This window comes from Triticum aestivum, chromosome 5D (assembly GCF_018294505.1).
Source record: "Triticum aestivum cultivar Chinese Spring chromosome 5D, IWGSC CS RefSeq v2.1, whole genome shotgun sequence".
In the NCBI taxonomy this organism is placed as follows: Eukaryota; Viridiplantae; Streptophyta; class Magnoliopsida; order Poales; family Poaceae; genus Triticum; species Triticum aestivum.
In genome coordinates this window covers 499,113,697-499,185,785 of record NC_057808.1, presented here as the reverse complement: position 1 = coordinate 499,185,785, position 72,089 = coordinate 499,113,697, and the positions used below count along the sequence as shown (strand labels likewise).

Here is a 72,089-nt window from a genome sequence, read left to right as displayed (position 1 = left end):
ATTGATCGGAAACTTAAATACATGTGTGAACACATAAACAAATACCGTGCCCCTAGTGAGCCTCTACTAGACTAGCTCGTTGATCAAAGATGGTTAAGGTTTGCTAACCATGGACATGTGTTGTCTTTTGATAATGGGATCACATCATTAGGAGAACGATGTGATGGACAAGACCCATCCGTTAGCCTAGCATTATGATTGTTCAGTTTTATTGCTATTGCTTTCTTCATGTCAAATACATATTCTTCGACTATGAGATTATGCAACTCCAGGATACTGGGGGAATGCCTTGTGTGCTATCAAACGTCACAACATAACTGGGTGATTATAAAGATCCTCTATAGGTATCTCCGAAGGTGTTTGTTGAGTTGGCATAGATCGACATTAGGATTTGTCACTCCAAGTATCGGAGAGGTACCTCTGGGCCCTCTCGGTAATACACATCATAAGCTTGCAAGCAAACGACTAAGGAGTTAGTCACGAGGTGATGTATTACGGAACGAGTAAAGATACTTGCCAGTAACAAGATTGGACTAGGTATGAAGATACCGACGATCGAATCTCGGGCAAGTAACATATCGATGGACAAAGGGAATTATGTATGTTGTCATATCGGTTCGACCGATAAAGATCTTCGTAGAATATGTAGGAGCCAATATGGGCATCTAGGTTCCGCTATTGGTTATTGACCGGAGAGGTGTCTCGGTCATGTCTACATAGTTCTCAAACCCGTAGGGTCTGCACGCTTAACGTTCGATGACGATATAGTATTATATGAGTTATGTGATTTGGTGACCGAATGTTGTTCGGAGTCCCGGATGAGATCACGGATATGACGAGGAGTCTCGAAATGGTCGAGAGGTAAATATTAATATATAAGACGATGGTATTCGGACACGGGAAGTGTTCCGGAGGGTACCAGGTACATATCGGGTCACCGGAAGGGGTTCCGGGCACCCCCCGACAAAAGATATGGGACTTATGGGCCAAGAGGGGAAACTCACCAGCCACCAGGGGCTAGTGCGCCCCCCATATGGGCCGAACCAGGGGGAGAAGGAAAGAGGGGAATAGAAAGGAAAGGGGGGGATTCGCCTTCCCTTTCTCCCCTCCTCTTTCCTTCCCCCTCCGGCAAATATGGCAGGGGGGCGCCGGCCATGGGGAGACCCCAAGTACGATTCGGCCTACTTGGGTGCCTCCTGGCTGCCTCCCCTCTCCCACCCACCTATATATATGTGGGGGGCACCCAAGCACACACCAGATCAATTATTAGCCGCGTGCGGCGCCCCCCTCCACCGTTTACACCCTCGGTCATATCTTTGTAGTGCTTAGGCGAAGCCCTGCAAGGGTCACTTCACCATCACCATCACCACGCCGTCGTGCTGACGGAACTTATCTACTACCTCGACTACTTGCTAGATCAAGAAGGCGAGGGACGTGACCGAGCTGAACGTGTGCAGAACACAGAGGTGTCGTGCGTTCGGTACTTGATCGGTTGACGTGAGAAGAAGTTCGACCACATCAACCGCGTTGTGAAACGCTTCCACTTACGGTCTACGAGGGTACGTAGACACACTCTCCCCCTCGTTGTTATGCATCTCCATGGATAGATCATTGCGTGTGTAGAGAATTTTTTTTGTTTTCCATGCCACGATTCCCAACAGTGGCATCCGAGCCAGGTCTATGCGTAGATGATATGCACGAGTAGAACACAAAGAGTTGTGGGCGGTGATAGTCATACTACTTACCACCAACGTCTTATTTTGATTCGGCGGTATTGTGGGATGAAGCGGCCCGGACCAACCTTACATGTCCACGCACATGAGACCGGTTCCACCGACTGACATGCAAGTAGTTTTGCATAAAGGTGGCTGACGGGTGTCTGTTTCTCCTACTTTAGCTGAATCGAATTTGACTACGGCCGGTCCTTGAAGAAGGTTATCAACAAACTTGATCAAACACCGTTGTGATTTTTTTTGCCGTAGGTAAGAACGCTTCTTGCTAGAAGCCCGTAGCAGCCACGTAAAACATGCAACAACAAAGTAGAGGACATCTAACTTGTTTTTGCAGGGCATGTTGTGATGTGATATGGTCAAGACATGATGTGATAAAAGTAATTGTATGAGATGGTCATGTTTTGTAAGTTATCGACAACCGGCAGGAGCCTTATGGTTGTCTCTGATACGTCTCCAACGTATCCACAATTTATGAAGTATTCATGCTATTTTTATCATTCTTGGATATCATTTTTGGGACTAACCTATTGACCCAGTGCCCAGTGCCAGTTGCTGTTTTTTGCTTGTTTTTTAGATCGCAGGAAATCAATATCAAACGGAGTCCAAACACCGCGAAACTTCTTGGAGACTTTTTATGGACCAAAACACCCAAGATGGGCCAGAGCAACACCTGGGGGTGCCCCGAGGGGGGCACAACCCACCAGGGCACGCCCTGGTGGGTTGTGCCCACCTCGGTGGCCTCCCGCACCCCCTCTTTACACCTATAAATTCACAAATATTCCAAAACCCTTCGGGGTTACCCTAGATCAGAAGTTCCGCCGCCGCAAGGCTCTGTAGCCACCGAAAACCAATCTTGACCCTTTCCGGCACCCTGCCGGAGGGGGGAATCATCTCCGGTGGCCATCTTCATCATCCCGGCGGCCACCACAATGAGGAGGGAGTAGTCCACCCTTGGGGCTGAGGGTTTGTACCAGTAGCTATGTGTTTAATCTCTCTCTCTCTCTCTCTCGTGTTCTTGAGATGTCAAGATCTTGATGTATCGCGGGCTTTGTTAATATAGTCGGATCATATGGTCATTTTCCCTCTCTATCTTGTTGTGATGAATTGAGTTTTTCCCTTTGAGATTTCGTTGTTATCGGATTGAATACTTTTATGGATTTGAGAACACTTGGTATGTGTCTTGCAATTGAATACTCGTGGTGACAATGGGTATCGTATTGATTCACTTGATATATGTTTTGGCACTCAACTCGTGGATTCCCGAGGTGACATTGGGGTAATCTATGCATAGGGGTTGATGCACGTTCCTGTCTTTGTTTCTCGGGTAGAAATCTTGGGTCACTCTTTGAAGTTCTTTGTGTTGGATTGAATATTATGAATATGAATTTGCTTTGGTGTTATTTTAGTACGAACTCTAGGATAGATCGAACGGAAAGAATAGCTTTGTGTTATTTTAGTACGGACTCTTGAATAGATCGAACGGAAAGTATAGCTTTGAGGTGGTTTTGTACCCGACAAACAATTTATTCTTATGTTCTCCGCTAGATAGGAACTTTGGAGTGATTCTTCATCGCACTTTGAGGGATGGTTATATGATCCAATTATATTAGCATTGTTGAGAGGTTGCACTAGCGAAAGTACAGACCCTAGGCCTCATTTTCAAGCATTGCAATACCGTTTTTGTGCCCATTTACTATTTGCTACCTTGATGTTTTTATTTATTTAGATTATAAAAATATATTTCTACCATCCATATTACACTTTTATCACCATCTCTTCGCCGAACTAGTGCACCTATACAATTTGCCATTGTATAGGGTGTGTTGGGGACACAAGAGATTTCTTGTATTTGGTTGTAGGCTTGTTTGAGAGAGACCATCTTCATCCTACACCTCCCACGGATTGATAAACCTTAAGTCATCCACTTGAGGGAAAATTGCTACTGTCCTACAAAACTCTGCGCTTGGAGGCCCAACACGAGTCTACAAGAATAAAGTTGCGTAGTAGACATGAAGCTCTTTTCTGGCGCCGTTGCCAGGGAGGTGAGTGCTTGAAGGTATATCTTTAGATCTTGCAATTGAATCTTTTAGTTTCTTGTTTTATCACTAGTTTGGTTTATAAAAGAAAACTAAAAAAATGGAATTGAGGTTGCATCATATTATTGATCATATTTTAATATCTTTCTTGAAAATGATGGTTCGGAAAACTGTGCTCAATTGTTAGAAGAAGAAGTTAAGAAAATGTTTGGTACGAAATATTTGAATGATGAGCATGATTGCAATGTTGTTAGTATGAATTCTTTGAATATCCATGATGCTAATGATATGCAAAGCTACAAGCTTGGGGATGCTATATTTGATGAAGATGATATTTTTACTCCCCCAAGTTTTGATGAGAAAATTTATTATGATGAAAGCATGCCTCCTATTTATGATGATTATATTGATGAAAGTGGATTTGGAGAGGTCATGACTTTATTTAATGATGAATCCACTATTTTGGAGGAGGTTGCAATTGATTATGACAACAAAGTTCCTATATATGATGATTATGGTGATGACATGTATGCCATATTGAATAATTATAAACATGAAACTTTTCATCATGATTTTAATTTTCAATCCCATGATAGTTACTTTGTTGAGTTTGCTCCCACTACTATTCATGAGAATAAATTTGCTTATGTGGAGAGTAGTAAAATTTCTATGCTTGTGGATTATGAAAAGAATGCTTTATGTGATAGTTATATTGTTGAGTTCATTCATGATGCTACTGAAAATTATTATGAGGGAGGAACATATGCTTGTAGGAAATGCAATAATATCAAGTTTCGTGTCTATGTGTTGAAAGTTTTGAAGTTATGCTTGTTTTGCCTTCCTATACTAGTTGATTCTTGTTCCCATAAGTTGTTTGCTCTCAAAATCCCTATGCATAGGAAGTGGGTTAGACTTAAATGTGCTAGTCATATGCTTCATGATGCTCTCTTTATGTTTCAACTCTTATCTTTTATGCGAGCATCATTGAATCATCATGCCTAGCTTAAAAGGCATTAAAGAAAAGCGCTTGTTGGGAGACAACCAAACAATTTTACCTACTGTTTTTGTGTGTTCATATGATTATTCTACTGTATTGATCATGTTGTATTGCTTTTGTTTCAATAAAGTACCAAGTAAAGCCTTTGGGATCATGTTGGGTGATAGTTGATTTGACCCTGCTGAAAAACAGAAACTTTTGTGCTCACGAAAATAAGTCTCATTTTTAACAGAAGAGTGATTTTGAGTTGATTCTTTTTTCAGAAGTTTAATATACAAATTTCTCACGTGGTCCTATTTTTTCATAATTTTTGGAGTGGCAGAAGTATGGTAGTTATCCAGATCATTACAGACTGTTCTGTTTTTGACATATTCTGTTTTCAATTCATAGTTTGCTTGTTTTCTTGTTTCTATGGCTTATATTGCTCAATATAAATTGTCTAAATGATATGCTACAGTAGAAATTGTGTGGAAACAATTATGAATCTTGTCCTTGACAGTACCAAAGTGAATGGTTTGTCTTTATCATACTAACCCATCTCACGAAGTTCCGTTAAGTTTTGTGTGATTGAAGTTTTCAAGTTTTGGGTGAGATATCGATATGAGGAGAATAAGGAGTGACAAGACCCTAATCTTGGGGATTCCCAAGGCACCCCAAGTTAATATCCAAGGAAGATCCAAGCAACTAAGCTTGGGGATGCCCCGGAAGGCATCCCCTCTTTCGTCTTCAACACTATTGGTAACCTCACTTGGTGTTTTCATTCGTCACATGATATGTGTTTTGCTTGGAGCGTCAATTTATTTTATTAGGATTTACTTGCTGTTATTTAGAATATGTTTTTCATCTTCTATTTCAATAAAAGTGGCATTGATAGCCTTTATCATGCTTATTTTGCAAGTCTACATGTTGCTGTTTCAAAACAGAAAGTTTATCGATGTTGCAAAAATTCCCTAGAAAAGTTAGAATGTGATAAAATGTTGAAACTTTTGCAAAATAAGCTATGATAAATTTGTATACAGTGTGGTAGAATTTCATAATGTTTGGAGTTGAATAAGTATTGATACTCTTGCATTCTTTATAGACTATACTGTTTTGGCAGATTGTTGTTATGTTTGCATATGTTTGCTTGTTTAATGCTTCTATTTGAGGATAGGAGTATTAAATATGCAGAGGCATTTAGTATGCAATGTTGAATAATAATTTTAGTGATTTGCTACAGTAGAGAATGATAAGGTTTTTGCATTGGTTTATACTAACTTATCTCACGAGTTCTTGTTGAGTTTTGTGTGGATGAAGTTTTTAAGATTTAGGGAAACCGTGATATGAGAGGAATTAAGGAGACACAAAAGCTCAAGATTGGGGATGCACAAGGCATCCCAAGATAATATTTCAAGAAGTCTCAAGCATCTAAGCTTGGGGCATCCCACCTTTCTTCATCAACAATTATCGGTTAGTATCGGTTAATCCTAAGTTTTTGCTTGTTCACAAGATGTGTGCTATCCTTGGAATGTCATTTTATTTTGTTTTGCTTGCTGTTTTAATAAAATAATTAGATCTGAAAGTTTTTAAATAAAATAGAGTCCTCAAATAGTTGCCAAGGAGGCTAAGTAAGCGGCATTCACAGCCCGTCAACGAAGCTCTTTTCTTTGGAATTGCTCTCGCGCTTCACTTATATCCTATGAGTAAATTGTTGAATAAATTGAATGTCATGAATTTGATATCTTATCATGCCTAGTGGTAGCTTCACATTGGGTTTATAAAGTGAAATCTTTTGAGGCTTGACAATCACAATTTTGGTCATACAAGCAATTCACAAATAATTAGTATAAGGAAGAGAACTTTCACATGAAAATACCCTATCCTATAAATCTTTTGTGATTGTGAGCCCCCATAAAAATATTATATGCCAAAAAATTTGACGTTGGACAAGGAAGACAACATAATGATTTATGTTTGTTCATATTCGCATAGAACTTATATTGTCATAGATCCTTCAACATGTGGTGCTTGCCCCCCATCTTTGCTAGCCAAAAATTCCGCACCAAGTAGAGATACTACTTGTGCATCCAAAAACCCTTAAACCCGAATCTTATTCTCAAGGGTCCACCATACCTACCTAAGGATTGAGTAAGATCCTTCAAGTAAGTTGTCATCGGTGCAATAAGGCAATAAAAATTGCTTCTAAAAGTGTTAGATCATTTAGTGTAAGAGAAAATTGAGCGTTGTACGAACTTGTGATGGCAAAGCAATAAAAGCGACGAACTGCATAATAAAGGCTGCTATCAGAAGGGGCAATATAACATGACGTTCTTTTGCACTAAGGGGTTGAGCATACAAACAAATAAGCGCATGGCAACCTTTGCTTCCCTCTGCAAAGGGCCTATCTTTTACTTTTCAGTATTTACTTTTATGCAAAGAGTCAATGTTTTTCTCTCTATTCCTTTTTATTTTTCTCCTTTGGCAAGCATCATGTGGTGAGGAAAGATCTAGGCACATATGTCCAGTTGAATATGGGTAGCATGAGTTATTATTGTTGACATCACCCTTGAGGTGAATACGTTGGGAGGCAAAATAATAAGCACCTATCTTTCTATGTGTCTAGTTGAAACGTTTTGCTCGTGTGTATGAGGTGAGTGTTAGCAATCATAGAAGACTATAAAGATGGTTGAGTATGTGGAGCTCTTACTTAAACTCCATGGAATAAGTTGAATTGCAATTGCTTGGTGACTAAGAACATAGGTTGTTGAGTTTCAAGAGAATTCATTGTTTGAACCTTAACATGTGAATTGGTTGCTACTATAACATGAAAAGTTTTATAAGAAAGAATTGCTGTTATGATGCTAGGAAAAGTGATTGAAATTTTCATTGATCAAACTTGTGCACTTTGCTAGCATTCACACTCTATAAATTATTTCTTTTATCATTTACCTACTCGAGGACGAGTAGGAATTAAGCTTGGGGATGCTGATACGTCTCCAACGTATCCATAATTTATGAAGTATTCATGTTGTTTTATTATCATTCTTGGATGTTTTACAATCATTTTATAGCAACTTTATATAATTTTTGGGACTAACCTAATGACCCAGTGCCCATTGTCGGTTGCTGTTTTTTGCTTGTTTTTTACATCGCAGGAAATCAATATCGAACGGAGTCCAAACACCGTGAAACTTCTTAGAGATTTTTTATGGACCAGAACACCCAAGATGGGCCAGAGCAGCACCTGGGGGGTGCCCCGAGGGGGGGGGGCACAACCCACCAGGGCGCGCCTGGGGGCCCAGGCACGCCCAGGTGGGTTGTGCCCACCTCGGTGGCCTCCCGCACCCCCTCTTTACCCTATAAATTCACAAATATTCCAAAACCCTTCGGGGTTACCCTAGATCAGAAGTTCCACCGCCGCAAGGCTCTGTAGCCACCGAAAACCAATCTAAACCCTTTTCGGCACCCTACCGGAGGGGGGAATCATCTCCGGTGGCCATCTTCATCATCCCGGCGGCCACCACGATGAGGAGGGAGTAGTCCACCCTCGGGGCTGAGGGTTTGTACCAATAGCTATGTGTTTAATATCTCTCTCTCTCTCTCTCGTGTTCTTAAGATGTCACGATCTTGATGTGTCGCGGCCTTTGTTAATATAGTCGGATCATATGGTGATTTCCCCTCTCTATCTTGTTGTGATGAATTGAGTTTTTTCCTTTGAGATTTCATTGTTATCGGATTGAATACTTTTATGGATTTGAGAACACTTGATATATGTCTTGCAATTAAATACTCGTGGTGACAATGGGGTATCGTATTGATTCACTCGATATATGTTTTGGCACTCAACCCGTGGATTCCCGAGGTGACATTGGGGTAATCTATGCATAGGGGTTGATGCACGTTCTTGTCTTTTGTTTCTCTAGTAGAAATCTTGGGGCACTCTTTGAAGTTCTTTGTGTTGGATTGAGTATTATGAATATGAATTTGCTTTGGTGTTATTTTAGTACGAACTCTAGGATAGATCGAACGGAAAGAATAGCTTTGTGTTATTTTAGTACGGACTCTTGAATAGATCGAACGGAAAGAATAGCTTTGAGGTGGTTTCGTACCCGACAAACAATTTATTCTTATGTTCTCCGCTAGACAGGAACTTTGGAGTGATTCTTCATCACACTTTGAGGGATGGTTATATGATCCAATTATATTAGCATTGTTGAGAGATTGCACTAGCAAAAGTACGGACCCAGGGCCTCATTTTCAAGCATTGCAATACCGTTTTTGTGCCCGTTTACTATTTTCTACCTTGCTGTTTTTATTTATTCTGATTATAAAAATATATTTCTACCATCCATATTACACTTTTATCACCATCTCTTCGCCGAACTAGTGCACCTATACAATTTTCCATTGTATTGGCTGTGTTGGGGACACAAGAGATTTCTTGTATTTGGTTGCAGGGTTGTTTGAAAGAGACCATCTTCATCCTACACCTCCCACTGATTGATAAACCTTAGGTCATCCACTTGAGGGAAAATTGCTACTATTCTACAAAACTCTGCGCTGGAGGCCCAACACGAGTCTACAAGAATAAAGTTGCGTTGTAGACATCAATCTCTTTATTGTATGAAATGCAAACGCCATGTAATTGCTTTACTTTATCACTATGCGTTAGCGATAGTTGTACAAGCAATAGTTGGCAAGACGACCACAACGCTACGATGGAGATCAAGGTGTCAAGCCGGTGAAGATGGAGATCATGACGATGCTTTGGAGATGGAGATCAAAAGCACAAGATGATGATGGCCATATCATGTCACATATTTTGATTGCATGTGATGTTTATCTTATTTACATCTTATTTTGCTTAGAACAACGATAGCATTATAAGATGATCCCTTCACTAAATTTCAAGGTAAAAGTGTTCTCCCTGAGTATGCACCGTTGCTACAGTTTTTCGTTTCGAGACATCACATGATGATCGGGTGTGATAGACTCTATGTTCACATACAACGGGTGCAAGACAGTTTTGCACATGCGGAATACTTGGGTTAAACTTGACGAGCCTAGCATGTACAGACATGGCCTCGGAACACCAGAGACCGAAAGGTCGAACGTAAATCATATAGTAGATATGATCAACATAGAGATGTTCACCATTGATGACTACCCCATCTCACGTGATGATCGGACATGGGTTAGTTGATTTGGATCATGTATCACTTAGATGACTTGAGGGATGTCTATTTAAGTGGGAGTTCTTAAGTAATTTGATTAATTGAACTTAATTTATCATGAACTTAGTCTTGATAGTTTTGCATATCTATGTTGTAGATCAATAGCTCGCGATATAGCTCCTATATATTTTTTATATGTTCCTAGAGAAAACTAAGTTGAAAGATGATAGTAGCAATGATGCGGACTGGGTCCGTGATCTGAGGATTATCCTCATTGCTGCACAGAAGAATTATATCCTTGATACACCGCTAGGTGACAAACCTGTTGCAGGAGCAGATGAAGACGTTATGAACATTTTTCAAGCTCCATATGATGACTACTTGATAGTTTAGTGCGCCATGCTTTACGGCTTAGAACCGGGACTTCAAAAACGTTTTGAATGCCACAGAGCATATGAGATGTTCCAAGAGCTGAAAATTGGTATGTCAGATTCATGCTCGTGTCAAGAGGTATGAGACCTCTGACAAGTACTTTACCTACAAGATGGAGGAGAATAACTCAGCCAGTGAGCATGTACTCAGAATGTCTGGGTACTACAATCGCTTGAATCAAGTGGGAGTTAATCGTCCATATAAGATAGTGATTGACAGAGTTCTATAGTCACTATCACTAAGCTACTAGAACTTCGCGATGAACTATAATATGCAAGGAATGACAAAAACGATTCCCAAGCTCTTCGTGATGCTGAAATCGGCGAAGGTAGAAATCAAGAAAGAGCATCAAGTGTTGATGGTTAACAAGACCACTAGTTTCAAGAAAAAGGGCAGGGGAAAGAAAGGGAACTTCAAGAAGAATGGCAAGCAAGTTGCCACTCCCGTGAAGAGGCCCCAAGCTGGACCCAAGCCTGAAACTGAGTGCTTCTACTACGAAGGAAATGGTCACTGGAAGTGGAACTGCCCCAAATACTTGGCGGATAAGAAGGATGGCAAAGTGAAAAAAGGTATATTTGATATACATGTTATTGATGTGTATTTTACTACTGTTCATAGTAACCCCTAGGTATTTGATACCGGTTCAGTTGTTAAGATTAGTAACTCGAAACAAGAGTTGCAGAGACTAGTTAAAAGCAAGGTGATGATGTGTGTTGGAAATGATTCCAAGGTTGATATGATCACCATCGCACACTCCCTCTACCTTCGGGATTAGTGTTGAACCTAAATAAATGTTATTTGGTGTTTGCATTGAGCATCAATATGATTAGATCATGTTTATTGCAATACATTTATTCATTTAAGTCAGAGAATAATTGTTGTTCTGTTTACATGAATAAAACCTTCTATGGTCATACACCCAATGTGAATGTTTTATTGAATCTCGATCGTGGTGATACACATATTCATAATATTGATGCCAAAAGATTCAAAGTTGATAATGATAGTGCAACATATTTGTGGCACTGCCGTTTAGGTCATATTGGTGTAAAGCGCATGAAGAAGCTCCATGCAGATGGGGTTTTGGAATCACTTGATTATGAATCATTTGATACTTGCGAACCATGCCTCATGGGAAAGATGACTAAAACTCCTTTCTCCAGAACAATGGAGCGAGCCATTGACTTACTGGAAATAATACATACCGATGTATGCGGTCCGATGAGTGTTGAGGCACGCGGCGGGTATCATTATTTTCTGATCTTCATAGATGATTTGAGTAGATATGGGTATATCTACTTAATGAAACACAAGTCTGAAACATTTGAAAAGTTCAAAGAATTTCAGAGTGAAGTGGAGAATCATTGTAACAAGAAAATAAAGTTTCTACTATCTGATCGCAGAGGCAAATATTTGAGTTACGAGTTTGGCCTTCATTTAAAACAATATGAATAGTTTCACAACTCACGCCACCTGGAACACCACAGTGTAATGGTGTGTCCGAACGTATTAACCGTACTTTATTGGATATGGTGCGTTCTATGATGTCTCTTACCGATTTACCACTATCATTTTGGGGTTATGCATTAGAGACAGCTGCATTCATGTTAAATAGGGCACCGTCTAAATCCGTTGAGACGACACAGTATGAACTATGGTTTGTTAAGAAACCTAAGCTGTCGTTTCTTAAAGTTTGGGGTTGCGACACTTATGTCAAAATGCTTCAGCCTGATAAGCTCGAACCCAAATTGGAGAAGTGCGTCTTCATAGGATACCCTAAGGAAACAATTGGGTACACCTTCTACCACAGATCCAAAGGCAAGATCTTTGTTGCGAAGAATGGAACCTTTCTAGAGAAGGAGTTTCTCTCGAAAGAAGTGAGTGGGAGGAAAGTAGAACTTGATGAGGTAATCGTACCTTCTCTCGAATTGGAAAGTAGCACATCAGAGAAATCTGTTCCCGTGATGCCTACACCAACTAGAGAGGAAGCAAATGATAATGGTCATGAAACTTCAGATCAAGTTGCTACTGAACCTCGTAGGTCAACCAGAGCACGATCCGCACCAGAGTGGTACGGTAATCCTATTCTGGAAGTCATGTCATTAGACCAAGGCAAACCTATGAACTTTGAAGAAGCTATGATGAGCCCAGATTCCGACATATGGCTTGAGGCCATGAAATCTGAGATAGGATCCATGTATGAGAACAAAGTGTGGACTTTGGTGGACTTGCCCGATGATTGCAAGCCATAGAGAATAAATGGATCTTCAATAAGAAGACTGACGCTGATGGTAATGTTACTGTCTACAAAGCTCGACTTCTCACAAAGGTGTTTTCGACAAGTTCAAGGGGTTGACTACAATGAGCCTTTCTTACCCGTACCGATGCTTAAGTACGTCCGACTCATGTTAGCAATTGCCGCATTTTATAATTATAAAATCTGGCAAATGGATGTCAAAAACTGCATTCCTTAATGGATATTAAAGAAGAGTTGTATATGATGCAACCAGAAGTTTTTGTCGATCCTCAAGGTGCTAACAAAGTGTGCAAGCTCCAGCGATCCATCTATGGACTGGTGCAAGCATCTCGGAGTTGGAATATACTGATGAGGTGATCAAAGCATATGGTTTTATACAGACTTATGGTGAAGCCTGTATTTACAAGAAAGTGAGTGGGAGCTCTATAGCATTTCTGATATTATATGTGGATGACATATTATTGATTGGCAATGATATAGAATTTCTGAATAGCATAAAAGGATACTTGAATAAGAATTTTTTTAATGAAAGACCTCGGTGAAGCTTCTTACATATTGGGCATCAAGATCTATAGAGATAGATCAAGACGCTTGATAAGATTTTCAATGAGTACATACCTTGACAAGATTTTGAAGGAGTTCAAAATGGATTAGTCAAAGAAGGAGTTCTAGCCTGTATTGTAAGGTGTGAAGTTGAGTAAGACTCAAAGCCCGACCACGGCAGAAGATAGAAAGAGAATGAAAGTCATTCCCTATGGCTCAGCCATAGGTTCTATAAAGTATGCCATGCTATGTACCAAACCTGTTGTGTACCTTGCCATGAGCTTGGCAAGGGGGTACAATAGTGATCCAGGAGTAGATCACTAGACAGCGGTCAAAATTATCCTTAGAGGACTAAGGAAATATTTCTCGGTTATGGAGGTGATAAAGAGTTCGTCGTGAAGAGTTACGTCGATGCAAGCTTTTACACCGATCCACATGACTTTGAGTCTCGATCTGGATACGTATTGAAAGTGGGAGCAATTAGCTAGAGTAGCTCCATGCAGAGCATTATAAACATAGAAATTTGTGAAATACATACGGATCTGAATGTGGAAGACCCGTTGACTAAACCTCTCTCACAAGCAAAACATGATCACACCTTAGTACTCTTTGGGTGTTAATCACATAGCGATGTGAACTAGATTATTGACTCTTGTAAACTCTTTGGGTATTGGTCACATGGCGATGTGAACTATGGGTGTTAATCACATGATGACGTGAACTAGATTATTGACTCTAGTGCAAGTGGGAGACTGAAGGAAATATGCCCTAGAGGCAATAATAAAGTTGTTATTTTATATTTCCTTATTCATGATAAAGGTTTATTATTCATACTATAATTGTATTGATCGGAAACTTAAATACATGTGTGAATACATAAACAAATACCGTGTCCCTGGTGAGCCTCTACTAGACTAGCTCGTTGATCAAAGATGGTTAAGGTTTCCTAACCATGGACATGTGTTGTCATTTGATAACGGGATCACATCATTAGGAGAATGATGTGATGGACAAGACCCATACATTAGCCTAGCATTATGATCGTTCAATTTTATTGCTATTGCTTTCTTCATGTCAAATACATATTCCTTCCACTACGAGATTATGCAACTCCCGGATACTATAGGAATGCCTTGTGTGCTATCAAACGTCACAACGTAACTGGGTGACTATAAAGATGCTCTACAGGTATCTCCGAAGGTATTTGTTGAGTTGTGATACGTCTCCAACGTATCTATAACTTTTGATTGTTCCATGCTATTATATTATCTGTTTTGGATGTTTTATATGCATTAATATGCTATTTTACATTATTTTTGGGACTAACCTATTAACCTAGAGCCCAGTGCCAGTTCCTCTTTTTCCTTGTTTTGAGTTTCGCAGAAAAGGAATACCAAGCGGAGTCCAAACGGAATAGAACTTTTGTGATGATTTTTCTTGGACCAGAAGACACCCAGAGTACTTGGAGTGAGTCAGGAAAGCCACGAGGCGGCCACAAGGACGGAGGGCGCGCCCCCACCCTTGTGGGCCCCTCGTGACTCCACCGACCTATTTCTTTCGCCTATATATTCCCATATATCCCCAAACCAACAGAGGCATCCAAGAAAACACTTTTCCTCCACCGCAACCTTCTATACCCGTGAGATCCCATCTAGGGACCTTTTCCGGCACCCTGCCGGAGCGGGATTCGATCACGGAGGGCTTCTACATCAACCCTATTGCCCTTCCGATGAAGCGTGAGTAGTTTACCACAGACCTACGGGTCCATAGCTAGTAGCTAGATGGCTTCTTCTCTCTCTCTTTGATTCTCAATACCATGTTCTCCTCGATGTTCTTGGAGATATATTCGATGTAATACATTTTTGCAGTGTGTTTGCCGAGATCCGATGAATTGTGGATTTATGATAAGCTTATTTATGAATATTATTTGAATCTCCTCTGAATTCTTATATGCATGATTTGATATCTTTGTAATTCTCTTTGAACTATCGGTTTGGTTTGGCCAACTAGATTGGTTTTTCTTGCAATGGGAGAAGTGCTTAGCTTTGGGTTCAATCTTGCGGTGTCCTTTCCCAGTGACAGTAGGGGCAGCAAGGCACGTATTGTATTGTTGCCATCGAGGATAAAAAGATGGGTTTTTCATCATATTGTTTGAATTAATTCCTCTACATCATGTCATCTTGCTTAATGCGTTACTCCGTTCTCTATGAACTTAATACTCTAGATGCATGCTGGATAGCGGTCGATGTGTGGAGTAATAGTAGTAGATGCAGAATCGTTTCGGTCTACTTGACACGGACGTGATGCCTATATTCATGATCATTGCCTTAGATATCGTCATAACTTTGCGCTTTTCTATCAATTGTTCGGCAGTAATTTGTTCACCCACCGTAATATGTTCAATCTTGAGAGAAGCCTCTAGTGAAACCTATGGCCCCTGGGTCTATTTTCCATCATATAAGTTTCCGATCTACTATTTTGCAATCTTTTACTTTCCGATCTATAAACCAAAAATACCAAAAATATTTACTTTACCATTTATCTATCTCTATCAGATCTCACCTTTGCAAGTAACCGTGAAGGGATTGACAACCCCTTTATCGCGTTGGGTGCAAGTTGTTTGATTGTTTGTGCAGGTATTCGGTGACTTGTGTGTTGTCTCCTACTGGATTGATACCTTGGTTCTCAAAGTGAGGGAAATACTTATCTCTACTTTGTTGCACCACCCTTTCCTCTTCAAGGGAAAAACCAACGCAAGCCCAAGAAGTAGGAGGAAGAATTTCTGGCGCCGTTGTCGGGGAGATATACGCCAAGTCAAGCCATACCAAGTACCCATCATAAACTCACATCTCTTGCATTACATTATTCGCCATTCGCCTCTCGTTTTCCTCTCCCCCAATTCTAAAATGATTTTTGAAAAGATTTGCCTTTTTATTCGCCTTCTTTCCATATGTCTATTTGTTTTTGTTTCCATGAGCCTTCTATTTGCTTGCTAAAAATTTATTGATATGGATCCACTTAAAGTGTTCTACTTGGATCATCTTTGATCTATATGTGCTCGTGCTGAAACCCCAACTAGTTTAGTTGAAGGAAAATCTTTAGATGAGCATGCTCATTTTGTGCGTAACCGTTTGTCTGAAAAGGTGAGACTCTTATGGAATAAACTCTTTGCTGTGTTATGCTTGGAATCTATGTGAAATTTATGATTTTACTTGTTGCTCTAAGAACCCTAAAAAACACCTTCCCTACCTATGTGAGTTTAATGATAATGAAATCTTATCTTCTTATGAAAAGAGTGTTTATAGTTACTATGATATCGAACAAATTGAAGAATTTGTTGCTTTTAAGGGTGCTCATGAAGTTGCTTCTTTGATTGAAAAGTATGACATTACTCTCTACAAATCTGAAAAAAATTCGACATACTTAAATATTGCTATGAAAACTATGCTCATAATGCCTATGTTAAGGAGTTTATTGCGAGAATGACCGTTGCTTTGGAAGAAAATAATGATATGCATGAATCTATATATAATTATGATTCCGATGATTTGATTGAAATATTCCTTGATGAACATGATGCTTTCCATTCTTGTGGCCATGATGACAACATTTATGGAGATGAATTTTCTATAGTTCTTTATGTTAAACATGAGATTATTGCTATTGCACCCATACTTGATAGTTTCTTGAATCAAAAGCATGATTGCAATGATGTTATTATAAATTCTATTAATGTCAACTATGCTAATGATATGCAAAACCCTAAGCTTGGGGATGCTAGTTTTGCTATGTCCTCTACTTATTGCAATGATCATGATTGGGGTGATAATGCTTCTTATGATCTTGAAAATTTATTTAAGCCCCATGATGAATATGAGATTGATAATAATGTTTGCAATAATATTGAAAGTGGGTTTGGAAGAGCGTCAACTTTAGATCCCACATATTTGGATAATGTTCAATCTTATGAAGTTTTTGATAAAAGTGGATTTGGAGAGGTCATGCCTTTATTTTATGATAATCCCACTATTTCGGAAGAGTGTCAACTTTGCATGCATGTGGATCATGTTGAGAATATTTTATGTGATAGTTATATTGTTGGATTTGATTATGATCCTACATGTAATTATTACGAGAGAGGAAAATATGGTTGTAGAAATCTTCATGTTACTAAATTACCTCTCGTTATGTCGAGATTGCTATTGTTTCTTTCTTCTTCCTTGCATATGCTAGTTTTAGCTTGTCTTCATAATTTGTTTGCTTATATAATGCCTATGCATAGGAAGTATGTTAGACTTAAAATTGTTTTTACGTACTACATGATGCTCTCTTCATGTTTCAATTGCTATCTTTCATGTGAGCATCATCGAAATCTCAATGCCTAGCTAAGGGCGTTAAACGATAGCGCTTGTTGGGAGGCAACCCAATTTTATTTTTGTTTTTGCTTTTTAGGTTCTGTTTTGCAATAAATATTTCATCTAGCCTCTAGTTAGATGTGATTTTGTGTTTTAATTAGTGTTTGTTCCAAGTAAGACCTTTGGGATACCTTACAGTGATAGTTGATTTGATCTTGCTGAAAAACAGAAACTTTTGCGCTCAGGAAAACAATTCTCATTTTTAACAGAAGCGTGATAAAATTCTGATTCTTTTTGAAGAAGATTAATAAACAAATTGCTTAGGCTGTCCTAATTTTTCAGAATTTTTGGAGTTACAGAAGTATTCGAAATATCCATATTGCTACAGAGTGTTCTGTTTTTGACAGATTCTTTTTTCTATGTGTTCTTTGCTTATTTTGATGAATCTATGGGTAGTAGCGGGGGGTATGAACCATGGAAAAGTTGGAATACAGTAAATATTACACCAATATAGATAAAGAATGAGTTCACAACAGTACCAAAAGTGGTGATTTATTTTCTTATACTAACGGAGCTTATAAGATTTTCTGTTGAGTTTTGTGTTGTGAAGTTTTCAAGTTTTGGGTAAGGATTTGATGGACTATGGAATAAGGAGTGGCAAGAGCCTAAGCTTGGGGATGCCCAAGGCATCCCAAGGTAATATTCAAGGACAACCAAGAGCCTAAGCTTGGGGATGCCCCGGAAGGCATCCCCTCCTTCGTCTTCGTCTATCGGTAACTTTACTTGAGGCTATATTTTTGTTCACCACATGATATGTGTTTTGCTTGGAGTGTCTTGTATGATTTGAGTCTTTGATTTTTAGTTTGCCACAATCATCCTTGCTGTACACACCTTTTGAGAGAGACACGCATGAATCGTGATTTATTAGAATACTCTATGTACTTCACTTATATCTTTTGAGCTAGGCAATTTTGCTCTAGTGCTTCACTTATATCTTTTTAGAGCACAGCGGTGGTTTTATTTTATAGAAACTAATGAACTCTCATGCTTCACTTATATTATTTTGGGAATCTTTCAATAGCATGGTAATTTTCTTTGGTTATAAATCTAGTCCTAATATCATAGGCATCCAAGAGGGATATAATAAAAACTTTCATATAAAGTGCAGTGAATACTATGAGAAGTTTGATCCCTTATGATTGTTTTGAGATATGAAGATGGTGATATTAGAGTCATGCTAGTGAGTAGTTGTGAATTTGAGAAATATTTGTGTTAAAGTTTGTGATTCCCATAGCATGCACGTATGGTGAACCGTTATGTGATGAAGTCGGAGCATGATTTATTTATTGATTGTCTTCCTTATGAGTGGCGGTCGGGGACGAGCGATGGTCTTTTCCTACCAATCTATCCCCCTAGGAGCATGCGTGTAGTAATTCTTTTTGATAACTAATAGATTTTTGCAATAATTATGTGAGTTCTTTATGATTATTGTTGAGTCCATGGATTATACGCACTCTCACCCTTCCACCATTGCTAGCCTCTCTAGTACCATGCAACTTTCGCCGGTGCCATAAACCCACCATATACCTTCCTCAAAACAACCACCATACCTACCTATTATGGCATTTCCATAGCTATTCCGAGATATATTGCCATGCAACTTTCCACCGTTCCGTTTATTATGACACATTCCATCATTGTCATATTGCTTTGCATGATCATGTAGTTGACATTGTATTTGTGGCAAAGCCACCGTTCATAATTCTTTCATACATGTCACTCTTGATTCATTGCACATCCCGGTACACCACCGGAGGCATTCATATAGAGTCATATTTTGTTCTAAGTATCGAGTTGTAAGTAAATAAAAGTGTGATGATCTTCATTATTAGAGCATTGTCCCATGTGAGGAAAGGATGATGGATATTATGATTCCCCCACAAGTCGGGATGAGACTCCGGACGAAAAAAAAAGAGGCCAAAAAAAATGAGAGAAGGCCCAAATAAAAAAATGAGAGAAAAGAGAGAAGGGGCAATGCTACTATTGTTTTACCACACTTGTGCTTCATGATCTTCATGATAGAGAGTCTCCTATATTGTCACTTTCATATACTAGTGGGAATTTTTCATTATAGAACTTGGTTTGTATATTCCAATGATGGGCTTCCTCAAATTGCCCTAGGTCTTCATGAGCAAGCGAGCTGGATGCACACCCACTTAGTTTCTTTTTGAGCTTTCATAAACTTATAGCTCTAGAGCATGATAACCCACAAGTATAGGGGATCACAACAGTTTTCGAGGGTAGAGTATTCAACCCAAATTTATTGATTCGACACAAGGGGAGCCAAAGAATATTCTCAAGTATTAGCAGTTGAGTTGTCAATTCAACCACACCTGGAAAACTTAATATTTGTAGCAAAGTATTTAGTAGCAAAGTAGTATGGAAGTAACAGTAACGGTGGCAAAAGTAATAGTAGCAACTTTGTAGTAATTGTAACAGTGGCAACGGTAAAATAACTAAGCAAAGATCAATATGTGAAAAGCTCGTAGGCATTGGATCAGTGATGGATAATTATGTCGGATGCGATTCCTCATGCAACAGTTATAACATAGGGTGACACAGAACTAGCTCTAGTTCATCAATGTAATGTAGGCATGTATTCCGAATATACTCATACGTGCTTATGGAAAAGAACTTGCATGACATCTTTTCTCCTACCCTCTCGTGGCAGCGGGGTCCTATTGGAAACTAAGGGATATTAAGGCCTCCTTTTAATAGAGTACCGGACCAAAGCATTAACGCTTAGTGAATACATGAACTCCTCAAACTACGGTCATCACCGGGAGTGGTCCCGATTATTGTCACTTCGGGGTTGCCGGATAATAACACATAGTAGGTGACTATTGACTTGCAAGATAGGATTAAGAACTCAAATATATTCATGAAAACATAATAGGTTCAGATCTGAAATCATGGCACTCGTACCCTAGTGACAAGCATTAAGCATAGCAAAGTCATAGCAACATCAATCTCAGAACATAGTGGATACTAGGGATCAAACCCTAACAAAACTAACTCGATTACATGGTAAATCTCATCCAACCCATCACCGTCCAGCAAGCCTACAATGGAATTACTCACGCACGGCGGTGAGCATCATGAAATTGGTGATGGAGGAAGTTGATGATGACGACGGCGACGGATTCCCCTCTCCGAAGCCCCGAACGGACTCCAGATCAGCCCTCCCGAGAGAGATTAGGGCTTGGCAGCGGCTCCGTATCGTAAAACGCGATGAATCCTTCTCCTTGATTTTTTTGTCCCCAAACATGAATATATAGAGTTGGAGTTGAGGTCGGTGGAGCTCCAGGGGGCCCACGAGGCAGGGGGCGCGCCCCAGGGGGGTGGGCGCCCCCCCACCCTCGTGGACAGGGTGTGGGCCCCTGGTCTTGATTCTTTCGCCAATATTTTTTATTATTTCCAAAAATATTCTTCGTGAAGTTTCAGGTCATTCCGAGAACTTTTATTTCTCCACAAAAATAACACCATGGCAATTCTGCTGAAAACAGCGTCAGTCCGGGTTAGTTCCACTCAAATCATGCAAGTTAGAGTCCAAAACAAGGGCAAAAGTGTTTGGAAAAGTAGATATGATGGAGACATATCAGTGCATTCGTTGCATGGCAATCCCTACTCACTCACATTGATATCTATTGATGGGCATCTCCATAGCCCATTGATACGCCTAGTTGATGTGAGACTATCTCCTTCTTTTTGTCTTATCTACAACCATCGTCTATTCCACCTATAGTGCTATGTCCATGGCTCACACTCATGTATTGCGTGGAAGTTGAAAAAGTTTGAGAACATCAAAAGTATGAAACAATTGCTTGGCTTGTCATCGGGGTTGTGCATGATTTAATATTTTGTGTGGTGAAGATGGAGCATAGCCAGACTATATGATTTTGTAGGGATAAGCTTTCTTTGGCCATGTTATTTTGAGAAGACATAATAGCCTTGTTAGTATGCTTGCAGTATTATTGTTTTTATATCAATATTAAACTTTTGTTTTGAATCATACGAATCTCGACATTCATGCCACAATAAAGAAACTACATGGATAAATATGTTGGGTAGCATTCCACATCAAAAATTCTGTTTTTATCATTTACCTACTCAAGGACGAGCAGGAATTAAGCTTGGGGATGCTTGATACGTCTCCAATGTATCTATAATTTTTTATTGTTCCATGCTAATATTTTATCTGTTTTGGATGTTTTATATGCATTAATATGCTATTTTATATTATTTTTGGGACTAACCTATTAACCTAGAGCCCAGTGCAGTTCCTGTTTTTTCCTTGTTTTTGAGTTTCGCAGAAAAGGAATACCAAACGGAGTCCAAATGGAGTAAAACTTTTGCGATGATTTATCTTGGACCAGAAGACACCTAGAGAACTTGGAGTGCAAGTCAGGGAAGCCACGAGGCGGACACAAGGACGGAGGGCGCGCCTAGGGGCGTAGGGCGCCCCCACCCTTGTGGGCCCCTCGTGACTCCACTAACCTATTTCTTTGGCCTATATATTCCCATATATCCCCAAACCAACAAATGCATCCACGAAAACACTTTTCCACCGCCGCAACCTTCTGTACCCGTGAGATCCCATCTAGGGACCTTTTCCGGACGCTGCCGGAGGGGGATTCAATCACGAAGGGCTTCTACATCAACCCTATTGCCCTTCCGATGAAGCGTGAGTAGTTTACCACAGACCTACGGGTCCATAGCTAGTAGCTAGATGGCTTCTTCTCTCTCTCTTTGATTCTCAATACCATGTTCTCCTCGATGTTCTTGGACATATATTCGATGTAATACTTTTTTGCGGTGTGTTTGCCGAGATCCGATGAATTGTGGATTTATGATCAGCTTATCTATGAATATTATTTGAATCTCCTCTGAATTCTTATATGCATGATTTGGTATCTTTGTAATTCTCTTTGAACTATCGGTTTGGTTTGGCCAACTAGATTGGTTTTTCTTGCAATGGGAGAAATGCTTAGCTTTGGGTTCAATCTTGCGGTGTCCTTTCCCAGTGACAGTAGGGGCAGCAAGGCACATATTGTATTGTTGCCATCGAGGATAAAAAGATGGGGTTTTCATCGTATTGTTTGAGTTAATTCCTCTACATCATGTCATCTTGCTTAATGTGTTACTCTGTTCTCTATGAACTTAATACTCTAGATGCATGCTGGATAGTGGTCGATATGTGGAGCAATAGTAGTAGATGCAGAATCGTTTCGGTCTACTTGACACGGATGTGATGCCTATATTCATGATCATTGCCTTAGATATCGTCATAACTTTGCGCTTTTCTATCAATTGCTCGACAGTAATTTGTTCACCCACCGTAATATTTTCTATCTTGAGAGAAGCCTCTAGTGAAACCTATGGCCCCCGGGTCTATTTTCCATCATATAAGTTACCGATCTACTATTTTGCAATCTTTTACTTTCTGATATATAAACCAAAAATATTTAGTTTACCGTTTATCTATCTCTATCAAATCTCACCTTTGAAGTAACCGTGATGGGATTGACAACCCTTTTATCGCGTTGGGTGCAAGTTGTTTCATTGTTTGTGCAGGTATTCGGTGACTTGTGCGTTGTCTCCTACTAGATTGATACCTTGGTTCTCAAACTGAGGGAAATACTTATCTCTACTTTACTGCATCACCTTTCCTCTTCAAGGGAAAAACCAACGCAAGGTCAAGAAGTAGCAAGTTGGCATAGTTCGAGATTAGGATTTGTCACTCCGAGTATCGGAGAGGTATCTCTGGGCCCTCTCGGTAATACACACCATAAGCTTGCAAGCAAACGACTAAGGAGTTAGTCACGAGGTGATGTATTACGGAACTAGTAAAGAGACTTGCCGGTGACAAGATTGAACTAGGTATGAAGATACCGACGATCGAATCTCGGGCAAGTAACATACCAATGGACAAAGGAATTACGTATGTTGTCATAGCGGTTCGACCGATAAAGATCTTCGTAGAATATGTAGGAGCCAATATGGGCATCCAGGTCTCGGTCATGTCTACATAGTTCTCGAACACGTAGGGTCTGCACGCTTAACGTCCGATGACGATATAGTATTATATGAGTTATGTGATTTGGTGACCGAATGTTGTTCGGAATCCCGGATGAGAACACGGACATGACGAGGAGTCTCGAAATGGCCGAGAGGTAAATATTGATATATATGACGATGGTATTCGGACACCGGAAGTGTTCCGGAGGGTACCAGGTACATATCGGGTCACCGGAAGGGGTTCCGGGCACCCCCGGCAAAAGATATGGGCCTTGTGGGCCAAGAGGGGAAACACACCAGCCACCAGGGGCTAGTGCGCCCCCATATTGGCCGAACCAGGGGGAGAAGGAAAGAGGGGAAGAGAAAGGAAAGGGGGGATTCGGCCTCCCCCTTCCCTTTCTCCCCCCTCCTCTTTCCTTCTCCCTCCGGCAAATATGGCAGGGGGCGCCAGCCATGGGGAGACCCCAAGTAGGATTCGGCCTACTTGGGCGCCTCCTGGCTGCCTCCCCTCTCCCTCCCACCTATATATATGTGGGGGGCGCCCTAGCACACACCAGATCAATTATTAGCCGTGTGCGGCGCCCCTCTCCACCGTTTACACCCCCGGTCATATCTTTGTAGTGCTTAGGCGAAGCCCTGTGAGGATCACTTCACCATCACCATCACCACGCCATCGTGCTGACGGAACTCATCTACTACCTCGACTACTTGCTGGATCAAGAAGGCGAGGGACGTCACCGAGCTGAACGTGTGCAGAACACGGAGGTGTCGTGCGTTCGTTACTTGATCGGTTGACGTGAGAAGAAGTTCGACTATATCAACCGCGTTATGAAACGCTTCCGCTTACGGTTTACGAGGGTACGTAGACACACTCTCCCCCTCGTTGTTATGCATCTCCATGGATAGATCATTGCGTGTGCGTAGAATTTTTTTTGTTTTCCATGCAACGATTCCCAACACGATGGGCTTGTGTTGTGGCTATAGGCAGCGTGCCCGCAAAATGCTTAATGGAGGTCACACACAGTCCGACTTGGTCTATGACGACGCACGAAGGCTCCTAGATCCGGTCATGGTGTCTCCTCCATCCAGGGCGATGGGCCTGGGCAGACTCCGGTGAGGTGGCAGCCAGTTTTGGTGTGCTTGTCATCACTGTTGGTTCATGTAGTGGTAACTCCGGTCTACGACGACACCCTCGCTATGGATTGCGATGGTCATTGAGAGGTTTTGTGATGGTTCATCCCTCCAGATCCGGTGATTATTGTCAGCAGTTTATACTCGCGATGGTGCAAGATGCACATAGAAGGCTCATTTATGGGTTTTGGTGGCTCTCGCTCTAGTCGGTTTGCCTTCGACAATGAAATGCAATCTATAATGACGGCTTGACACAGAGGGAATGGTTGTGCAGCGACGACGGTGAGATTTCTAGCCCAACATATGTAGCTGCTGGGATCGCAAAAAAGTGGTGATGACAACACATGTTGACTTTGATGTGGTGCTTCTCGAGTACCCGGTCTCGAGCTCCGGAGTGAAAACCCTAGGTATGGCCTGAGTTGGTATACCTAGCAATGACGATGTTTTGCGTCGTTACCTTGTTGAAGGCATTGCTCGGATGTGCTTGGATTTGCTCTTCAGGGCGAAAACCTAGAATTTGGCCTTTCATGGTTGAATCCGGTGATAGTGGCGCTTGGGCGTCGTTTTCTTGAAAGGGTCATTGTTGAAGAACTGGTACATATGTTGAAGAACCTCATGGTCCTTGTGGTGTCAAGAGATGATTTGTGCGGATATGGTCGTTGTAGTGGTTTGTGATCGTTGTTTTGATCACTTCAGGGACTTTTCCTCGCTCGGGCATGACTTTGGTTTTATATGACTTCGCTCTTGCTAGCGTGATTTTTATGTGTATGTGTTCACGGTATACATTCTAATTATGCAGAGCCCGGGCGTATGCTTATTGTATTTGTATCCGCTTAGTACTTCATTTTGAGTAAATAAAATCCACTCTTTATCAAAAAATTAGGCATGACAATCATAATCATATCCTTGTACTAGTCAATAACAACTTAATTAGTACTTCTTCCGTAAATTAATATAAGAGCATTTAGACGACTAAAAAGTTTAAACAGTACACGTAGGAAGTGCAGGGCACGCTGGTACTCTCCTATGATCGTTAAATAGTTAAATAAGCGAGCTAGCAGGACCAAACCATGGTCTAGCGCGCTCTCCTACGAGTAAGGAGTAGGCTACGACCACGAGCCTGTGCTAGCAGTAGATGGTTTCACACCTACTCCCTCCGTCAGCGAATAAGTGTACTTCTAGCTTTTGTCTTAAGTTAAAGTTTTGAAATTTTGACCAACTATATATAAAAGAGTAATAACATATGTGACATCAAAAGCTAGAAGTACTTTTTGTTGAAATTGATATCATCAAGTGATTAAGTTGTCTCACTATGACAGTTCCATGGATCCCTTGTTTATCGAAGTATTTTGTGTGCATGCCTGTATGGATTCATTCTCTGGGTGTCATGACTCATGATTGTTTGTTCATGTTTTAATCGTCTTCTATTTCTTAATTGTGTTCATAATAATTATGATATGCATCAATGTTGCTGATGCTAGAGTATTCGTACTGTATATTATTATTTTTAATTAGCCAGCAGTTGCCCATCGGACCTTTATTGTGTACACGGCCTCAGGTGGCCAACAAGGCAACATAGTCCTTTACAAATGTTTGCATGACTACTCATTTGTGATTATTATTTTTATTTTTACTCAAGGAAGGTGCTCCCCGATTTCATTAAGAGGGGAAAAATCAAAATACAGATTGACTCAGTTAAGAAAACTAGACCGGAAACCATGAAAACAGGAAAAATGGAATAAAAAACAACAACAATCGACGACAACATAAACAAACCACCTTCACATAGCACGACTCCTTCACGGAGTGACTGTGAACAAGATCTTCGGAAATACCATCAAGAAGGAAAGTGGTGTCAGCTCATGCCGTCGTCACCGACATCGACCCCCATCAACCACAAGGGCTACGGCGGCGCGGCGGCTGTGGGGTTCCAGGTGGTGCGGGGTGGCGGTGGCGCCGTCCTTCTCCTGGATGTGTATCGTCGGTAGGTACAGATCTAGGGCTCGTGCTCGGGCAGGCTAGATATGGGCCCGGGGCAGATGGAAGCTTGTGCTTCGGGTAGGAGAGGTTGGGCTTGGCCCGGAGTGTGCCTGTGGGTGGTGCTCGTGCTCTCATCGCGGGCATGGTGGACGGTGGTGGTGGTCGGGTCTCCGCCATGCTGTCGGGCAGATCGGTGCCGATGCCCATGGTTGAGGTGTCGCGCGAGTGGGCTCGGCGGCGGCCATCGGTAGTCACAGGGTTGTGTCCCCCCCGGTCCACCGGGACTGGCTGGGGACACAGGTGTGGACGCACCCTACTGTGGGGGGCATCGACCCAGATCCTGTGACTGATGCTGGGCTAGGAATGAAAGGAGACCCCTTTCTTTCCTCCTTCCAAGGTTGGTGCTCCATGATGTGGACGGATGGTGGTGGCTTGGACATGGATGCCGGAGCGGTGGCTTCAGATGGCGGTCTGCATGCTTGGCTTTCCGGCAGGCACCATGTCAGAGGTGGTGGCTTTTCTCTCTTGGTCGTGTGGGCGGCAGGAGAGTAGCGATGGGTGGCTCGGGCATTCTCCCTGTCTTTGGCAATAATGCCGTCCCGATCCTGACCTGGGACGCTGAACTCCTTGCGCCTGTCCTGAAGACCTCATGTGGTACGGGGGAGCTGCCGAGCGAAAGCTCTGCGCTTTGTCGCCGACGACGGCGATGCTTGCGGGCGCCCCTATCTTCCCGAAGACATCGTCATGGTGCTCCTCTTCGTGCCAGGGTTTCGGGTGAAGACCCTAGTCCCTTCTGGACTCGGCAGCGGCGACGCTCTGCGCCGTTTTCCTTCCTGGGGGCATTGTCGTGGAGCTTAGGTCTTTAGGGTGTGTGTGTGACATTGTACTCGGTGCTCCCAATGCTTTCATTCGGTAACGTAGTGTCTGCGTGATCCGGTTATCTTAGGATCGACATGGTATGAGGGCTACCTCACCAACTTGTATCGTTCGGCCGTGTACTCTATTCGGTGTGCTTTATATACAAAGCGGGGCGAAAGCCTGTTTTGAGAGCTTTCGCCTAGACCCGCACATGACCGCTCCATCGAACTCTGGGAATGGTCCGGCCAACATATCCCAACGCTGCTCCCTACTTCGACCGGCCATTGCCCTATGGTCGGGAAGAACTCCTCGACAATGCCTCCAAGGAGGAGAAGGACACCCACAAAGCGCCAACATCGCCAGCATTGACCCTCGTCGAAGAATTGATCTTTTGCCCAGAGCTTTATGCCTCACCACCTCTATAGAATTTGGGGACGGAGCTAGGCCATGGAGAAATTGCGAGACCGAGTATCAACCACACTTGTATTAAACAATGGAGAAACCAGACCGATTGGATTGGAAGGATGCCACAACCTCCACATCATCAAGCCTCATTTGAGATTTTCCCTGTTGCCTAGGACGGAACCGACAAGGGGTCCTCAGCCCGGCCCATCAGGCTGGGAGTTGACGTGGTGAGAGGTCCCTCAGCTCGTTATGTTCCTTGTTTCAAACTTGGTCTCGCGGATTTCGTCCAAACATCAAGAACATTGTGTCACATTATCCTCAAATTGCGATTGAGGGGGGCTTCCCAGACAACATGTACAGGAAGATCCTATATCCTAACACAAACCGTGTAGTGTTTGTTATGATTGTACCTTGCATATCTTCTGTACTTGAAATCTTTTGACCAACAATATAAACCCTGACCGGCATCACAATTAGATGCGCTGATTCAAGTCATTGTTCCATCTAAACTTTCACCAAGTCCATTTAAAAAAAACAGAAAAAAGGAGCAAACTGAAGAGACCTGCTACGCTAATTGGGACAAACCAAATGAATTGAACAGAAATTCAACCTTGCATCAAAAGTATGTTCAGCGGTAACGTGCATCAAAAGTAGTAGTCAGCTATAGTAAAAAAAAGTAGTAGTCAGCTACTCCATCTGTTCATTAATACATTTTTCAGACTTGTCATATATTGGTGAACAGTCTAAAACGTTATATATTGGTGAACAGAGGGAGTAATAAACAAGGAATCTGCTATCTTTAAAAGAAAAGTGCAGAAAACTTCACTGGCAAGTCACTAATCAACACAGAAGCACTATCATGTCACCATCACCAACATGAAAGCACTACCAGTCCCCTGCTGTCGGGAATTCCGCAACATCAGCAGTATGGCATATCGATCAATTTGGCATCCATTGTTTTCCAAACGGCCGTGAAGGACCAGATTCCACTATCATCATGATGACGAAATAAACCGCGACCACAGAAGTACCATCCAGAGGTGCAAAAGGAAAGTAAAAGGCAGCGAAAACTACAGTTTGGGGAGGGGGGGGGGGGGGGGGGGGGGGGGGGGGCAAACAAAATACAACGGAATAGATAAATCCCGAACATTCGGAATTTAAGCATGTCATCCCGAACGTTTTTTGATGGCAACTTTAGTTGTTAACACATGGCAACTTCGTTCCGGTTTGATTTTTTGTCAAAAAATTGCCATGTTTGTCAACATCGCCTTAACTAAAGTTGCCATGAAAAGAATTCGGATTAGCATGCTTAAATTCCGAACGTTCGGGACTTATTGAGGTCCATACAAAGCTGTCAACCCAGGCCTTATGATCGATAGGATCGCTCGTTTCCCCCATTTCCCCCACAGCGCACAAACAGCAGTTATGCTTGGTTCAGACACCAGAGGCTTTTCCTTGGGCGATCAGGCACCATCTGGGGTAACATCATCTCATAGCTTCAGTGTTAATTAGTGATGTGAAGCAACATCGAGTCAGGATCACGCGCTCCATCCGAGTGATGAGCAAGGGCCTCTCTCTGCAGCGCCGCTGAACCACCTTTGAGCGCTTCCTGGTCCACATCATTCTGGACACCTGCCGGGTAATTGTAATCATTCGCAGGGATGATATAGACCTCCATAGTTCTCTTCTGATTGCTCAGCAGCTCAAAGAGGCAGATATCACCCATCTTCAGATTGTTTTCTTCTGCAAACTGTCTCCATCCACTTCCAAGCCTTCTATCGCAACGGTGGTCAAGGAACCGCACCCCCCACTTCTTGCCAAGCAGCTGAAGAGACATCTGTGGCTCCTCTCCAAGATATTTATTAGCATAGTACCTGGAGAAAGTCTGTTCACAAATTTGAACAAAAGATTTACTAGATAATGGCATCAAGAGAACTCTATGTAAGATAACACGTTGACTGCTTCCTAAATTCGTGCGATAGTAAGAAGCAAACTGCATGTAAATTCAGAGATGACTGGTTACAAATCAACATTATCGAGAAGTGCTTTCATTAGTATTCCACAAGCAGCAGTTTACACTTTACACAGGCACCTACATGATCGGTGCAGAACACACATTAAAAAAAATAACTCACCAGAAAAAATCCTGAATCAACGTTGGTCTTGCTCATCACAGCAACAAAGATGGGGATCTCTGAGTGTATAGATTGGACCTTCTGCTTCACCACTTCCTTCTGAGCTGAAGTTAGTTTGGTCTTGCGCACGGTGATGTAACCGTCCTTCAACTGCTCCTTCTGAGCTGAAGTTAATTTTGCCGCCTTCTTGACAATGGCATCCCGTCCTCCATGGCCATCTTCAGAGGAGAAAGAATCTCCTTCAAAAAGAAATGAAGATAGATTGACCTTCTTCTTCCTGAGAATGTAATTGGAACTAGGCACATCAAGTGTTTGGACGGCGATGGCTTGGCGCGGCGGAGGCCAGGGCTGCGGACGCTGCGGATGGCCCTTCGGGCGGCGGCTGCGGTGGCGTGCATGCTGCCTTCAGATCGGCGACGGCGGCGTGTAGGGCCTGGTGGTCTCGTCGGCGGCACCTCCGATCAGATCTGTTCTGACCGGTGCAGCCGGCGGTGGTGGTCATCTCTTCCGTCAGAGGTGGTCGGCCTGAGGCTGGGTGTTCAGATCTCGGGATCCATCATCTGGCACCAGCTGCGAGTCGGGGAGACGTAGTTGCCGGTGAAAACCGAGCCGACGGCGGGCGATGGCGGCGTTCCACGTCGTTACCTTGATGAAGGCATCGTCATGTGACTACCGTCGACCCACTCGTATTGCTCCGGGGGGAACCCTAGGATCTGGTGTTCTAGACCGGACGATGGCGGCAATGCAGTGTCGTTTCTCTCTTGGGAGCATCGTTTTGTGGAGCAGCGCTGGAAGTCAGAGGCAGGAGGTGGAGCGGCTTCGTCTTGCACGGAGCTTCGGTGGAGATGTCGAGTCATACCTGACCGACAGATGCTACGCTTGGTCATGCCTTGTCGGCAGGTGCTACGCACGACAGATCCTCCAAGGGCTTCAAGCTGTGTCGGCTGGTGATACTTGGCAGCATGGCGCTAAGGTGTATCAGTGGCGACCGCGACGTGTTCAGCTGTTTGCGCGCAGGGAGGAGGTGCCGTTGGGCGCCGTGGTGGCGTCGACGATAGCTGGACCGAGCCAGGTTGATGCATCAATACAGTTCTGAAGATGGAGCGGTGGCAGTTGGCGGCGGCGGCCTCTGAGCACGCCGGACCAGTGTGTGCCCCAGACCCGGCAAGTGGCTAGGTTGGGGTCTCAGGTCTTAGATGTTAGGCTTGGCTGCGATGTCTGTTTGGTATTAGGCCCAGGCTATTTGCGCCCCTTCATCAACTGGACAGGTGTAGCGACAGTTTGTTGCTTAGACGGCGGCTTTAGTCTTACTGTTGTATGACTTTGTAAGGTCTTGTGAGAATATTTAATAAAGTGGCCGTATGCATCGTCCAGATGCAGAGGCCGGGGGCCATCCTCCTGTTCTAAAAAAAAGAGGCACATCAAGTGTTCCATGGTTATCTTCAGAGGAGAAAGACTCTCCTGCGCCAAGAAAAGAGAACTACTAAATATAGCCATAAACATATGAGAATGATTTTGCCTTGACATGACTCGTCCACTTCCATTTGGAAGTGCCGCTGCCTTTTGGTTGGTGGTGACTCTGGTAGTACCATTTGTATGGGCTGAGGATGTAAATGAGAACTTTTCACAGTTGTGCGCCTTTCTTGCACAAGAGGCGCAAAAGATCCACAACTGAAAGTGCCTTCTCATAGCCAAGTGTATCAAAGATTATGACACTAAACTGGGAGTTTCCATTGTATCTGAATAATATGGTGTCACCCATCTCTAGACCAAAGGTTTTAACAAATATGCCCCATCCCACTGTAAGGACAAGCTTTTCTTGGTTCTTGGCAACTGCAATAATGTAACTGCAACGATTTTTTGTTTCAAGTATCATCTCTCTTGGGAACTCGCCCTTGAAACGCCGAACAAATTCTTCTGAGATGATCTGGAGAAAACAACCAATATTTTTGTTTGAATGAACCGTAACCAGGATAAAAAAAATATAGTCTCTATAATCAAAGTGAATTTGTCTGTTCAATATACCTGACAGCATGGTACAATTTGAACTATGAGGAAATTTTGTGCAAATGAATATACCTGAATGTGCTACCATGCTGGATTCAATCCAGGCATCAAATTAACATGAGACATGAGCAAAAGTTGCAAAGACTACATATAATTGTGTATATGTCTCTAAAGCATTATATATCTCCACATAATCTAAAGTAGAAAGTAGAAAATCGTTGGTCTACAGAAAAACACCGAAGTAACAGATAAAAAGGAGTGTTACTGCATTTGGATATAAATTTACCATCTCATGTTGAAAATCACCCATCATAACCATTAAGAAATATTTCTTTTCATCATCCAAATTTGTGTAGTGATATTCAGTCCAGCTTTTGTATCTTTCAGAAGGCACATCTATCTTTTTAGAAGATCTGCAGTGCAAAATCCATTCGAAGTGAAATTTGGTACCAGGAAATGAAGGCATGAATAGTGAAGACTGGTATTTCACCCGATTTCATGTGCCTTGTTGGGATTTTCTTGGACCTGAGGCAAAAAAGGATCCACAACAACTGATAATGCTTTTTCACGGCCAAGCTTATCAAAGATTATGACATCAAACTGGCAGTTCCCATTGTATTTTAATATTAAGGAATCACCCATCTGTAGATCATACTGTCCAACAAACTGCCTCCAACCCACTGTAAAGACAAGCTTTTCTTGGTTCTTGGCAACCACAATAGCATGACTGTAACCCTTTCGGCTTACTAGCTTGATCTCTCCTGGGATCTCACATTTGAAACGCCACACAAGTTCTTCTGGGAATATCTGCAGAAAGATATAATAAAAAAGATTGGATGGATGGACAGTTTATGCACAAGATCCAGAAGACACTAGTTACAATCAAGGTGTATCTTTGTCTTTATGATACCTGGCTAGTATCTTACAAAAAAAACAAGGAAAATGAGTGTAGATCTTACCTGTATTTCTGAAATAAAAACTATGTGGAATCTGACTGCGACGCAGAATTTAAAGTAGAAGATAGTAGAAACATCAATGGTCTTAAAAAAATAGCACAGATAGATAATAGGGTTACCATCGCATCTCGGAAATCACCCAACATAAGCACCAAGAAATGTTTCTCCTCATCATCCAAAAGTTTATAGCGATAGTCATCCCATAGGTTCAATCTTTCCAAGGACGTGCACATCTTTTTAGCAGCCCCCCCCCCCCCCCCCCTGCAATGCAAAATTTATTAGCAATGATATAAGCAGACATGTACTCTTTTTTTTGTTGTACTTGACACAATGCCATGTACTACTCCTCAATGTGAATTTGGAAAATTGAAATTTTCTTTATTTTTTGCGAAGGCTAGAAGCTGTATATTATTTTCTCTCAAAAGAAGCTGTAAATTAACCAAGTCCAAGCACCTCTTGACGAAGAAAGTCTACAGACAGGCCGAAGGGGAAATATTCGCCCTCTCCCGCAGTGAGCCTAGCTCGATACCGCACCTGCTCCGCATCACCGGAGTCAGTGATTCATTGTAACTGTGGCCGGATCAGTCACCGGACATTGCAAGGGGACACCAGCAAATGGCAATCCGAGGCACGAGCTGTTTACACGGAGAAGAATGCGAAGGCCGGATAAGGAAACACTCATCACCGCCGAAGAATCTTATTTACGAGACCGCCAACGCCGCCTCAAGCCGACACAGAAGTATTGTGGGTAACTAGATCTGCCATGGATCTGTGGGGCGGCTAGGGTTTTTTTTTTTGCAGGGGAAAAGTATTTTCTTTAGTTAGAAGAAAGGAACTTTGATTCAAACCATAAGTAATCGATCAGAACTGGATTTGGGATGGATTGGACAAGAAGAACAAAAATCTCCATGAGACCACCCCCACGCCGCCTCCTACCCTCGTCGTCCCCATGGCCAATGGGGCCTCCCCTCTGCCAACTGACGGCTCGACGTGGTAACCTGCAGAAACCCCCGATGCTCGTTACGCCGCCGGCACCGACCACCCCGCCGGCAGCCGGTTCTCCGGCGTGTCGGAGTCGGAGAGCTCCGTCGACCCCAGCGAGAGCGCCTGCGGCGCAGACCAACACGGCGTGGCCACCGGAAAGACGCATGTCCCTCGTCTCCCACACACGCATAGATGTAATACTTGTGTTGACATTACAAATGGAGAAAGGGAGATGTCAATGTGATGTTGGATCCACAGGAAAAGATGGTGAAAATCGCCTGGGTTATTTAGCACTAGCAGAGGAACAGAGGAAACAGGGTTTTCAGAAAGAATCACCCCCACTACCCATGGAGAACTGAATCGAAAGAAGTCGTTAGGAGATTTAGATTTATTCTGGCATAGGGGCTACGGTTACGATGCTTAGATTTTACCATCTCGTGATTCTTACCTTGCTTATCTTGTCAGCTTTGTTCCTCTTCACGCTGCCTTCCGCTTGGTCCTGCTACTCTGCTGGTAGGATGTGACCAGGCGGTGAGCGGAGAGAGCTCGTCCAGCAGTACTAATCCAGCTCTTGGAGACTGAGTGTTTGTTTGTTACAGTAAAAATAGACGGCCTTAGCATTTGTTGTTTCACTGTCTTCGTGACAACCGAGGCCCCGTGAGCTGCTTTTTATTTGAGTTAACGCATTGTCTCTTAGCACGGTCTTTTAGGATAAGGAAGATACTTAAGCTGGAATATACAAGAGGAATAAAAAGACAAAGATTTTGAAGGATAATAAGATTTGAATAGATAAAAATATTTTGGTATCGTTTGGAACAAAGGTTACAGAACTGTGCAGTAGCGTCGTTGATGAGCTGAACCTGCATATGCCTCCATTCCTTGTTCATTCCATTTTATTTTTCTGCTGGGGGACTGTCAATATATATTGGATGCTGGTTTGCAGTTAACTGTGGGCGAGGTGGTCTGGCATCATGGGGGACGTGGTGGCGTGTAAATGCATGGTGGTGTGTACCATTCTGGGGACCTGCCCGATAATTGGCATCGTTTGCGGCGGGGATGATATGTACCTCCATGGTTCTCTCATCTCTCAACAGCTCAAAGAGGCACATATCACCCATCTTCAGATTGTTGTCTTCTACAAACCGTTTCCATCCATTTCCGAGCCTTTTATCGTAACTGTTTTCACGAAACCACACCGGCCACTCCTTGCCCATCACCTGAAGAGACAAGTGTCGCTTCTCTTTAAGATATGTCTTAGCATAGCGTTTTGGGAAAACCTGATTACAGTGAACAAAAGAGTTAGCAGATGATGGCAATAAGACTCTGTAAAATAACATGTTCAACCGCTTCCTAAATTTGTATGATATTAGGAAGCAATCTCCAATATGTATTTAAGTTCATAGATGTCTGCTTATGAATTTACATTATTAGATAGCGCTTTCATTAGTATTCCACAAGCAGCACTTTACAGTTTAAACAGGCACCTACATGATCGAAAGAAAATGGAACTCACCAGAAAGAATTCTAAAACAATGTTGCACTTGCGCATCACAGCAAAAAAGAATGGGATCTCTGGTTGTATGGATTGGCAACTCCAATTTCATAAATGCAACGATTTTGTGTTTCAAGTATCATCTCTCTTGGGAATTCGCCCTTGAAACACTGAACAAATCCTTCTGGGATGATCTGGAGAGGAACAAATAATATTTTTGTTTGAAAAATGGACCGTAAACAGGATAAAAAAAGATACTCTCTATAATCAAAGCAAATTTGTCCGTTCAATAAATCTGACTATATAACATACCAAGGGAAATAGAGAAGACTACTATCATAGGAAGGATGTGATGACAAAAGCATAGTATCTTTACTTTGAACTATGAGGAAACTTTTTGCTAACAAACATCTCTGAATGTGCTACCATACGCTGGATTCAATCCGTGCATCAAATTAATAGGAGACATGATCAAAAATTGCAAAGACCACATATAATTTAATACAAACTACAAAGTAGAAATTTATTGGTCTTCAGGAAAACAACAAAATAACTGATAAAAGGGAGTGGTGTTGTATTTGAATATGAATTTACCATCTCATGTTGAAAATTGTCCATCATAAGCACCAAGAAATATTTCTTCTCATCATCCAAGTTTGCGTAGTGATATTCAATACGGCTTTTTCTTCTTTTCCGAGGCACTTCCATCTTTTGAGAATACTTGCAGTGTGAAAGCCATTTGAAGTGAAATTTGGTGCCAGGAAATAAAGACATGAATAATAAAGTCTAGTATTTCACCCGATTTCATGTGCCTCGTTGCACTTGTCTTGGACTTGAGACCAAAAAGGATCCAGAACAACCGATAATGCTTTTTCAGGACCAAGCTTATCAAAGATCATGACACTAAACTGAGAGTTCCCTTTGTATCTGAATATTAAGGAATCATCCTCCTGTAGATCATAGCTTTCAACAAATTGCCGCCAACCCACTGTAAGTTTTGGGGAACGTAGCAGAAATTCAAAATTTTCTACGCATCACCAAGATCAATCTATGGAGTAATCTAGCACCGAGGGGAAGGGGAGTGCATCTACATACCATTGTAGATCGCGATGCGGAAGCGTTGCAAGAATGCGGATGAAGGAGTCGTACTCGTAGTGATTCAGATCGCGATTGATTCCGATCTAAGCGCTGAACCACGGCGCCTCCGCGTTCAACACACGTGCAGCCCGGTGACGTCTCCCACGCCTTGATCCAGCAAGGAGAGAGGGAGAGGTTGGGGAAGACTCCGTCCAGCAGCAGCACAACGGCATGGTGGTGATGGAGGAGTGTGGCACTCCAGCAGGGCTTCGCCAAGCACTGCGAGAGATGAGGAGGGAGAGGGGTAGGGCTGCGCCAAGAGAGAGATGTTCTCGTGTGTATGGCAGCCCCAAAACCCCCACTATATATAGGGGAGGGGAGGGGCTGCGCCCCCATCTAGGGTTCCCCCCAAGGGGTGCGGCCAGCCCTAGATGGGACTTGGAGGGGCGGCCAAGGGGGAGAGAGGGGGCGCACCACTAGGTGGGCCTTAGGCCCATCTGAGCCTAGGGTTTCCCCCTTCCCCCTTCCCTGCGCCTTGGGCCCCTTGTGGGAGGCGCACCAGCCCACCTAGGGGCTGGTCCCTTCCCACACTTGGCCCACGCAGCCCTCTGGGGCCGGTGGCCCCACCTGGTGGACCCCCGGGACCCTCCCGGTGGTCCCGGTACGTTACCGATAGCACCCGAAACTTTTCCGGTGACCAAAACAGGACTTCCCATATATAAATCTTTACCTCCGGACCATTCCGGAACTCCTCGTGACGTCCGGGATCTCATCCGGGACTCCGAACAACATTCGGTAACCACGTATATCTATTCCCTATAACCCTAGCGTCATCGAACCTTAAGTGTGTAGACCCTACGGGTTCGGGAACCATGCAGACATGACCGAGACGTTCTCCGGCCAATAACCAACAGCGGGATCTGGATACCCATGTTGGCTCCCACATGTTCCACGATGATCTCATCGGATGAACCACGATGTCGGGGATTCAATCAATCCCGTATACAATTCCCTTTGTCAATCGGTATGTTACTTGCCCGAGATTCGATCGTCGGTATCCCGATACCTTGTTCAATCTCGTTACCGGCAAGTCTCTTTACTCGTTCCGTAACACATCATCCCGTGATCAACTCCTTGGTCACATTGTGCACATTATGATGATGTCCTACCGAGTGGGCCCAGAGATACCTCTCCGTTTACACGGAGTGACAAATCCCAGTCTCGATTCGTGCCAACCCAACAGACACTTTCGGAGATACCTGTAGTGCACCTTTATAGCCACCCAGTTACGTTGTGACGTTTGGTACACCCAAAGCATTCCTACGGTATCCGGGAGTTGCACAATCTCATGGTCTAAGGAAATGATACTTGACATTAGAAAAGCTCTTAGCAAACGAACTACACGATCTTGTGCTAGGCTTAGGATTGGGTCTTGTCCATCACATCATTCTCCTAATGATGTGATCCCGTTATCAACGACATCCAATGTCCATGGTCAGGAAACCGTAACCATCTATTGATCAACGAGCTAGTCAACTAGAGGCTTACTAGGGACATGGTGTTGTCTATGTATCCACACATGTATCTGAGTTTCCTATCAATACAATTTTAGCATGGATAATAAACGATTATCATGAACAAGGAATTATGATAATAACCAATTTATTATTGCCTCTAGGGCATATTTCTAACAGTCTCCCACTTGCACTAGAGTCAATAATCTAGTTCACATCGCCATGTGATTAATACCCAAGAGTTTACTAGAGTCAATAGTCCAGTTCACATCACCATGTGATTGTAATGAATCCAACACCCATGGGGTTTGTTCATATCTCGCTTGTGAGAGAGGTTATTAGTCAACGGGTCTGAACCTCTCAGATCCGTGTGTGCTTTACGAATATCTATGTCATCTTGTAGATGCAGCTACCACGCGCTACTTGGAGCTATTCCAAATAACTGCTCTACTATACGAATCCGGTTTACTACTCAGAGTCATCCGGATTAGTGTCAAAGTTTGCATCGACGTAACCCTTTACGACGAACTCCTTTTTCACCTCCATAATCGAGAAAATTTCCTTAGTCCACTAGATACTAAGGATAAGTTCGACCGTTGTCATGTGATCCATTCCCGGATCACTATTGTACCCCTTGACTAACTCATGGCAAGGCACACTTCATGTGCGGTACACAGCATAGCATACTGTAGAGCCTACATCTAAAGCATAGGGGACGACCTTCGTCCTTTCTCTTTCTTCTGCTGTGGTCAGGTCTTGAGTCTTACTCAATACTCACACCTTGTAACACAGCCAAGAACTCCTTCTTTGCTGGTCTATTTTGAACTCCTTCAAAATCTTGTCACGTTATGTATTCATTTGAAAGTACTATTAAGCGGTTTTTGATCTATCCTTATAGATCTTGATGCTCAATGTTCAAGTAGCTTAATCCAGGTTTTCCATTGAAAAACACTTTTCAAATCACCCTGTATGCTTTCCAGAAATTCTACATCATTTCTGATCAACAATATGTCAACAACATATACTCATCAAAAATTCTATAGTGCTCCCACTCACTTCTTTGGAAATACAAGTTTCTCATAAACTTTGTATAAACCCAAAATCTTTGATCATCTCATCAAAGCGTACATTCCAACTCCGAGATGCTTACTCCAGTCCTTAGAAGGATTGCTGGAGCTTTGCATACTTGTTAGCATCTTTCAGGATTGACAAAACCTTCTGGTTGTATCACATACAACCTTTCCTCAAGAAAATCGTCGAGGAAACAATGTTTTGACATCCTATCTGCAAGATTTCATAAATAATGCAATAACTGCTAATATAATTCCAACAGACTCTTAGCATCGCTACGAGTGAGAAAATCTCATCGTAGTCAACTCCTTGAACTTGTCGGAAAACATCTTAACGATAAGCCGAGCTTTCTTAATGGTGACACTTACCATCTTTGTCTGTCTTCCTTTTAAAATCCATCTGCACCCAACAGCCTTACGACCATCAAGTAGTTCTTCCAAAGTCTATACCTTGTTTTATACATCGATCCTCTCTCGGATTTTATGGCCTCGAGCCATTCGTCGGAATCCGGGCCCACCATCGCTTCTCCATAGCTCGTAGGTTCATTGTTGTCTAGCAACATGACTTCCAAGACAGGATCACGTACTACTCTGAAATAGTACGCATCCTCGTCGTCCTAGTGACTTGATCCGAAGTTTCATGATCACTATCATAAGCTTCCACTTCAATTTGTGTAGGTGCCACAGGAACAATTTCTTGTGCCCTGCTACACACTAGTTGAAGTGACGGTTCAATAACCTCATCAAATCTCTACCATCCTCCCACTCAATTCTTTCGAGAGAAACTTTTCCTCGAGAAAGGATCCGTTTCTAGAAGCAATTACTTTTGCTTCCAGATCTGAAACAGGAGGTATACCCAACTGTTTTGGGTATTCTATGAAGATGCATTTATCCGCTTTGGGTTCGAGCTTATCAGCCTGAAACTTTTTCACATAAGCATCGCAGCCCCAAACTTTTAAGAAACGACAACTTAGGTTTCTCTAAACGGTGTCGTCTCAACGGAATTGCGTGGTGCCCCTTTTAAAGTGAATGCGGTTGTCTCTAATGCCTAACCCATAAACGATAGTGGTAATTCGATAAGAGACATCATGGTATGCACCATATCCAATAGGGTGCAGTTATGATGTTCGGACACACCATCACACTGTGGTGTTCCAGGCGGTATTAATTGTGAAACACTTTCCACAATGTCTTAATTGTGTGCCAAACTCGTAACTCAGATATCTCTATGATCATATCATAGACATTTTATCCTCTTGTCACGACGATCTTCAACTTCACTCTGAAATTACTTGAACCTTTCAATAATTCAGACTTGTGTTTCATCAAGTAAATATTCTCAGCATCTACTCAAATCATCTGTGAAGTAAGAACATATCGATATCCACTGCGTGCCTCAGCACTCATTGGACTGCACACATCAAATGTATTACTTCCAACAAGTTGCTCTCTTGTTCCATCTTACTGAAAACGAGGCCTTTCAGTCATCTTGCCCATGTGGTATGATTTGCATGTCTCAAGTGATTCAAAATCAAGTGAGTCCAAACGATCCATCTGCATGGAGTTTCTTCATGCATATATACCAATAGACATGGTTCGCATGTCTCAATCTTTTCAAAAACGAGTGAGTCCAAAGATCCATCTACATGGAGCTTCTTCATGCGTTCTATACCAATATGACTCAAATGGCAGTGCCACAAGTATGTGGTACTATCATTACTATTTTATATCTTTTGGCACGAACATGTGTATCACTGCGATCGAGATTCATTTTAGGTGCAAGACCATTGAAGGTATTATTCAAATAAACAGAGTAACCATTATTCTCCTTAAATGAATAACCGTATTGCGATAAACATAATCCAATCATGTTTATGCTCAACGCAAACACCAAATAACAATTATTTAGGTTTAACACCAATCTCGATGGTAGAGGGAGCATGCGATGCTTGATCACATCAACCTTGGAAACACTTCCAACACATATCGTCATCTCACCTTTAGCTAGTCTCCGTTTATTCCGCAGCTTTTATTTCGAGTTACTAACACATAGCAACCGAACCGGTATCTAATACCCTGGTGCTGCTAGGAGTACTAGTAAAGTACACATTCATATAATGTATATCCAATATACTTCTGTCGACCTTGCCTGCCTTCTCATCTACCAAATATCTAGGGTAGTTCTGCTTCAGTGACCGTTCCCCTCATTATAGAAGCACTTAGTCTCGGGTTTGGGTTCAACCTTGGGATTCTTCACTAGAGCAGCAAATGATTTGCTGTTTCATGAAGTATCCCTTCTTCCCTTGCCCTTCTTAAAACTAGTGGTTTTACTAACCATCAACAATTGATGCTCCTACTTGATTTCTACTTTCGCGGTGTCAAACATCGCGAGTTGCTCAAGGATCATCTATCCCTGATATGTTATAGTTCATCACGGAGCTCTAATAGCTTGGTGGCAGTGACTATGGAGAACCATCACTATCTCATCTGGAAGATTAACTCCCACTCGATTCAAGCGATTGTGGTACTCAGACAATCTGAGCACATGCTCAACGATTGAGCTTTTCTCCCTTAGTTTGCATGCTTAAGAAACTTGTCAGGGGTCTCATACCTCTTGATGTGGGCACTAGTCTGAAATCCCAATTTCAGTCTTCGGAACATCTCATATGTTCTGCGACGTTTCAAAAACGTCTTTGGTGCCACAATTCTAAACCGTTAGCATTACGCACTGAACTATTACGTAGTCATCAAAACGTGTATGTCAGATGTTTCGCAACATCTACAGACGACGCTGAGGTTCAGCACACAGAGCGGTGCATTAAGGACATAAGCCTTCTGTGCAGCAATGAGGACAATCCTCAGTTCACGGACCCAGTCCGCATAATTGCTACTATCAACTTTCAACTAAATTTTCTCTAGGAATATATCTTAAACAGTAGAAGTAAAGCATAAGCTATGACATAATTTGCAAAGACCTTTTGACTATGTTCATGATAATTAAGTTCATCTGATTATTTAATGAACTCCCACTTAGATAGACATCCCTCTAGTCATCTAAGTGATACATGATCCGAGTCAAACTAGGCCGTGTCCGATCATCACGTGAGACGGACTAGTCATCATCGGTGAACATCTCCATGTTGATCGCATCTACTATACAACTCATGTTCGATCTTTCGATCTCTTGTGTTCCGAGGCCATGTCTGTACATGCTAGGCTCGTCAAGTCAACCTAAGTGTTTCGCATGTGTTCCGAGGCCATGTCTGTACATGCTAGGCTCGTCAACACCCATTGTATTCAAACGTTAGAATCTATCACACCCGATCATCACGTGGTTCTTCGAAACAACGAACCTTCGCAACGGTGCACAGTTAGGGGGAACACTTCTCTTGAAATTTTAGTGAGGGATTATCTTATTTATGCTACCGTCGTTCTAAGCAAATAAGATGTAAACATGACAAACATCACATGCAAATCATAAAGTGACATGATATGACCGATATCATCATGCGCCTTTTGATCTCCATCTTCGAGGCGCGGCATGATCACCTTCGTCACCGGCATGACACCATGATCTCCATCATCATGATCTCCATCATTGTGTCTTCATGAAGTTGTCTCGCCAACTATTACTTCTACTACTATGGCTAACGGTTAGCAATAAAGTAAAGTAATTACACGGCGTTTTTCATTGACACGCAGGTCATACAATAAATTAAGACAACTCCTATGGCTCCTGCCGGTTGTCATACTCATCGACATGCAAGTCGTGATTCCTATTACAAGAACATGATCAATCTCATACATCACATATATCATTCATCACATCCTTTTGGCCATATCACATCACATAGCATACCCTGCAAAAACAAGTTAGATGTCCTCTAATTGTTGTTGCATGTTTTACGTGGCTGCTATGGGTTTCTAGCAAAAATGTTTCTTACCTACGCAAAACCCACAACGTGATATGCCAATTTCTATTTACCCTTCATAAGGACCCTTTTCATCGAATCCGATCCGACTAAAGTGGGAGAGACAGACACCCGCTAGCCACCTTATGCAACTAGTGCATGTCAGTCGGTGGAACCTGTCTCACGTAAGTGTAAGGTCGGTCCGGGCCGCTTCATCCCACGATGCCGCCGAATCAAGATAAGACTAGTAACGGCAAGTAAATTGACAAAATCGACGCCCACAACTACTTTGTGTTCTACTCGTGCATAGAAACTACGCATAGACCTAGCTCATGATGCCACTTTTGGGGAACGTAGCAGAAATTCAAAATTTTCGACGCATCACCAAGATCAATCTATGGAGTAATCTAGCACTGAGGGGAAGGGGAGTGCATCTACATACCATTGTAGATCGCGATGCAGAAGCGTTGCAAGAACGCGGATGAAGGAGTCGTACTCGTAGCGATTCAGATCGCGGTTGATTCCGATCTAAGCACCGAACCATGGCACCTCCGCGTTCAACACATGTGCAGCCCGGTGACATTTCCCACGCCTTGATCCAGCAAGGAGAGAGGGAGAGGTTGGGGAAGACTCCGTCCAGCAGCAGCACAACGGCATGGTGGTGATGGAGGAGTGTGGCACTCCAGCAGGGCTTCGCCAAGCACTGTGAGAGATGAGGAGGGAGAGGGGTAGGGCTGCGCCAAGAGAGAGATGTTCTCGTGTGTATGGCAGCCCCAAAACCCCCACTATATATAGGGGAGGGAGAGGGGCTGCGCCCCCATCTAGGGTTCCCCCCCAAGGGGTGCGGCCAGCCCTAGATGGGACTTGGAGGGGCGGCCAAGGGGGAAGAGAGGGGGACGCACCACTAGGTGGGCCTTAGGCCCATCTGAGCCTAGGGTTTCCCCCTTCCCCCTTCCCTGCGCCTTGGGCCCCTTGTGGGAGGCGCACCAGCCCACCTAGGGGCTGGTCCCTTCCCACACTTGGCCCACGCAGCCCTCTGGGGCCGGTGGCCCCACCTGCTGGACCCCTGGGACCCTCCCGGTGGTCCCGGTACGTTACCGATAGCACCCGAAACTTTTCCGGTGACCAAAACAGGACTTCCCATATATAAATCTTTACCTCCGGACCATTCCGGAACTCCTCGTGACGTCCGGGATCTCATCCGGGACTCGGAACAACATTCGGTAACCACGTATATCTATTCCCTATAACCCTAGCGTCATCGAACCTTAAGTGTGTAGACCCTACGGGTTCGGGAACCATGCAGACATGACCGAGACGTTCTCCGGCCAATAACCAACAGCGGGATCTGGATACCCATGTTGGCTCCCACATGTTCCACGATGATCTCATCGGATGAACCACGATGTCGGGGATTCAATCAATCCCGTATACAATTCCTTTTGTCAATCGGTATGTTACATGCCCGGGATTCGATCGTCGGTATCCCGATACCTTGTTCAATCTCGTTACCGGCAATTCTCTTTACTCGTTCCGTAACACATCATCCCGTGATCAACTCCTTGGTCACATTGTGCACATTATGATGATGTCCTACCGAATGGGCCCAGAGATACCTCTCCGTTTACATGGAGTGACAAATCCCAGTCTCGATTCGTGCCAACCCAACAGACACTTTCGGAGATGCCTATAGTGCACCTTTATAGCCACCCAATTACGTTGTGACATTTGGTACACCCAAAGCATTCCTACGGTATCCGGGAGTTGCACAATCTCATGGTCTAAGGAAATGATACTTGACATTAGAAAAGCTCTTAAGCAAACGAACTACACGATCTTCTGCTAGGCTTAGGATTGGGTCTTGTCCATCACATCATTCTCCTAATGATGTGATCCTGTTATCAATGACATCCAATGTCCATGGTCAGGAAACCGTAACCATCTATCGAACAACGAGCTAGTCAACTAGAGGCTTACTAGGGACATGGTGTTGTCTATATATCCACACATGTATCTGAGTTTCCTATCAATACAATTTTAGCATGGATAATAAACGATTATCATGAACAAGGAAATATGATAATAACCAATTTATTATTGCCTCTAGGGCATATTTCTAACAGTAAGGACATGCTTTTCTTGGTTCTTGGCAACCACAATAGTGTGACTGTAACCATTTCGAGTTTCTAGCTTGATCTCTCCTGGGATCTCGCCTTTGAACTGCGGCACAACATCTTTTGGGATTATCTGCAGATAGAAATCTTGATATCAATATATTACCTTTATCAAAAAAATCTACGGAAAAAATAGTTTTTTTTTTCGGAACGACGGTTTATGCGAAGATCCAAATGACACACTTGACCAAACTTGACCAGTATCTTAATGAAGGTGTATTGCCTTTGGCTTTCTCACACTTCACCAGTATCTTAATCTTAAGAAAAACAAGGAAAATGGCTCTGGATCTTACTTGCAGTCCTATTTTTTAAACTAACTGAATTGATTATGTGATCTTACTTTCGATTTAGTGATCTTACTTGTGGTCCAATTTTTGTGATTCACAGAAAAACAAGGAATTGACTGCAATTCACAGAATCCAAAGTATTGTACTAGATACTAGTCGTACAAATATCATTGGTCTTAAAAAAAGCACAGATATACAATAGGGTTACCATCGCATCTTGGAAATCGCCCAATATAAGCATCAAGAAATACTGCTTTTCATGCTCCAAATTCCTGTAGTGTTGCTCATCCCGCAGCTTGCAGGTTTCAAAACGCGAGCCCATCCTTTTAGCAGCCCCTCTGCAGTGCAAAATTAATTAACAGTGATAGGTGGTAAGAGGACATGTTGTCATGAACAATAAGAAGACTTGTACTTACTAAAGTTCAGAAAAGAAGACTTGTGCTTGACCGGATTTCATGTACTCACTAAATGTGGATTTACTTCACAGAGGGGGGTACTCCTCAATGTGGATTTGGTACTTTGATCCTTTCTTCATCTTTTTTCAAGGTCACAAGCTATGTATTAAGCAAGTCCAAGCTTTAAAAGAACACCCCTTGATGAAGATTAATAATAAGAGTACAAACGGCCCGAGGGGAATTTTTCATCCTCTTCCGAGATGGACAAATTGATGTCTTGCCTTGAGCCTAGCTCGAAACAGCACCTCCGAATCACCGTAGCCATGGAGTCATTGTAACTGCAGCTGGGAGGTAATTAAACCGGACGTTGCCAGGGGCCTCCATTGTATCTGAATGAACAAAAAAAAAACCATAACTAATCGATCAGAAGTTCAGAGCAGGATTTGCGATGGATTGGACAAGAAGAAGAGAAATCTCCATGAGACCACCCAATTTCTCCCGTCTGGCCGAGCTGAGACCATCCAGCTCCCCAACCTCACGCTGCTTACTAATGGAGAAAGGGATATGTGATGTTGGAACCAGAATCACGCCAAGACCCAAGGAAAGGAAAGGAAAGGATGGTGAAAATCGTGTGGGTTATTTACCACCAGCAGAGGAACAGAGGAAACAGGCAGGGTTTTCACAAGGAATCAGCCCTCAATCCGATCGATAACTGTAAATCGAAAGAAGCCACCCCGGGGAGTGGGAATACAATGCTTAGATTTTATCTCGCGATTCTTACCTTGCTTATCTTGTCACCTTGGTTCTCCTTCTCACTGCACTCACGCTCTGCTTGGCCTTGCTACTCTGCTTGTAGGATGTGACCACGCGGTGAGCGAAAGAGCTCGCCCAGCAGTACTAATCCAGCTCCCCAGGACCTCAGCATTCATGTAAAAAAAGAAGAAGAATAGAAGACCTCAGCATCTGTTGTTTCACTGTCTTCACAACAACCGAAGCGTGGTCTTTTTAATTAGAACACGGTAGAAACTTGACGCGGTGTTTTATGACATCACGTACAGCACGAGTATATCATTGTAAATTTGTAATAGGTATCAATGAAAGTATAGTACTCCGTATAACTGACTTCTGCTATACAGTACTACAGAACAAGGGGTGACCGGATCTTTACCTGAATACTACTGCAGTTATGGGCAGAGCGCCGCGCCCGATTACAGGAGGCCGTGTTTCGTTGGCAGTTTTAGGTGGGTCGGATCTCTAGCGTCGTACGTTGTTGACTGGGTTGCTGGTAACTGTACACGTGGTGATCTGGTATCGGGGACGGGTAGATGCATGGCGGTGTACGTGGTGTCTGCATGCTGTCCTGTGTTCTGGCGTGGCCACCTGGCCTGGCTGCATGCATGCGGCTTGTCTCGTGTTGCTGGACGGTGGCACTCCAGCTGACAAAGCGAGAACACCACCATGTCCACCCTGTACCCGAGTCCACGCGGCAGTGACTGAAGCCGACGCTACTGCAGAAACTGATGCTTCCTTCGTTTTTACCAGCCTCTCTGCTTCCTTCCGTGGCCTTCTTTGGCTGTTTTTTCATGCTCGCAACCAAGTTAAATAAACCTTCATACTAATTTATAAACTATGCTGCTTTTTATCTAGAGAGTCATATGATGTTTGCGTGGTGTGCATGGTGGTGTTTGCATGCTGTCCTGTCTCCCGGCGTCGGCATCTGGCAGCTGCATGCTCTCTGTCTCCTGTTTCTGTTCGGTGGCGCTCTAGCGTGGCCAACGGGGAAATATCAGGTGCTTCCATCCTTGAGATGCTTCCTATACTTCAAGTATAAAACATTAATTTTAAATATTTAAAAAATTCTGAAAAAAATTCTGAATGTTCAAAAGAAATGTGGCTACACCCCCTAAAAATTTCAGGTCAAAACTCGAAATGTACATTGAGAAACAAAAAAGACAAATTCAAATATGAATAGTGCCAAATATTGCTTTTGTCTTTTTGTGACACTATTCATGCTAGATTTCACATTTTTCTTTCTCAATGTGCATTTAGAGTTTGGACCTGAAATTTTTAAGAGTTGTAGTCACATTCCTTGTAAACATGCATATTTTTTTCAGAATTTTTTTAAACATTTAAAATTAATTTATTTAAAGTTGAAGCATGGAAAGCACCTTAAGGATGGGAGTACTAGATATTTTTCCCGCGGCCACCAACAAGAAAACGTACATTACCAGTCCACTTCTGTCAGGGAATTCCGCAACATCAGCGTTCAGCAGCATGGCATATCGATCAATTTGGATTTGGCATCCATTGTTTTCCAAACAGCCAACGAAGGACTGGGTTCCACTATGACTACCATAACTAACGAAATAAACCGCGACCACAAAAGCAGCATCCAGAGGGTGCAACAGTAAACTAAAAGGCAGCTAAAAACTACAGCCAGAGGAGTTCCAGGTCTGCGAAGATAACATAACGTCAAAATACAGAGGTACATCAAGCACCAGAACAGTTTCAAGTTTCTACTACTATACAATGTAACCGAGGCCTTATGATCGATAGGATCACTCGTTTACCCCAATATTGACAGTTAGCGATGTGAAGCAACCTCAAGACAGGAGCACGCGCCCCATCCACCTGATGAGCAAGAGCCCCTCTCCGGAACGCCGCTTCCCGGTCAGCATCATTGAGACCTGCCCAATAATTGACAAAATTTGCGCGGATGATATAGACCGTCATGGTTCTCCTCTCATCGGTCAACAGTTTAAAGAGGCAGATATCACCCATCTTCAGCTTGTTGCCTTCTACAAACTGTTTCCATCCGATCCTGAGCTTATTACCGCCATTGTTTTCACCGAACCGCACCCCCCACTCCTTTTCCTGCCGCCGAAGACACATGCTTGGCTCCTCTTTGAGATATTTCTTAGCATAGTGTCTGGGTTAACAGATAATGGCAATAAAACTCTGTAAAATAACATGTTAAATTGCTTCCTAAATTTGTACGATATTAGGAAGCAATCTTCAATCTGTATTTAAATTCAGAGATGACTGGTTATGAATTTGCATTATGAGATAATGTTTTCATTAGTATTTCATAAGCAGCACTTCGCAGTTTACACAGGCACCTACATGACCGATGAAGGACACACATTAAAAAAAATGGAACTCACCAGATTGAATCTTGAATAAAGGTTAGACTTGCGCATCACAGCAGCAAAGATGGGGATCTCTGAGTCTATGGACTGGACCTTATGCTTCACAACTTCCTTCTGAGCTGGAGTTAGTTTGGTCTCGTTCACGGTAATGTAACCGTCCTTCAACCGCTCCTTCTGAATTGATGATAGCCTGACCTTCTTCTTCCTGACGATAAAATCGGAACCAGGCACTTCACGTACTCCATATTCTTCTTCAACTTCACCTACTCCATATTCTTCTTCAGAGGAGAAGCAATCTCCTGTGCCAAGAAATAGAGCTAAATATTAGCTATAAAAATATGAGAATGATTTGCAAGGGAAGATATATCTACAATAGTAAACTGGGACCTGATGACTCGCAGGAGGAAGTACTTATCACGGTGTTCTTGTCTTGACATGACTTGTCCGTTTCCATTTGGAGGCGTGGTGACTCCATTGGCATCTCTTTCCCTATGCTAAATGGCTGCGTTTGTATGGCCTGAGGACGAAAATGAGAACTTTTCACAGTATCAGTAGCACTTGTTCGCCTTTCTTGCACAGGAGGCGGAGAAGGATCCACAAAAACTGATGATACCTTCTCACAGCCAAGTTCATCAAAGATTATGACATTAAACCGAGAGTTCCCAATGTATCTTAATACTATGGTGTCACCCATCTCTAGACCAAAGATCCCAACAAATTCCCCCATCCCACTGTAAGGACAAGATTTCCATTGTTCTTTGCAACTCCAATTACGTAACTGTGGCAATTTTGTGTTTGAAGTATCATCTCTCTTGGGAATTCGCCCTTGAAACGCTGAACAAATACTTCTGGGATGATCTGGAGAGAAACAAGCAATATTTTTGTTTGAAAAATGGACCGTAAACAGGATGAGAAAGATACTATCTATAATCAAAGCAAATCTGTCTGTTCAATATATCTGACATACCAAGGGAAATGAATAAGACTAGTATCTTAGTAACAACGTGAATGCCTAAAGCATATCTTTACTTTAAATGATGAGGACACTTTTTGTGAACAAACATCACTAAACGTGCTACCATGCTGGATTCAATCCAGGCATCAAATTAACATGAGACAAAACCAAAAGTTGCAAAGACTACATATAGTTTGTGTACGCCTCTAAAGCAATATATATCTCCATATAATTTAAATTAGAAAATACAAAAATCATTGGCATACAGAAAAACAACAAAGTAACTGATAAAAGGGTGTTACTGTATTTGAATATGAATTTACCATCTGATGTTGAAAATCGCCCATCATATGCACCAAGAAATATTTCTTCTCATCATCCAAGTTTGCGTAGTGATATTCAGTCCGGCTCTTGCATCTTTCCGAAGGCACATCCATCTTTTTAGAAGACCTGCAGTGCAGAATATATTTCAAGTGAAATTTGGTACCAGAAAACAAAGCAGTGAATAATAAAGTTTAATATTTAACCCGATTTCATGTGCCTCGTTGCGCCTGTCTTGGACCCGATGCAAAAAAGGATCCAGAACAACTGATAATGCTTTTTCACGACCAAGCTTATCAAAGATCATGACATTAAACTGAGAGTTTCCTTTGTATCTGAACATTAAGGAATCATCAATCTGTAGATCATAGTTTTCGATGAATTGCCGCCAACCCACTGTAAGGACAAGCTTTTCTTGGTTCTTGGCAACCACAATAGTGTGACTGTAACCATTTCGGGTTTCTAGCTTGATCTCTCCTGGGATCTCACCTTTCAAACGCCGCACAACTTCTTCTGGGATTATCTGCTGAAAGATAAATCTTGATATCAATATATTATCTTTATAAAGAAATCTGCAGAAATAATTTTTTTATGGAAAGTGTATGCGCAAGATCCAGATGACACTAGTTACAATCGAGGTATGTACTCTTTGCCTTTCTCTTACCTGACCGGTATCTTAATCTTAGAAAAAACAAGGATAATGACTCTGGATCTTACTTGTAATCACCCAAAAAAAAACTATGTGGAAATTTGGTGCAAACTAACTGAGTAGTCTGCCTGTCAAAGGAATTGACTGCAACGCAGAATCTAAAGTAGTAGATAGTAGAAACATCATTGGTCTTAAAAAACACATATAAGTAATAGGTTTACCATCGCATCTTTGAAATCACCCAACATAAGGACCAAGAAATACTTCTTTTCATCATCCAAATGCTTGTAGTATTGCTCATCCGGCAGCTTGCAGCTTCCGAAAGACGTGCCCATCCTTTTAGCAGCCCCTCTGCAGTGCAAAATTAATTTACAGTGATAGGTGGTAAGAGGAAATTAAGTCATGAACAATAAGAAGACTTGCACTTGGCCCGATTTCATGTACTCCTCAACATGAATTTGGAACTTTGATTCTTAAAAAAAAAAAAATCAAAGGGCACGTCTATATATAACCAAGTCCAAGCTTTTACAGGAACACCACTTGATGAAGATAAAGTTACAAACGGCCCGAGGAGAATTTGTCATCCTATCCCAACCTGCACAAATTGATGGCTTGCCTTGAGCCTAGCTCGATACAGCACCTGCTCTGAATCACCGTAGCCATGGAGTCATTATTCTGTCATTGTAACTGCACCCGGGAGGTACCCGGACGTTGACAGGGGACAATAAAAATGACAATCCGAGGCACGACCTATCGACCTCGAGATGAAGGGTCAGTTCTTTTGGGTGGCTTAATAAATAAGCTGCCTCTCCCCAGCTTAAAAAATAAGCCGCTCCCTAAATTTGTTGAGGCTTCTAAATTAGTTATCTCATAACTAGTTCATAAGTCCCAATGAGTGACGAAGGCGGCGTATGGGAAAAGTTGGGAGGAGGCGGCTTATTTTTTAAGCCATCAAAAGAACTGGCCCGAAGGCGAAGGCAGGACGAGGAGACCCAACCCCACATAAAGAAGCCAAAAACACCGCCGCAGGATCTTATTGACGAGATCACCGAAGCGGCCACGAACCAAGGCATAACCGCATAAGCATTGTTGTTTGACAACTCTCCCCCACGACCCGACGGATCGGATCTGTAGACAATAATACTGTATTCACGTCCATGTGGCGAGGCTAGAACTAGCGTCACCACAACGTGGAAGGGCCGGAGATTCATGGTCTGAATCGCGCCGACGCCCCCATTGCCGGAACAAACGTGACGAGGAAACTAAAACCTGAACAACCAGACACAGGCCACACGAGCGTGAAGATTCATGGTCTCCTCCGCCTCCTGTCAACCGAAGCTGGCCACGGGGGCGAGGGAGACCGATCGAATCCGGCAGCGAGGAGATCTGTGTGGTAGCTAGGGTTTGTTTATTCTGAATCTGAATTAGAAGAAGAAAGGAACTTTGATTCAAAAGCCACAACTAATCGATGAGAAGAGGATTAGCGATGGATTGGACAAAAGAAAAGGAACATTTCTCCAGGAGCCCGATTTCTCTCGTCTGGCGGAGCTGAGCTCGTCCCACCTCGCCAACCTCACGCTGCGTCCTATCCTCGTCCCCATGGCCCGTGGGGGATGGGGCCTCCCCTCTGCCAACTGACGGCTCGACGTGGTGACCTGCAGAAACCCCCGATGCTCGTTACGCCGCAGGCACTGACCACCCCGCCGGCGGCCGATTCTGCGGCGTGTCGGATAGCTCCCTCGACCTCACCGAGAGCGCGTGCAGTGCAGACACGGCGTGGCCACCACCCAAGAAATCGTCTGGGTTATTCAGCACTAGCAGAGGAACAGAGGAAACAGGCAGGGTTTTCACGAGGAATCATCCCCAACCACATCGACACCTAAATCGAAAGAAGCCACCACGGGGAGTTATTCTGGGATTGGGTTTCATCTCGAGAGCGCGTGGCCACCGGCATGCGCATGCATCACAACCTTGCCGTCACCCTCCCCCCTCTCTCCACGCACAAATGCACTTGTTTTGACCACGTTACTAATAAAGGGAAATGCGATGTCGCATCCAGAATCATCCGAGTTACTGCTATTTAGCTCTACTAGCAAAGGAACAGAAGAAAGAGGATTTCCGTAAAGAATCACCCCCAACCCCAACCCCATTCCCATCGACAACTGAATCGAAAGAAGCCACCCCGGAGAGTTATTCTGGGATTGGGAATACGATTACGAATACGATGCTTAGATTCTTACCTTGCTTATCCTGCCGCCTTTGTTCCCCTTCTCGCTGCCTTCCGCCGGCCTCTGCTAGCTACTCTGCTAGTACTAGCAGTATGTGACGGAGCCCTGCTCCGGTGCTCCCCTAACCTAATTTTCGAGGGGTATTTTTTGTCCCTGCGAGTTTGTTTTTTTCTTGGCCCGCCGTAGCCCAGATCCAAGCCCTGTCTAGCCCTATATAACCCAGATCGTACAGTACCCTGATCCGAAAAAAAAATCACACGACCCACGTCCACGTAGGACCTGCCGAATCCAATCATTCACGCAGCTCCATCAATCTCGCGAGCATTGACGCAGCTCCATAAGTCACGTAGTAGATCTCCAGCGGCGGCTATCTCGTCGCCGGCGATCTCGTCGGACAGCGGGCGCGACAACATCGTGAATCTCCAACGAGCGCGCACAGGTACCGCATCCCGCGTCCCCCCTCTAGTCTCGCTCGCGGCAACATCGAACGAACTGCCGCCGCCAGTGGTAGTGGTTAACCTAGCGGGGCGGGTAACCTAGCTACCCGGCGGCGCATGTGATCGTGGATCTTGTTCCGGTAGTGCTGCTCCTCGTGATCTGGGTTCACGTAGCGTCGGTTGCCGTCGGCTGTGCGCACCACCAGTATCGTTATTTGATGTGGCGGCTAACCTAGGTATCCGGCGGCAGAGGTAATCACAGATCTAGCTAGGTATTGAGATCGTGCAGTTCCTCGCGATTGAAAGTGATCACGACGGGTGCCGTGGCCATCTTCCTTACTAAGTTTGGCAGATCTGAACGGCCTTGGTTGCGGTTGTTTACATAACATCCGTGATCGTGCTATGTGTTGTATATTTCATCATTGATAATGTTTGCACATGTGATGATACATATTATTGGTTGTAGGAAATGGCGGACAAGGAGTTAACTGATATCATGGTAGACATGGAGTTTGGAGAACTGATGAAAGACTGGATAGAAGATTGGTCAGATGATGAAAATTCAGATCGGTCAGAGAATGGGAACGAATGGGACGATCTTAATGTGAGAGGCATTGTCATGTTGTAATTTTTTGGTGGCATCCGACAATATTAAATCTTTGTGTTGAAAATTTATAGATCGATGAGCTTGATGATGATCAGGAAAACAACTCGGAGCTCTCGAATGAAGATTACATTAGTCAAGTACGTAAGTGAAAATTTTTGTTGGCATGCAAATTGAATTTCTTCTGGAATATTATATGATAAGTAATTATGTATTTGTGTTGTATTTTTCAGTTCATTTCCGAATGTCATAATGCGTATGACTATTACGGTGAATCCGACGCGGAGACATGCCTTAACAACGAATCATTAGACGCACCTGATTCTGGGGAGTCCCAGTCGTCGGTCATCATGAGTGAGGTATGTGTGTAATCAATGTTCTATGGAAGTAATGTTAAACCATAGAAAACTGTTTTCAGGGCTGTTGTTTGATTGTGTAGGTGACACAAGATGATGGGGCAAAGAATGTCCAAGATACTGCCAGTGCAGATGATAAGAAGGATATGTTCATGCAGATAATGGAAATGACCTTTACGTCTCACGATGTTGCGTATGATTTCTACAACAGCTATGCTAGAGATAATGGTTTCAGCATTAGAAAGAATAAGGTCAGGTATAGCAAAACGGAGTCACGTCATATGCGTTATAGGCGGTTTGTTTGTTCCAGACAAGGAAAACGTGACAGCAAGTTGCTAACCGAGGAAGAACACAGCCGTAGGCTCAGAGCCGAGACACGCTGCTTTTGTGAAGCGCACCTGCCCGTCAAGCTTGACCAAAAGCGTGGGGTTTGGTATGTTGAAAGTTTTGAGGACAAGCATAGCCATATGTTGGCAGGACCGGACGAGGTACCTTTTCTTTGGTCCCACAGAAAAATCAAAGAGTACCAGAAGCATGAGATAATGTCCATGGAAGCTGCAGGGATTAGAATTCACGACATGATGGATTGCTTCATCAGCAAACATGTATGGTACGGCGGTGTTGGTTTTACCAGGCGTGAAATATACAACCTTTGCGCCAAGGAGAAGCGGAAGCTGCTTTCAAAAGGTGATGCTGCCACAGCCATAGGTGTGACGCCCGGATAATTAGGCTACAGTAATCACACGTTAATGATGCCACGTCACCACGGTTACTGTTGTTAATCTCGCATTAGTTCACAACCGATTCAAATTCAAATTTGAATTCAAGTCAAACAATAAAAATTTCCAAACATTAAAACTAAAATGCTCTAAACGTGTCAAATAATTCATGAGTAATAATGGTGTAGAAACCACATACATGAAACATGATTAAATGCTCAAAAGTAATTAACATGGTGGCTAAAACAATTAAATAAATGACTTTTGTATTTTATAAAATCCTAAACTGTTTTATTTGGAAGCCAAGCTTTTTATGGCAGAGGCTTAATTTATAACACCAATTTAGGCGCTAATTATTTATCTTAATAGAGTTTAAATAAATTGGAAGTTAAAAGAAAACAGAAAAAAATACAAAAGAGAAAACAAACAAAAAAAGAAAGAAGAAAACCCCCTGGACCGTGGCCCAACTGGGCCAACCCACCAGGCCCAGCCGGCCAGCCCACCCACTCCCTTAACCCCCCTGGACCCCGAAACCCACTCACCCACCGACACTTCCCCCCGCCCCCCCCGAAAATATCTCCCCCCTCTCCCCCGATTGGATCGGGATCGAGAGGAGGAGACCGCCGACGCTGCCGCCCGGATCGCCCGACGCCACCTCGCCCTCGCCGGCCCGCCTCCTCCTCCCCACCAGTCTGCCTCCCCCGTCGCCGGTCGTCTCCGTCCTCCTCCTCGCCCCCCGTTGCCCTGGACCCTACTCCCCGCCGTGAGCCGCCGCCTTTTCTCTCCTCCTCTCCCCCTGTCCCCGTACGCACGCACGCGCGCACGCTCCACTGTGGCCGCGCCCTCTCCCCCGCTGCTCCCTCGTCCCGCAGCTCCACGCCAGCACGCGCGCCCGCGTCCGTCCCGCACTCGCGCCCCTGCCACCGCGCCCCTGCCCCGCAGCGCCCTCGCGCGTGCACGCCGCCCGCCTCACCTTGCTCGCCTCCTCCGTGCCCGCTCTCTGTTGGCCCCGTGCTCGTTGTCCTCACCGGCCCAGCGAGCGCACCCCACTGCTCGCCGCCTGCCTCGCCCCACCTCGCCGGTGCAGGCCACCCCACGCCACGGCCTCCTCCCCACTGCTCCCCACGGCCCCGGCGAGCACGCCCGCGCCCGAGGGCTGCCGCCTCCGCCCCGCAGCTTCTTCACCGCCTCGACCACCGCGGCCCCCCTCGCCCGCCACCGCAGTCGTCCCTCCGCCGCCCCCCTTGGCCTGGCTGTCAGGACCCCGATTCTAAGTCACACCGATCTAGCCTGTAACACCTCATATCACTTTGCGGCCTCACGCACGGTATTCCCACGGGTGTCGCCTTACCATGGCCCGGGACCGTTTGCGCCTTTTGGCTCACGTATATGATAATGTCGCTAGCATCCAGATGACAAAGAACCCGGGCCGACATGACTAGTCCTGAACCCAAAGTGGCACTAACTTACGGGGACAGGCATACGTGAATCAACATCGAGCATGTCGGTCAGCAGCGTGCGAATCCGGGCTGTAGCACTGGGCTAACAGGACTCCGGGAACCCGGGTTGTAGCAGGCTAGGCAGGACTCCGGATGTCACCGCGTGACATTTCCCCGAAGGGACAGACACAAGAACGAAGTGAATCACATGCCGGCCAGTCAGGTGTCCGGAGCAGTAGTGTTGGGCTAGCAGGACTCCGCTGAACCGGGCTGTAGCGGACTACTATGGCTCATGGAAGCACAAGACTACATTTCCCCATAAGAGAGGCTACCAAGGATAAACAACTAGGTTGTCGGATCCCACACATACCAAGCATTTCAATCATACACGCAATATGCTCGATATGTGTAAATACAACATGGCATCACAACATAACTCTACGACTCAAGTACTTATTCATTAGGCTCCGAGGAGCGAGATATTACAAACATGGGTCTTATGACCCAACATTCAGAGCATACAAGTCAAAGCACATGCGGAAGCTTAACATGTCTGAGTACAGACATCTACAAATGAAAAAGGCTGAGAAGCCTGACTATTTACTAGATCCTGCCGAGGGCACAAGATCGTAGCTGAGGTATCAAGCTAAACGTCGAAGTCCACACAGAACTACTAGCGAGACCGACGTCTCTCTGCAAAACATAAAATAGGCAAACGTGAGTACAAATGTACCCAGCAAGACTTACATCAGAACTAGCTACATATGCATCAGTATCAACAAAGGGGGTGGTGGAGTTTAACTGCAGCAAGCCAGCTTTGACTCGGTGGCTATCCTAAACTACGACTGCAAGTAACTCTTTTGAGGTGGCGCACACGAGTCCACATATTCACCATATCAATACTCCACTATGGATCCGCTCCCGTCTCCCTACGAGAACGCCATCCATAGCACTCACGCTTATCTTGCGCATTTTAGAGTATCCACTTTCACTTGTCTATGAACTGTTATAGGCAACCCAGAAGTCCTTTACCGCGGACACGGCTATTCGAATAGATGACGTTAACCCTGCAGGGGTGTACTTCGTCACACACGCTCTCACCACTTACCGCCGTTTACACGACATGTACTCGGCAACCTTCAAGCGGAAGCCCAGCGAGGGTGTCGGCCACAGCCTACCTAACACTGAAGTCTCTAGTCCAGGTTTATCGCCTATTCAGGTTCCATCCGCAGGGAGTCCGGCCGAGGTTTCCACATACGGCCCCGAACGATGTGTGCAGGGTTCCCGAGACACCAAACGGGCGCCCGGCATGCCCGGCCACGTGCCTACCGCATCACAGCCCACCCCTCGGGTCAGCGCTGTCCACGGCCTCCAGCATACTACAAACACCAGAAACTACTTGCAACTCCTGGACAGAGGACAAGGGTGGTTAAGAAGCCGAGAGGGTCCATTGGTTTCGGGCCCAATGCGTGGTAGTAACTGTTTCATGGATCACAAACACAGAACTCAGTTCCTGAGGACGGCTTCAATGAGACAACCCACCATGTACTCCTACATGGCCTCTCACCGATACCTTTACCAAATCGTGTTCACGCACTTAGCTCTCACACGGCAGGACATGTTCACAACTTTCCAATTCATCCCCGATGAATCAGACCTGACACAACTCTAAGCAATAGCAGGCATGACAAACAAGCATGAATGAGTAGGCACATCAGGGCTCAAACAACTCCTACTCATGCTAGTGGGTTTCTTCTATTTACTGTGGCAATGACAGGTCATGCAGAGGATAAGGGGTTCAACTACCACAGCAAGTAACAGATGAATCGTTGTTGTCCTAATGCAGTAAAAGAGAGCAGGAGCGAGAGAGTGGGATTGTATCGGAATGAACAAGGGGGTTTTGCTTGCCTGATGGAGTGGTAGTAGGATACTGCCCTTCAGTCGGATAATCGTGAATATCCTCGGAGGCAGAACCTACCACGAAGAATACATCGAAGCACAATCAACACCAAGCAAGTGCAACAATATGATGCATGCATGAGACATGGCAAAATGAATGTATTGGGCTAATGCAACTAAGACCAGATGGGTTTGGACCATTTTGAATCAAAGATTCAAATTCCAAGCTCATAAGTGGCTCTTATTAGTGCTTTATCTAGTTCTGTACTAAACAGCAGGTTAATGTGCTTAAACATGCATGAAACCAGTACAGATGGAAAGATTGGATTTTTCTGATCATTTTTCATATATAAATCTTTTCATTCTGAGCTATAGATTATTTTCTATGATTTTTTGAAGTTTGTGGTATTTTCTGGAATTTCCTGTATAAAAATAATTCCAGTAATTAAATTAATGCGTCAGGGTGACGTCAGCTGGTCAGCGGGGTCGTCCAGGTCAAACCTGACGTGTGGGGTCCACACGTCAGTGTCACTGTTAGTAAACTAACTAATTTAGAATTAATTAAAAGTTAATCCAGGTTAATTAGCAGGCGGGCCCCACTTGTCATTGACTCAGGGGAGGGGGTCAGCCTGGGTCAAACGGGGTCAACTCCCCGGCGTTTAGCCGCCGGCGAGGCCAGACGCGGCGGCGAGCCACGGGTTTGCCCTACGGGGCGCCGTTTGGCACGCGGAGCACAGCTACGGGATGCGGACGCTCGTCCGCATCCAACCGTGGGGGTGGCGCGCCCGGGGAGTGGCCGGAGTGGCGCCGGCGACGAGCTCGGCGGCGGCGCGTGCGGGTGAGCTACGTGCAGTTGCTACGGAGCTCGAGAGCGAGAACGAGAAGGGGGAGACGGTAGCGGAGCTCACTGCGGTCACGTAGAAGCAAACGGCGCGGTCGGGGACGGGCTGACGACGTCGGGAGGTCGCCGGCGATCTCGGAGCAGAGGCGGCGAAGTCGAGGGTGCAGGGGGCGATGCAGGCCGTTCGGCGTTGCCTGACTCGGCTGAGAGGACGAGGGCGTCGAGACGGAGCTGCTGGACAGCACGGGAAGGCGAGGGGAGCACGGTGGCTGCGAGGTTCACGCCGGCGCGAGCTCGGCAGCGTCGGCCATGGCGGAGGCGAGGCGAGGGAGAGGTGCAGTGGGCGAATGAGGTGTCGGGGCGGTCGAGCGGGCGACGTGGGCGTCGTCCAGATCCTCCAGAGGCGCGGGCGGCAAGCAGGTGACGCCGTGGCGCGCGCGGCGGCGTCGCGGTGTCCCTCCTCTGCCTACTGGCAGAGGTGGGGGATGACCGGCACGGCCGGGTGGGCTGGGCCTCTGCTGGGCCGCGGGTGGGCGCCAGGTAAGTGGCCTCTGGCCTTTCTCTCTCTCTTTTTATTCGAATTTAAATTGTTTTTCTATTTTTCTGTAAGTTTGTTGCATTATTAAAAATACTTAGGCATCTCCTAAAATCACCAAAATGCACATGGCCACTGTTTAGAATTTATATGGCATGGAACATTTTAGTTTGGAATTATTTGAGCACTTGAAATATTTTATATTATTTAAATGCCCAAAATCAAATAGCTAATGGATTAATACAGTGACCTTAAGATGTCCTAGAAATTTGTGCATCACTTTTGGCAGTGGTTTAAGACCAAGGCAGAGATGATGAACATTTTAGAAGGGCATTTTAGGTTCATTGAAATTATTTTTAGTAAACCCTGGTTGTTAACAGGGGGTGCTGGGGTTTCTGTCTTCCCCATTTCAAGTTTCTGGAAAAAAAAGAAACATGATGCAACACTCTAATGCATGAACTAGCTAGGATGTGACACTGGCCGCCGGCGCCGGCGTGCGCCGCGCGCGCCCAGCGCCCTCGGGCATGCGCCCCTCGGGTTGCGCGCGCCCCCCTTGCACACGGCGCCCGTCGCCCGCTGCGCCCGCTCGGGCGCACACCCGCACCCGAGCGCCCGAACCCGATAGGCCCCTATGGGCCTATGACATATGGGCCCCGCCCACAGAACGTGTTTTAGAAAAAAAATAATAAACAAAAAAAATTAATAATTAAAATAAAATAAAAATAATATCGTTAATTAATTAAGAGAATTAATTTACTTAATTAATCATGTTAATTAATCTAATTAAGCCTAATTAATTAATCTAATCACTTAAATTAAAATTAAGTAATCCTGTTTAGTTAACTAAGTCAATGACCAGTGGGACCCACACGTCAGCGACCCAGCCAACAGTTCTGTTGACTGCTGATGTCATGATGACGTCAGCAAACACTGTTCTGGATAATGTTGTATTAAATTAATTAAATAAATGCTAAAATTAATTTAAATCTTTTAAAATTCATATAAAATAAACCGTAGCTCGGATGAAAATACTTTCTACATGAAAGTTGCTCAGAACAACGAGACGAATCCGGATACGCAGCCCGTTCGTCCACCACACATCCCTAACATATCGAACTCGCAACTTTCCCCCTCCGTTTCATCTGTCCGAAAATGCGTAACATCGGGAATACTTTCCCGGATGTTCCCCCCTTCGCCGGTACCACCTACTGCCGCGTTAGGACACACCTAGCACCGCTCATTGTCATGTCACGCATCGTCATGCTTATGTTTGCAATTGTATTTACTGTTTCTTCCCCCTCTTCTCTCCGGTAGACTACGAGACCGACGCTGCTGCTGCCCAGTTCGACTACGGAGTTCACGACCCCTCCTACTTGCCAGAGCAACCAGGCAAGCCCCCCCCCCCCCGTGATCACCAGATATCGCCTACTCTACTCTCTACTGCTTGCATTAGAGTAGTGTAGCATGTTACTGCTTTCGGTTAATCCTATTCTGTTGCATAGCCTGTCACTGTTGCTACAGTTGTTACCCTTACCTGCTATCCTACTGCTTAGTATAGGATGCTAGTGTTCCATCAGTGGCCCTACACTCTTGTCCGTCTGCCATGCTATACTACTGGGCCGTGATCACTTCGGGAGGTGATCATGGGTATATACTATATACTTTATATACATGACACATGTGGTGACTGAAGTCGGGTCGGCTCATTGAGTACCCACAAGTGATTCTGATGAGGGGGCTTAAAGGACAGGTGGCTCCATCCCGGTAGAGGTGGGCCTGGGTTCCTGACGGCCCCCGATTGTTACTTTATGGCGAAGCGACAGGGCAGGTTGAGACCACCTAGGAGAGAGGTGGGCCTGGCCCTGGTCGGCGTTCGCGGATACTTAACACGCTTAACGAGATCTTGGTATTTGATCTGAGTCTGGCCATTTGGTCTATACGCACTAACCAACTACGCGGGAACAGTTATGGGCACTCGACGTCGTGGTATCAGCCGAAGCTCTTCTTGACGTCAGTGACGGAGCGGCGCGCGCCGGATTGGACTGGAACGCCTGCTAGGCTAGGTCTGCTTCCGGTCGCGTACGCAACGTGCAGGTGTGCAATGGGCGATGGGCCCAGACCCCTGCGCGCATAGGATTTAGACCGGCGTGTTGACCTCTCTGTTGAGCCTAGGTGGGGCTGCGACGTGTTGATCTTCCGAGGCCGGGCATGACCCAGAAAAGTGTGTCCGGCCAAATGGGATCGAGCGTGTTGGGTTATGTGGTGCACCCCTGCAGGGAAGTTCATCTATTCGAATAGCCGTGTCCCTCGGTAAAAGGACGACCCGGAGTTGTACCTTGACCTTATGACAACTAGAACTGGATACTTAATAAAACACACCCTTCCAAGTGCCAGATATAACCCGGTGATCGCTCTCTAACAGGGCGACGAGGAGGGGATCGCCGGGTAGGATTATGCTATGCGATGCTACTTGGTGAACTTACCACCTACTCTCTTCTACATGATGCAAGATGGAGGTGGCCAGAAGCGTAGTATTCGACAGGATTAGCTATCCCCCTCTTATTCTGGCATTCTGCAGTTCAATCCACTGATATGGCCCTTTACACATATACCCATGCATATGTAGTGTAGCTCCTTGCTTGCGAGTACTTTGGATGAGTACTCACGGTTGCTTTTCTCCCTCTTTTCCCCTTTCTATACCTGGTTGTCGCAACCAGGCGCTGGAGTCCAGGAGCTAGAGATCCCGAGGATGATTCTGCATGGAGTTCGGCTTCGAGGAGTAGTTAGGAGATCCCAGGCAGGAAGCCTTGCCTTTTCGATCGTTGCTACTTTTGTGCTAGCCTTCTTAAGGCAAACTTGTTTAACTTATGTCTGTACTCAGATATTGTTGCTTCCGCTGACTCGTCTATGATCGAGCACTTGTATTCGAGCCCTCGAGGCCCGTGGCTTGTATTATGATGCTTGTATGACTTATTTATGTTGTAGAGTTGTGTTGTGATATCTTCCCGTGAGTCCCTGATCTTGATCGTACACATTTGCGTGCATGATTAGTGTACGGTCGAATCAGGGGCGTCACAAGTTGGTATCAGAGCCGACTGCCTGTAGGAATCCCCCTTTCCAACTCCTTGGCCGAAGTTGAGTCTAGTCATTGCTAAACTTTTACTGACATGGCTGTGTGGCTTACGGGCCCACGTCGCCATTGGGTGGTATTAGGATCTTTTACTCCTTGTCTATACTCTGGGACTCTGATCTCTCTTTTATTCGGGTTAAGTGAGTTTTGCTAAATCTAACATTAGGATCTCGTTATCACTTTCACCCGGAGAGCCCCTTATTACTGATGATCGTCTGCTGCACGTGAAGACCCTGAAGATACTCTCCGCTGATAACCCGAGAACTTGTGTTCATTGCTTTTGCAATTCCCTTTCATCGATAAACTCCTGTGGATAACCACGTATACTCGCCATTCATACAATGTTTCCCAGTTGATCTTGTTATTACAAGATACCCCGAAATTCTCTCTGTTGTTCCGAGAATCCTTTGAGCTTACTGCCTTGCTGTTCTTTGTCACCTGAATACCCCTACGGATAATTCTCGCACTTACCGAGTATCCGCTCATCCCCAGTTGATTCAAGTATTTCACAAAAGTGTTCAAAATACCATTCGATCTTCCGAAAATCCTCAGGAGCCTTTTGCTCTTGAATTTCTTGCTTACTTGCATTATGATTAATCTTAAGTCTCGTAATCTTATTGGCATCTCTTGTCATTATCATTTTGAGTCCGTTGATTCAATCTGTTGCGAATGCTCGCAATCCTCAATCAGAGCCTAGAATTCATCCTTCCGGCTCAGACGTCATTTGAAACGCGAGCTGGTTCTCGCCAATCAAATTGTCGTCGATTTTGCCCCTATGTCTATTGAACTTATCCATCCTTGATCAGAGCGTCTGTTTCTGATCCTTCGCTTTGTAAATCATAATTCCTTTGCAATTGAGCTCTAAGTTACTTAGTTGTTTCTATAATCCAAGGTCTTTGCATTGATTCTACCTCTGGTTATGTGCCGATACTCACATCAGATCCTTTATGGACCATCAGAACCTTGTTGGATTTTATCCGACAACGTCCTTCATATTCAATCACTTTGGAAGTTCTTTCCCTGATACATAATGCCTTTAGTAAATTGTATCCTCTCGTTTTGTCACCCATGCTCTACTATCGAGCTTGAGTTATTTACCCCTGAAGCTTGTGGTATATGTTTCCACGATGCCCCGATGGGTTGAACCTATGCCTTTCATAGTATGTGTGAACTCAAAAGTTTTCATGAGTCATACTCTTCTGGTATTTTGCCAGATAAAAATTTTCAACACTGCAACTTCATCAAACGCGAGAAGTGAATGAAAGGGTATGCATTGTAGAAGTGGGAGTCGACCTTGAACTTTGTGTTCATGCCCATGGACACGATGTAGATCCTATCATAGAAGCTTCTTGTAATAATAACTATTTCCTTGATATGATATCGTCTAGTATCTGTGTATTGATCCTTTTGCAATCGTGGTTTCGACCATGTTCTCCTTTAAATACCATTCTCGTGCAAGTTTAAGCACTTGTCCTCTGCAGAGCAATACCCCCGTCCAACGTCTACTTTGGTCTGTCATCGAGTATTACCCCCCTGGTATCTCGAGAATGCCAAGGAACTACTTAACTTCTTATGAGTTCTTCATCAACTAATATTCTTGCCGATTCCAATTTTTCCAACGGGTTCTGAGTTGTTAGAACCCCTCAAGGACACCGATAAGTGAATCAATTCCGCACTCCGATTCAATAACTCTAAGTAATTTTTGTTGCTTACGAGTTTAATAATCCTTCAAGTCATTCCTAGCCTGCTCGGCTATGTCATTATCGTGCCGAATTTAACTGTGCTACCTGGACCTTCCCAGCGCACAAATTTCGACAGTGAGCTAATCTTACGTCGATCTTCCTCGTCATATCATTCTTCCTTGAACAACAAGCTTGATTTCAAGTTTGTGTCATACCCGTGGTTCGAATAACCTTTTGCTTCATCATACCTTTTAGCTTGATGTCATCGTTGATCGATTACATCTTCATGAAATCTCTCGACAAATGTGTCGTGATCATCATCTACATTCTGAGCTCTTCCAAGATATCTATCGAAATTCAGGATGAGAAATACCATCCTTGCCCCTCGATGAATTGTGTTATCATCGACAACATTCTTGCCTCCCCCAACACAAACTTGTTCATATTTTGTGTTGTATCTTGATTTCCCTGCTATCCAACTTATGTTATGTTCTACCGTGGAGTATTACCATCTTTGATGTCAAGAATGTCGTGAGCATTACTCCACCTCTTAAGAATTCTTGGTACAGTGATACTTCTCACCATCACCATTCTTTCTTGGTCCTCGTGTTGTTTCTAAACGAAATACCGACAAATGGTCTGTGATGTGTAAATTCTAAACTTCTAGCAACCCTATTGCTCTAAAGTTATTGGTCTATAGTTTCATTCTACGTCTATGGCTTAATGAATCATCATTCGAACATTGATCGTGCTACCTAGCCCATATTTCGGGTGCACATGTCAACCAATGTTTAACTGTGAATGTTTTCCTCGAGCATACATCATTAAGTCATTCGATCTAGCTAATGTTATCTCCTTGTTCACATAGTTGTGGAAATCCATCTTTTGGAAATCTCAATGGATTGTCGCTGAGTCACTCAGTCACCTCGTCACCTCTCCTTGATTTAATGATGAACCCTTGTTCGGAACTCGCTTCCATAGTTCATCTCCCGAGAATCTTACATTGTCATCTCGTCAATTTGTGTTGCACCTTTTCTCCTCAGGCATCCTGAGCCTGAGTTATCCTGACACCAATCAGATCTGAATCTCGGTCAGATATGATGGTTGGAACATATTTCCAAGAGTTATAACATTGGTCTATTTATGACCCGGTAAGGTGATGTCATGCCTAACACACCTGGCCGGAGGACCTATTGTTATAAGTTTTCCTTTTTAGCAAGGTTAGCTATTCTTCCATGAGGAAATTGTAAGACTTACTCTATAAGTTGTTCCTGATGGATCCTTTGTGTATCCATAGCCTGATCTTACCTAATGACCATGTCAATGCTATCTCGAAGCATGTCTGTGGTACTCCGATCTTCAATAAAAACATTTGAAGCACAATGATAAATTTTCTTTATCAATTATTCAAACACCGTTGTTTGGGTAATGTCATGAACTTCCACTTCCCTAACCTAAATGGTTCTCGTCTAACCATTGTCCTTGGGAAGGATATACCCCTAAAATATGTGTTTAAACACATTTTCCTTTCCTTTGTTCTGTTTAATCTGATAATCATATTTTCCTTTCCATTGGTTGGTTTAACGTTTCTAGTGATCATTATGATCTAAGCAGTATTAATTCCCTGCTTGTGCAAACACCTCGGTGTACAACTCTGTCAGTAAGACCCTGTTACTATTGTTGGTGACATTCCGGTAACCACCGATGGACGAGAACTTTGCCTATTGGTCCGCCTCGTTTCAACGAGCAGGAAAATGGTTCTCTTCGTCCCTCGCCCTTGGTACCGACGATGTTGCTGACATATAACTGACAGGCTACCCTCTGACATGCCTTGCTATCATGATCGTGCAAGATGTCACCGCCCTTCCTACTTTAACCACATGGCGGGCCCATAACCCACAGTTCCACAGGATCAAAACCTGACTCTCCTGTGCACCCCCTGTTCCCAAATTTATTCATCGCGCGTGGCCTCGTATGTAATTCACGGACCATCGTCCTACTGATCTATACTGGCATCAGACATAATACTTATTCCGATTGCTTTGAACCCCTTTCACACTTTTTTTCAGGCTTCGAACGATTGCCTACCCGTTTGAAACTTCTCATGGTACTTTCTTACTTGCTCTCGGCTTTTTCTTAAGATTTAGTTCGAGAGTTACTTTCCGCCACCTTCCCCGATGATATTGACCAGATAGTCAACCTTGCAGAGGTCCATTCTTCCGCTATGCCCCCTTATTCTTTCTTAAGTACGACGGAGATCCCGAAGAAAGGACGACAACTTCATCATGATGACCTGAAGCAGAGAAATGAAGACATCAATGTATTGGACCGGCCTCTTCGAGAAGAGCAAGCCAGGATGAGAAGACTCATTAGAATTTCGCAACCAAATTCCATCCCCCTTACTCCACCTCTTAAATCTCGGGACGAGATTTCTTGTAGTGGAGGAGAATTGTGACGCCCGGATAATTAGGCTACAGTAATCACACGTTAATGATGCCACATCACCACGGTTACTGTTGTTAATCTCGCATTAGTTCACAACCAATTCAAATTCAAATTTGAATTCAAGTCAAACAATAAAAGTTTCCAAACATTAAAACTAAAATGCTCTAAACGTGTCAAATAATTCATGAGTAATAATGGTGTAGAAACCACATACATGAAACATGATTAAATGCTCAAAAGTAATTAACATGGTGGCTAAAACAATTAAATAAATGACTTTTGTATTTTATAAAATCCTAAACTGTTTTATTTGGAAGCCAAGCTTTTTATGGCAGAGGCTTAATTTATAACACCAATTTAGGCGCTAATTATTTATCTTAATAGCGTTTAAATAAATTAGAAGTTAAAAGAAAACAGAAAAAAATACAAAAGAGAAAACAAACAAAAAAAAGAATGAAGAAAACCCCCTGGACCGTGGCCCAACTGGGCCAACCCACCAGGCCCAGCCGGCCAGCCCACCCACTCCCTTAACCCCCCTGGACCCCGAAACCCACTCACCCACCGACACTCGCCCCCCCCCCCGAAAATATCTCCCCCTCTCCCCCGATTGGATCGGGATCGAGAGGAGGAGACCGCCGACGCCGCCGCCCGGATCGGCCGACGCCGCCTCGCCCTCGCCGGCCTGCCACCTCCTCCTCCCCACCGGTCTGCCTCCCCCGTCGCCGGTCGTCTCCGTCCTCCTCCTCGCCCCCGTTGCCCTGGACCCTACTCCCCGCCGTGAGCCGCTGCCTTTTCTCTCCTCCTCTCCCCCTGTCCCCGTACGCACGCGCGCGCGCACGCTCTGCCGTGGCCGCGCCCTCTCCCCCGCTGCTCCCTCGTCCCGCAGCTCCACGCCAGCACGCGCGCCCACGCCCGTCCCGCACTCGCGCCCCTGCCACCGCGCTCCTGCCCCGCAGCGCCCTCGCGCGTGCACGCCGCCCGCCTCACCTTGCTCGCCTCCTCCGTGCCCGCTCTCCGTCGGCCCCGTGCTCGTCGTCCTCACCGGCCCAGCGAGCGCACCCCACTGCTCGCCGCCTGCCTCGCCCCACCTCGCCGGCGCAAATGGCCACCCCACGCCACGGCCTCCTCCCCGCTGCTCCCCGCGGCCTCGGCGACCACGCCCGCGCCCGAGGGCTGCCGCCTCCGCCCCGCAGCTTCTTCACCGCCTCGACCACCGTGGCCCCCCTCGCCCGCCACCGCAGTCGTCCCTCCGCCGCCCCCCTTGGCCTGGTCGGCGGCGGCGGCGTGCGCCGCACGCGCCCAGCGCCCTCGGGCATGCGCCCCTCGGGTTGCGCCCGCGCCCCCTTGCACACGGCGCCCGTCGCCCGCTGCGCCCGCTCGAGCGCACACCCGCACCCGAGCGCCCGAACCCGATAGGCCCCTATGGGCCTATGACATATGGGCCCCGCCCACAGAACGTGTTTTAGAAAAAAAATAAAAAATGAAAAAAAATGAAAAAAAATTAATAATTAAAATAAAATAAAAATAAATAAATAAATAAAAATAATATCATTAATTAATTAAGATAATTAATTTACTTAATAATCCTGTTAATTAATCTAATTAAGCCTAATTAATTAATCTAATCACTTAAATTAAAATTAACTAATCCTGTTTAGTTAACTAAGTCAATGACCAGTGGGACCCACACGTCAGCGACCCAGTCAACACTTCTGTTGACTGCTGATGTCATGCTGACGTCAGCAAACACTGCTAAAATTAATTTAAATCTTTTAAAATTCATATAAAATAAACCGTAGCTCGGATGAAAATACTTTCTACATGAAAGTTGCTCAGAACGACGAGACGAATCCGGATACGCAGCCCGTTTGTCCGCCACACATCCCTAACGTATCGAACTCGCAACTTTCCCCCTCTGTTTCATCTGTCCGAAAATGCGTAACATCGGGAATACTTTCCCGGATGTCCCCCCCTTCGCCGGTACCACCTACTGCCGCGTTAGGACACACCTAGCACCGCTCATTGTCATGTCATGCATCGTCATGCTTATGTTTGCAATTGTATTTACTGTTTCTTCCCCCTCTTCTCTCCGGTGAACTACGAGACCGACGCTGCTGCTGCCCAGTTCGACTATGGAGTTGACGACCCCTCCTACTTGCCAGAGCAACCAGGCAAGCCCCCCCCTTGATCACCAGATATCGCCTACTCTACTCTCTACTGCTTGCATTAGAGTAGTGTAGCATGTTACTGCTTTCGGTTAATCCTATTCTGTTGCATAGCCTGTCACTGTTGCTACAGTTGTTACCCTTACCTGCTATCCTACTGCTTAGTATAGGATGCTAGTGTTCCATCAGTGGCCCTACACTCTTGTCCGTCTACCATGCTATACTACTGGGCCGTGATCACTTCGGGAGGTGATCAAGGGTATATACTATATACTTTATATACATGACACATGTGGTGACTGAAGTCGGGTCGACTCGTTGAGTACCCGCAAGTGATTCTGATGAGGGGGCTGAAAGGACAGGTGGCTCCATCCCGGTAGAGGTGGGCCTGGGTTCCTGACGGCCCCCGGCTGTTACTTTATGGCAGAGCGACAGGGCAGGTTGAGACCACCTATGAGAGAGGTGGGCCTGGCCTTGGTCGGCGTTCGCGGATACTTAACACGCTTAACGAGATCTTGGTATTTGATCTGAGTCTGGCCATTTGGTCTATACGCATTAACCAACTACGCGGGAACAGTTATGGGCAGTCGACGTCGTGGTATCAGCCGAAGCTCTTCTTGACGTCAGCGACGGAGCGGCGCGCGCCGGATTGGACTGGAACGCCTGCTAGGCTAGGTCTGCTTCCGGCCGCGTACGGAACGTGCAGGTGTGCAATGGGCGATGGGCCCAGACCCCTGCGCGCATAGGATTTAGACCGGCGTGTTGACCTCTCTGTTGAGCCTAGGTGGGGCTGCGACGTGTTGATCTTCCGAGGCCGGGCATGACCCAGAAAAGTGTGTCCGGCCAAATGGGATCGAGCGTGTTGGGTTATGTGGTGCACCCCTGCAGGGAAGTTTATCTATTCGAATAGTCGTGTCCCTCGGTAAAAGGACGACCCGGAGTTGTACCTTGACCTTATGACAACTAGAACTGGATACTTAATAAAACACACCCTTCCAAGTGCCATCGCTCTCTAAGAGGGCGACGAGGAGGGGATCGCCGGGTAGGATTATGCTATGCGATGCTACTTGGTGAACTTACCACCTACTCTCTTCTACATGCTGCAAGATGGAGGTGGCCAGAAGCGTAGACTTCGACATGATTATCTATCCCCCTCTTATTCTGGCATTCTGCAGTTTAGTCCACTGATATGGCCCTTTACACATATACCCATGCATATGTAGTGTAGCTCCTTGCTTGCGAGTACTTTGGATGAGTACTCACGGTTGCTTTTCTCCCTCTTTTCCCCTTTCTATACCTGGTTGTCGCAACCAGGCGCTGGAGTCCAGGAGCTAGAGATCCCGAGGATGATTCTGCATGGAGTTCGGCTTTGAGGAGTAGTTAGGAGGTCCCAGGCAGGAGGCCTTGCCTTTTCGATCGTTGCTACTTTTGTGCTAGCCTTCTTAAGGCAAACTTGTTTAACTTATGTCTGTACTCAGATATTGTTGCTTCCGCTGACTCGTCTATGATCGAGCACTTGTATTCGAGCCCTCGAGGCCCCTGGCTTGTATTATGATGCTTGTATGACTTATTTATGTTGTAGAGTTGTGTTGTGATATCTTCCCGTGAGTCCCTGATCTTGATTGTACACATTTGCATGCATGATTAGTGTACGGTCGAATCGGGGGCGTCACAATAGGCATCATGGCCAGTAGGAAACAGAGGGATCCTAGCTTCTTTTTCGAGTACAAGCTAGATAAGGAAGGACATTTGAATAGGATGTTCTGGTGCGACTCCCAGTCTCGTCATGACTATGAGGACTTCAGCGACGTGCTTGTATTTAACAGCACATACAAGATGAACCGCTATGGTATGCCATTCATACCTTTTGTTGGTCTTAACAATCACCGGAAGACCACTGTTTTTGGTTGTGCCATAGTTTTGGACGAGACCGAGGAGACATACGTGTGGCTTCTGCAGACTTTTTTGAGGTCCATGTGTCAAAAGATGCCTAAGAGTGTTATCACAGACGCCGACGCTGCGATGATCAAGGCAATTCGCGAAGTCTTGCCAGACATGTGGCACCATATATGTACGTGGCACATAGATAAAAATATGAAGATTCACCTCAGTCACAAGTCCTTGAAGGAGTTCCGAACTCTTCTGTACTACAGCACGTCCACGGCCACGTTTGAGGAGAGATGGCACGCATTTTCCAAAAGATGGCAGTCGGAAAAAACTGTAACATGGTTGAGGCGGATGTATAAGAAGAGGAGACTGTGGGCCGCGGCTTATCTAACAGTGGGGTTTTGGCTTGGCATGAAAAGCAACCAGCGGAGTGAAAGCCTGAACTCGTGCCTTCACCTCCACCTAGATGGTGAAATGACCCTGGTGGATATGATTTTGCACTATGAGAACGCCGTTGTGCGTATCCGTGAAAACGAGGCGCGAGATGACTGCAAGGCCTCACAAAGTTTACCGGTGCCAGTTACTAGCTCGAGGGAACTTGAGATAGCTGCTTCTCACGTCTTCACTCCAGCAAACTTCTATATGTTGCAAGATGATTTTAGAAAAATTGACGGCATGGAGATTGTAG

The 72,089-nt window shown here is 44.4% G+C and overlaps 2 protein-coding genes and 1 pseudogene across 2 annotated transcripts; all 3 read right to left on the bottom strand.

Moving 5' to 3' along the window:
• Positions 1 to 29,328: 29,328 nt before the first annotated feature.
• LOC123121010 (putative B3 domain-containing protein Os03g0621600) lies at positions 29,329 to 32,188 on the bottom strand. Its single transcript, XM_044540960.1, has 4 exons — positions 32,173 to 32,188; positions 31,722 to 31,926; positions 30,094 to 30,370; positions 29,329 to 29,843 (listed from the first exon to the last, which is right to left on the bottom strand). Exons 1-4 carry the CDS (start codon positions 32,186 to 32,188, stop codon positions 29,463 to 29,465), a joined length of 879 nt encoding a protein of 292 aa, XP_044396895.1. The 3' UTR covers positions 29,329 to 29,462.
• Positions 31,487 to 33,299, bottom strand: LOC123125754 (B3 domain-containing protein Os08g0324300-like). Its single transcript, XM_044546214.1, has 3 exons — positions 33,176 to 33,299; positions 32,591 to 32,907; positions 31,487 to 32,513 (listed from the first exon to the last, which is right to left on the bottom strand). The coding sequence occupies exons 1-3, from the start codon at positions 33,287 to 33,289 to the stop codon at positions 32,324 to 32,326; spliced, it is 621 nt and encodes a 206-aa protein (XP_044402149.1). The 5' UTR covers positions 33,290 to 33,299; the 3' UTR covers positions 31,487 to 32,323.
• Positions 33,300 to 48,242: 14,943 nt separating this feature from the next.
• On the bottom strand, positions 48,243 to 53,332 carry LOC123125753 (putative B3 domain-containing protein Os03g0621600; annotated as a pseudogene).
• Between the last annotated feature and the right edge of the window lie 18,757 nt (positions 53,333 to 72,089).

Excerpts from the sequence above, each read along its gene's own strand:
- LOC123125754 (XM_044546214.1), bottom strand. The coding sequence starts at position 33,289 with ATGTGCACGTCCTTGGAAAGATTGAACCTATGGGATGACTATCGCTAT. Across the intron at positions 32,908-33,175 it reads GTGATTTCCGAGATGCGATG|ATATTCCCAGAAGAACTTGT; the intron begins GTAACCCTATTA and ends ATCTTTCTGCAG. Across the intron at positions 32,514-32,590 it reads AACAAGGCACATGAAATCGG|ATCTTCTAAAAAGATAGATG; the intron begins GTGAAATACCAG and ends TTTGCACTGCAG.
- LOC123121010 (XM_044540960.1), bottom strand. Across the intron at positions 30,371-31,721 it reads TGCAAGAAAGGCGCACAACT|GAAGAAGAAGGTCAATCTAT; the intron begins GTGAAAAGTTCT and ends TTACATTCTCAG. Across the intron at positions 29,844-30,093 it reads TTGATTCAGGATTTTTTCTG|ACTTTCTCCAGGTACTATGC; the intron begins GTGAGTTATTTT and ends ATTTGTGAACAG.